The sequence below is a fragment of the Vigna umbellata genome, chromosome 5 (assembly GCF_029865625.1).
Source record: "Vigna umbellata cultivar VRB3 chromosome 5, Vumbellata_1.0, whole genome shotgun sequence".
Taxonomy (NCBI): Eukaryota; Viridiplantae; Streptophyta; class Magnoliopsida; order Fabales; family Fabaceae; genus Vigna; species Vigna umbellata.
Window position 1 is genome coordinate 14,424,467 of NC_142169.1, and position 72,089 is coordinate 14,496,555.

The following is a 72,089-nucleotide window of genomic DNA, read 5'->3' on the forward strand; positions in this document are numbered from 1 at the left end:
AATTTCAAAAATAAATAAAAAATAAAATACATTTTCAATTGCTCTAAGTGTTAGGCTTAGAACCAATTAATCATCCCAAATTTCCAGCCTTCAAAGTTTGTTGAAACTCAGCTTTTATTTTTTTAAATAACAATCTACAATTCAACGTGCCAATCACTACTCTGTACATTTCTAAATTAACTCCGAATAGTGCGTAACACACTACTTATCCTAACAATCCAACTGCGAAACAACCAATACACTACCAAGAACAAATAACCAATACACTGCCAACAAAATTAAAAAAATCAAAACAACCAATACATACAATGTGTTTCTCTTTCAGCCTCCACCAATTATTATCAGCAAAAACACAATGAACCAACCTCAATGCAGACAGCAAGATTGAAACAGCGTTGGAGGCAGTACCTGCAGAGGCAGCAGTGGTGGAGGAAGCACCGGCAGGGCAACGGTGGCGCGACGGTGAAGAGAGGAGGCACGGCCAAGAACGAGGACGAGCAGGAATGCTCGAGCACTAGCAAGACCGAGACAGGCGAGACCACTAGCAGCAGCAGTGGCGGAGGTAGCACCGGCGAGGCACCAATGGTGTGACGGCGAAGGGAGGAGGCGCGGCCAAGAACGATGACGAGTAGTGACACTACCAAGACGGAGGCCGGCGAGACAAATGGCAGCAATCGGTGGCGCGACGAGCCAAGGAGTGGCACTGGTGGACGAAAGCGCAAACGAAAATGAAGAAGAAGACCGTATACGAGGAAGAAGAAGAAGAAGTTGTCGACGTAAATGGAGGTTCTGCGAGATTTAAAATAATGAAGTTGACCTACTACCTCGGTTACTCACACACGCGAGGTAATATCAGCATACAACATCGGTTAAAAGCATCAACGGTGTAGAACGTGTGGCTAATAGACATCGGTTCACTGCTAAACCGATCCCTAGGTCTGGCAAGTAAAAGCTGGAGCAGGCATAGTAGCAGTTGGACAGGCGTAGCAGCAGTTGGAGCAGGTGGTTTAGGCATCGATTCCCCTATAGACCGATGCAATAAGACATGGTTTAGGCACCGGTTTCCTAACAAACCGAGGTAGTAGGGAGTTGTCAGACTTTTCAGGTCTTTTCAGGTGAGCAGCAAAGGTGTATAGGCTTCGGTCTCATCCTAACCGAGGCAATAGGAAGGGGTTTAGGCATCGGTTTCGTGGCGAACCAAGGTAGTAGGTATTTGTCAGACTTCTCAGGGCCTTTTCAGACTTCTCAGACTGAGCAGTAGGGGTGTATAGGCCTCAGTTTTGTCTTAACCGAAGCAATATGGCTGTTCCACAACGGGTTGGATGGTGATCGAGGTAAATAACCTTGTACGCTTCGATTTTTGTATAACCGAAGCGTATATGGAGCGTTAAAATCTACATTTTTTACTAGTGTACGTAAGGAATGTAAAAAAAATACAAAATAATTAAAATATAAAAATTAAGTTTGTATTCTTTTCATGTCCTAATCCCATATTATAAATGAAAATCACCAAATCAGACGAAATATCATCATGCTCACGGAAGAGAAGGTAGTGCTCTAGTTTGTGTTGTAGATTGTCCTTCATTGTTAGGTCATCATTGATGGTAGCAAGTTGATTGTTGTTGGTCATTATAAAACAGAGGAATATTTTGGATGAGCGAAGTTGAAGAGCAAAATGCACATACAACCTGAATTCATGAGTAAAGTGCACATACAAGCACTACAAGAAAAATGGTTATTATCTACAGATATTTATATACAGATCTTGATCTGTATGTAACATGATATTACATACGAATTTTACATACGGATCTTGAAAAAATAGTTACAATTTTATATACGGATTTTACTTATCGATATATTCGTATATAAAATCCGTATATAATGATCACGCGTGATGATGAGAGAATTTTTTAAGGATAAAATCTGTATATAAATATTGTAATCCGTATGTAAATAAAAGCAAATATTATCTACCGATTTTATATACGGATCTAAAATTTATTTTTTAAAAAAAAATTAAAATTAGATTTCATTAATTCCAAGCTTGTCTTTTGGAACACTCACTCGAGCTATTTTCTCTCAAATCTCTCTTGAACCCTAACCTGAACTCTACAGTCTCCATGCATTAATTCTCTCAAGTCTTTCTCGAACCCTAACTTCAACTCTCCACTCTTAATGCATTGATTCTCTTAAATCTTTGTGGAACCCTAACTTCAACTCTCCATTCTCCACGCACTGAAACTCTCATCTCTTGCATTACTTTGCTTACTTCAAACTCAAGGTTGTTGTTAATGCTATTTCTAATAGCTTCATCCCGTTCATATTTTTCGTAGGATAAAAGGGCCGTTTAAATGAACCAAATGTTTGCTTCACATGGACTAACCCTAATTGATCTAGTTGCTCTATCAGGTATTTCAAGCAATTGGTGCTGTCAGAGGATTTCTAAGACCATATTCTCTTGTAAGTAGTGACAAATTTCAAGAATAAAGCTTTTGAAGATTACTTTATATTTAATTTATGCTTTTTCTGGTTGCTTTTGGATATTGTAATGAACCATCTGATAATTGGGTTGCTCTGTTTGCATCAATGCTTAATGGTCCTGTTAAGTTTTTTATTATTACCACTTATTAGTTATGATTGCATTAATGTTTGCATCTGATATTCTTTCATGACTAATTTCAGTTCATATCTTGTAATATACCTGTAATGAAATGAAATAAAAACCAGAGAATAAGATTTTTCATTGCTCCTGCATCTCTATCCAAGTTATACATGGTTGGATTAAATTACTATTAATTATTAATACTTATTAAATTACTGCTTTTATTTTCACAGCTTTTCTTTTGTTTTCGAAGTATTATATGTCGATTTTATATCACGATACTTTTATGTATTACTTGAAACGATGATTTGACTTTTATTTTAATGCATAATTTGTTAAATAGCATCATACAATGTTAGAAATTAAAAAATAGTATTTTTTAATTTTATAAAAAAGGGAAAAATAAAGAATCAAATTTTAATCATTTAAATTATGAACATATTTAATAAAGTTTTGTTGAATGTAACTTAATTAAAAAGTAGAGTAGTATTCTAGTATAAACCCGCATCAGCTTTTCAATAGACACACACTGTTGAAAGTCTATTGCAATGAGAATGATGTATAAACAACACGTAAATATTTGTAGATATTATGACTTAGTTTATGATAAGGAAAAGAAGGAATTTGGTTTAAAGAAATGAAGATGATGTTAGATAGAAAGGAAATGGGAGGAGATTCACGTTAACCTTCACCACACTGGAATAATTAACAAAGGTGTATTATACAGATTTTTGAAGTTTTATACGGATTTTGGCGGTAGATAATAACGATTTTTCTTGTAGTGAAGGTGAAATCATCATCAACTATTGAATTATAACTTGTTTACCAATCAAACTTGAATTAAACTAGCTTCCCGTACTTTATACTGAAACAATGAGAGCTCTATAAACATTGAACCCTTGCTTAGAGTTAAAGGAACTCTAGAAAAGCCTATAAAACACCAAACAGATATCAAAGAGAGTCCTTAAAACCTCTGATCAACAGGAAACTAAGAAAATACATTATAACTCACATGCGACAAAAGATCTTTAAGCATGATTTGTATTAAGAACGAAACGAGAAAAATTAGTCGAAACTTATTTGCTCTATTGAAGAAACTGATTAGTTTGAAACATAGACCTCGTTGTTGTGGTCATTTAGGTACCTCCTGATCGTCAAAGAGATTACTCAAAAATTAGAACTCTTAGAGAGAAGGTAGAGAACTCAAGAGAAGAGTTTTTAGAAAGATGGTTTGTGTTTTAGATAGTAAGACGCGATACAAACCTTTGTTTATATTACGAAACATTTATTATTAAAATAAGTTAGTCTAATTAAAATAAAACACACATCTACTTTATGTACTTAATTTCTCGGTTCTTAATAGTAGATTTTAGGCACATCATCATCATTTCATGAATTATAATTTGTTTGCCAATTAAACTTGAATTAAACTCGCTTCCCTTACCTTACACCGAAACAACGAAGCTTTGTAAACATTGAACCCTTGCTTAGAGCTCAAGGAACTTTAGAAACGCCTATAAAACACCGAACAAAGATCAGAGAGAGTCCTTAGGACCTCTGATCAACAGGAAACTAAGAAAATACATTATAACTCACAAGCGACAAAATATCTTTAAGCATGATATCAATTAAGAACGAAACAAGAAAAATGAGCCGAAACTTACTTGTTGATCGGATAAAAACATAGACCTCATTGTCGTGGTTGTTTAGGTACCTCTTAAACATCAAAAAGATTACTCAAAAGTTATAACTTTTAATGAGAAGGTAGAGAACTCAAGAGAAGAGTTTTTAGAGAAATGATTTGTATTTTAGACAGTGAGATGCGATATAAACTTTTGTTTATATTACGAAACATTTATTATTAAAATAAGTTAGCCTCATTAAAATAAAACATCCATCTACTTTATATACTTAAATTTCTCAGTTCTTACAATGGAATTATCGACGGATCATAGTTCGTCGATAATTCATCGGAAATCTTGCAGTACCAACAGATTTGGAATGTTACTGACGACATATATCTATCAGTAATTCCAAAAATTTTTGTAGTGAGATGACTTTGCAAAGTAGGCATTGAGTTTAGTCCATTGAAGAAGTTTCAAGTTAAACCATTTTAGTTTGGAGTAATGGTGACATTGATCCAAGCACCCACACAATAATCAGATGATCTTATTGTTGGTGATGAGTAAAACTGGGATTGATGGTGTATTAGTAGAATCAGCAAAAGCAAAAGGAAGAAATTGCAGTGGAATGTTGATGCCATCAAGAAAGTGTAGAAGATTGATATGTTCAATTGTAGCAAGAAACTTATGATGCCATATGAGAAAATTTTCATCATCGAATTTGGAAGTGATTGGTGTGGTGAAAGTATAAGGTGCAAGGGTGAAGGATGGAGAGGAAAAAAGTTGATGGGTGGAAGGGGTTTGAGAGTTTTTAGAAGTCATGACAACCAAGTTCTGATACCATGTTAAGAAAATGAATTTTAAGCTTAACTCAATCCTACAAAATTGACTTGTAAGGTAAGGTTTGTACTCATTTATATATTATGAAATCATCTTATCTATGGTCGATGTGTGACTCCCAACATACATTCCTCAAATCGAGATATATACATCTCATTTGTAAAATTAAACATTAATTGATAGTTTGATTACAACTGGAATAATAAAACTAACAAATATCAAATTTTCTTTGGATATGTTCTAACTTATAACTCTAATGTAATATGAAAATAAAATTTGTATATTACATAGACAATTTATATAAAAGAGAGAATAAATATTGTTTAATATAAAAGATAGAAAGAGAGAAAGTCTTGATGCAAAGGACAAGGAAAGCGTACGAACCAAATATTTTGAATAATACTAATTAGAACAAAAAACGTTTAATTATGTTTATCAATTCTAAATTGAAATGAAGAATTACTTGTATTAGATAATTGTTAGATGCTTCCATTTCAACAGTGAAAAAGTTTATAAACCGTGCGTGTTTTGAATATTCAAAGATAAATAAAGTTCATATTTCCGGAAATAATACAATGGTTTTCGGACTATGTTTTCGGGTTGTAAAGCACGTCGTTTTGATCCTGTCTTGAAATAACCGAAAACTCAACTCTATCTCATCTCTGTATTCTCTGTTCTCTTCTTATATTTGGGATATCCATCGAAGACATTTTTTTTTCTACCTTTCATCTTTGCTTAATAAGAAGTGACTCTATTTTTTCTCCTTAAGCAATCATAATGTTTAAGCTTTCATTTTGTAGTCGCACGCAAGAACCTTAATATATTTTTCTTTTCAAGTATGTAAAAGCATCTATCTTACTATTTTTACATCCTTCATAAAAGATGGCACATGGAACAACAAACTCAACAAGTTCTTATTTATTGGATTGGCCTAGAGGCCAAACATTTATTTCACAACAAACTCGGAAAACACTCATTATTGGGTGAAAGCACTGGAAATTCTAAAGCAATAGACAGAGATGGTAGCTCCATGGTTTAACACAGCAAGTGCTAATGGCATCAGCAGAAAGTAAAAGTATACTTAATTCATTCGGCTATTGCATCTTTTAGATATTGTTCAACAATGACGTGTATAGGTTGAGCATGATGGTGGTGGTGGAGATGTTGGTGGCGTTGGTGCTCTCGATGGAACGCACTTTCTATAACCCTTACCGGGAGAACACTTAACAGCATTCTTCTTAAGGGCTCCTGTCTGAACTGAACCTTCTGCATAAAAATGTACATACATCATTACATTAACTATAGTGGTCACCTCTCACGTAGAAATATCAAACAAAAGGAAAAAAAAAACATAAATTACTCTTTTATATTTATACTAAAATGTTCACCTAAAGAAGTTATAAGAATCAAGTTTCGTAAGTTTCAAATTTGATATTGATTTCTTTGGTGCATATGAGAATTGAGGAATTATAGAGAAGTTAGTGAGTATTATTACCCTTGAGTTGAAAAGCCATAGTTGAAGTGGGAAGGAAGAAAAGAGAAGCAAAGAGTAAAAAGGCAATGAGAATGGCTTTCATGGTTGCCAAGCGATTGATAATGCTTACTATATTTTACTCACTTTTCCCTTTGCATTGATACGAAGAGTGTTGTCATGTATTTATAGTCTCAATTCAGTGAAGTTTTGAGATACAGATATAAAATGTTTACTCATTGATGCCCAAACATCGACTTGCGAGAAGACTTGCAAGAAGACTTGATACAGTGTTGCAGTATGGTATATTTTTCTTTCAACATCGCAAATGTAGCACTAATATATTTTATAAATATTCATATAAATTTCTCTTTTCTAGTAGATAAAAAATCATTACTAGATCGAGATTATAGCTTGCAAGATTTTTAGAAATCGATTTTGTTTCTTTAAACTAATGCTAAAAGTAAAAAGCAGAAAAGAATATTTATTATATAAGAAATAATTCATTTATTTGACTTCTCTCTGAATAAAATATTTTTACTATTTCTTTTTACTATCAACTTAAGATTCACGTTAAGAATTTGGATGGAATACTTTCTTTTATAGAAAATATTGAAATCAGATAACTGGTTAGATGTTAATTCTACCCTCAACAGTTATTTTGGTTTAGATGACAGAGGGATTTATCAAATGTAAAAGTCAAGTTTACCCTTTGCTGATTCATAATCATAGATTGATGGAGGAAAAGTACAACTAAAGTTTTCTACATAGAATGGTCGTCAGTGGAAATTAGTTTATCATTGGAATAAATAAATAATTATTGGAAGAAAAAACAAATAATAACAAACGGAAAGTGGATACAGGCTCTAGGGTTCTTCCTGGAAGGCAAATATTTATTAATGGAAATAAATTCATTTTAGACAAAAATTTATATTAGTTTACTGATATTAAAATAATCATTAACTTGCTATTTTTCATAAAATTAAACAGTTTTATGAAAAATATTTATTTAACTTCCAAATATTAATATTGTTCAAATTGCGAAATTATTATAATTAATTTCATCCTAATTTGACAAAAAATACTCATTTATTAAAAATAATTAAAAAGTGTAAAATTATTTTTAATTTATTTTAATAAGTAAATCTTTGTATTAATTCTATATTAGTTAATTATTTTTAAAAAAAGTTAGAAAAACATGAAACTATTTTTTAATATTCTTATTAAATAAATATTTTTATTAACATCGGTTTATTGAACATTAATTAAAATAATATTAGAAATAAATAAGTTATTGATGAGTTGCTAACAAGTGACTACAAATTATAAGGACTATAAAGTGTAGTATTTGGATTTTTGAGATGTGACAAGTTATTAAAAATTAATAAAATTCAAAATTTAGTATAGCGTAGAATCGTACTTAAAAAAATTTTGTTCAATTACATTATTTCGAGTAATAAAATAACAAAGAAAATACTCTAATTATATTGTCTTAACTTGTAAAACAAAAATAGCTTTAAATGAATCTCAAGGTCATTCCTCATCCTCTCTCGAGTCACTCACATCTCTGAATCATTTGTAACATTATCTGCTTACGTATAACACATTATACGATCATCGTTGATAATTTCATTCACAAACATAAACATGTATAAGGTAAGCTAATGATAAAACAATCATAACAACAAGATACATACATACTGATTGTATCAACCATAATCAAACACACAACAAGATACATATCTTCTTATTATATCAACCATAATCAAACACACAACAAGATACATACCTTCTGATTATATCAATCACAATCAAACACCTCATACATAGTAGTAATAACAATAGGATTCCTAATCCTCTAACATAAACTAATTCAATCATACTGAATTACTCAATCCTTGATCTTCGATCCTTGAACTTTGACCATCAATACTTGATCTTTAACCCTTGATGTCATCGCTAACATCTCACACATAGACCATTGGTCTATCTACTCATTAGCACCCATGTTAACTACTTACTTTAACCATTATAGTAACACCATTATCAACATAACATAAGTTGAAGCATCTCAAGTACCATGATCATCATCATAAATAGTCATGAACAACACTATGAGCACTACCATACCATAATACCATAGTGGAAAGAGTTATTAAATGAAGGAATTTATTGTTGGGTTTCCACGTAACAACTCAAGTATATTGAGTAATTTGTAGTATAATAAGTGTCATATTCACAGGGATTTCGCAGAGAACACTATGTTTTAACTATCTTGATCATTTAATGTAAAGTAGCCCTGATTTTGGTGTGTAGAAAACTTATTTGGTTCGTCTTTCGAGGCAATAAAAAGGAAAGAATGTCTCACTCGTGTTGAGTATAGTGTCTGTTGTACGGAGAAGTAAGATAGGTCCAAAGCTATAGTGGAGGATGACTTGAACTACCCTGTTTTAGTGAACATGTGTCTTATTTTTGTGAACAAGTTTTGTACGGTAGAGTATGGGAGAATGACACATGTTTTGGAATTGCTTGGTTGGGGCACGTTTTTGGGGTGACCTATGCTTTGAGATGACCTTTTGGCGTGTCATGTTGTTAGTATTATTATAATGACTAGTGTTTATTATATTTGTTATATTATTAGATGGTTATTCTGGTAGCTCATCCTTATTGTTTGTGTGTGTTGTGATGATCGTATAACTAGTGTTGTTATATGCAAGTAAATGTTCTTACAGATGTTCCAGTTGATGAGTAGAGCGGCGAGGTGCTTAGGACTGCTTGGGGAAATTTTATGGTTTATGTATCTTTCAATTAATTTTGATTTAATAATTTTAAATTATTATTTAGAAGTTTTCAATATTGGAATAAGTTTTTGTTGATTTGAATTAAGGTTTTTATTACTTCAGTTTTCTCAATGGTATCATATTTCAAATTTCCACACTAAGAATGTTTAACACTTTACTAGTGGCATCCTAAAACGGGATGTTAAAACAACAAGTCCATCATCTTGGACGAAGTAGAGAACAAATCATCAACTTTAGTGAAAGAGGAACAAACTTGAGAGTTGTTAACCTGAGATTGAGGATTAAATTCTTAATTGAATTTGCGGCAGTAGTCATGTGCTAGATGTCCAATTTTATGATAGATTTGACATTTGGGACATGATGTAGAAGAAGATTGAAGTCTTTGCCAGTTTGTGCAATTGTTGGTGTTGTGAGAAGAATAGTGATATGGAACAACATGTCTGTTAGCAAAATCATGACGTCTTAGAAGTTTCGGTGATGCACAAATCAAGTCTCAAGTGCTCAAGTTACAAAGAGATCTTCATGAAGACTTGTTTATGTTTTAAAGCTTTTGTAATAAGTAGTTTTATGTATAGGACTTTTTTTTTGTTGATTTAGTGTATTATATGCTTTAAAACTGGTTTTGGAGTAAAAACGCTATGCAATAATCAATTAGCTACTTAACTAATCGATTATCACAAAGAGGTTTTTCAAAATGCTAAAAACTCTAGTTTGGCCTCCGAAATAGTCCATTATCCATAATCAATTATTACTTACCATTATCGATTATCACGACTAGCCATTGAAGTTTTTAACATGTTTTTGGCCATTGTGCATTCATTAACGCATTATCGACTACCATAAGTGGATAATCAATTATCATGCAAGAAAAAGTTGTCAACAAATATTTGGAGTTGTCCTTAAGTGAGGTCTTTATAAAGATGTTTTAGAGTCTCATTCTAAAACACGAAAACACATGTTACTAAAACTGTGAAAAGTGTGACCTACGGTTTGTGTCACTTTTGTGCTTTGGCTTTGAGAACTTAGTGTTGGTGTAAAGGTGAGAACTTTCACTTGGAGTGTGATTGAGTGTTGCTTTTGTTGTTGAGTAAAGTTTGTCATCTTTGTGAAGATTCAAAACAAGTGATCATCCTTCGTGAAACATTTGGAGGAAGTGTTCATCTCTTGTGACCTTCAAGGAAAGTGAGTTTCATCTCTTGTAATGATAAAAGAAGTGTTTTCTAAACCCTTAAACTTGTTTTTTTGTGTGATTATAATAGTTTATTGATTTTGAGATAGTAAAACATTAATCTCTATTTGGGATTAGCAACTGGAAGTAGAATCACTTTTATATACCTAACCCATATTATTTATGTTATTACTCATTTACAAAAGTTTGGATCTTTCCGTAAATGACGATTAACATTTGGCCATGAATAAATGAAATAATAATTTAATAAATTTTGTTACTTGAAATATCTTATAAGATAATCAATTATTTTGACAACAGTTTTAACACAAAATATCTTTTAGAATAGTTAAATATCTTGAGATTCGCTATGAAGATCTTGGACTCCAAATACTCGGACTCCAAATATTGGGAACCGCACAAGCCAACAAAGATAGGAGCTTTACATAATTAATGCTATTAAACATTTATACTACACAATATATATATTTATGCATTTTTGCTTCACTAGTAAAAAAACAAGATTTTAACTCGCGCATTTGGCATCGGTTAAGTTGTAACCGAAGCAAAAAATAGCGCGGTGGCATTTTTGTAGTTATCACAAATGAATATGCCTCGGTTCAAAAAGAATTGATGCCTAAAACTGGTGCGGTGGCATTGTTGTAATTATCGCGCAAGGTATATGCCTCGGTTCAAAAAGAACCGATGCCTAAAACTGGTGCGGTGGCATTTTTGTAATTATCGCGCAAGGTATATGCCTCGGTTCAAAAAGAACCGATGCCTAAAACTGGTGCGGTGGCATTTTTGTAATTATCGCGCAAAGGTATATGCCTCGGTTCAAAAGGAACCGATGCCTAAAACTGGCGCGGTGACATTTTGTAATTATTTTTTATTTTTTTGAGAGCGTTTAGGCCTCGGTTCTTTATAGAACCGAGGCCGTAGACCCTTATTGCCTCGGTTAAAAAAATAACCGAGGTAATAACATGTGTTTAGGGTTAAATTTCGCAAACAGAGATAGAAGTTGCGCCGCTCTTCTCTTTTCTCCCTTTTTCTTTTGTTTCCCTTCCTTCCTCTTCTCTGCTCTGATGGAGGCGCGGCGAAGGATATCCAATGGCATGATTGAGGCGCAGCGAAGACGCAGTGGGGGCGCAAGGGCGGTCATTCTCGTTCTTCTTCTCTTTGTTCTGATTTGCAGGGAAGGAGGAAACTTCCTTCCGTCTCCTTTTTCTAATTTTGTTTGGGTTGTTTTATGTTTAATTGATGCTTTGCAAGAGTGGTGGAGTTTGATTCTCTGCAGGTGGTGGTGGGAGCACGTCATTCTCGTTCCGATTCGTCTAGGGTTCCGATTTCAATTTTTGGATTTTTGATTGGAGTTTCTGCTTGAGTTTTCTATTGGATTTTTGATTGGAGTTTCAATTTTTGGATTTTTGATTGGAGTTTTTGAGTGGCGGCAGAGCTGAGACCTCCAGGAACAGAGGAAGAGAAGCTGGTGGAGAATCATTCTTGTTTCACTGAAAATGTGGAATTGCGTTGTTGTGTTGGTAGCTCTGAAAGTGGGAAATCATGCTGGTGGCAGTGGAAGATGGGTGATGGCAGTGGAAGATGGGTGATGCATAAGAACAAACATCAACAACATCCTGAAGCTTAAAAAAAAAAAACAAGTTACTACCTCGGTTACGTAAAAACCGAGGCATAAATCCTATTCTTTTTAACTCAGTTCACGACCGAGGCATAAAACCTACCCCTTTTTACCTCGTTGGTATATGCCTCGGTTGTAGAACCGGTGCCTAAAAGCAAAAGTAACCGGTGCAGTATCCTCTTAGTGTACTAGTGCTTCCTCTGCAGAATATATATTTAAGAGTCCATCAATTTCTTCTCCTCGCCCTCCAATTTTGAACAAGAAACTAGGTAAATTCGATTTACTCTAGTACGATCCAAATATTTTGAATAATAGTAATTAGAACACAAAACGACTAATTATGCTTATCAATTCTAAATTGAATGAACAATTACTTTTATTAGATAATACAATGGTTTTCGGACTATTTTTTCCGTTTGTAAAACAGGTGTTTTTGGTCCTGTCTTGAGATAACCAAAAACACAACTATATCATCTCTGTATTATCTGTTTTCTTTTCTTTGGGATATCAAAGACAGTTCTTTTTCTTTCTTTCTTCTTCACATCTTTGCTTTACTTATAACGGAATAAAAAATGCCTCTATTTTTATCTTTAACCAATTATAATATTTAAGTTATCATTATCTAGTCGCATCGCAGGGGCCTTAATATAGTTTTCTTTTCTAGCATGTAAAAGCATCTATCGTTTCAAATAAGAGCGAAGACTATTTTTACATACTTCATTAAAGATGGCACATATAGCAACAAACTCAGCAAAAACGAAAAGGAAACGCAACCATGTTCTTATTTATTGGATTGGCCTAGAGGCCAAACCCTTATATATTAAACAGCACATTTAAGCCAAATAAGGAAAAACATAGAGATGGTAGCACCATGGTTTAACACAGGAAGTGTTAAATGGTACCAGGAACGAGTAAAACTATCTAATTCATTCAGATATCAGCAATTGCGTACAAATGGTGAGCATGGTGGTGTCGGTGATGGAAGACAATTTCTATAAGGCTGACCGGGAGGACACTTAATAGCAGGATTATTAGGGTCATTAGGGTTTCCTGTCTGAAACGTTCCTTCTGCATAAGAGTGAATACAGATAATTACATTAGTTATAATGGTCTCCTCTCACATCAAAACAATTGTCTCAATTTGCTTGTTTTAACTATACCAAAACATGCTTTTCATCTGATAAAAAAGTTTAAGAAAATCAAATAAAAAGGAAAAAAATAAATTACCTTTATATATTTGTACTCAGAAGTTTACCCAAATAAGTTATAAAAAGCATGTTTGGTGAGTTTCAAGTGTGATGCTAGTAAATTTTGTGCATATGAGAATTAAGGAAGTACAGAGAAGTTAGAAGGTATTATTACCCTTGAGTTGTCGAGCCATAGTTGAAGTGGGAAAGAAGAAAAGAGAAGCAAAGAGTAAGAAAGCAATGAGAATGGCCTTCATGGTTGCCAAGCGATTGATAATGCTTACTATATTTTACTCACTTTTCCCTTTGCATTGATACGAAGAGTGTTGTCATGTATTTATAGTCTCAATTCAGTGAAGTTTTGAGATACAGATATAAAATGTTTACTCATTGATGCCCAAACATCGACTTGCGAGAAGACTTGCAAGAAGACTTGATACAGTGTTGCAGTATGGTATATTTTTCTTTCAACATCGCAAATGTAGCACTAATATATTTTATAAATATTCATATAAATTTCTCTTTTCTAGTAGATAAAAAATCATTACTAGATCGAGATTATAGCTTGCAAGATTTTTAGAAATCGATTTTGTTTCTTTAAACTAATGCTAAAAGTAAAAAGCAGAAAAGAATATTTATTATATAAGAAATAATTCATTTATTTGACTTCTCTCTGAATAAAATATTTTTACTATTTCTTTTTACTATCAACTTAAGATTCACGTTAAGAATTTGGATGGAATACTTTCTTTTATAGAAAATATTGAAATCAGATAACTGGTTAGATGTTAATTCTACCCTCAACAGTTATTTTGGTTTAGATGACAGAGGGATTTATCAAATGTAAAAGTCAAGTTTACCCTTTGCTGATTCATAATCATAGATTGATGGAGGAAAAGTACAACTAAAGTTTTCTACATAGAATGGTCGTCAGTGGAAATTAGTTTATCATTGGAATAAATAAATAATTATTGGAAGAAAAAACAAATAATAACAAACGGAAAGTGGGATACAGGCTCTAGGGTACTCCCTGGAAGGCAAATATTTATTAATGGAAATAAATTCATTTGAGACAAAAATTTATATTAGTTTACTGATATTAAAATAATGGTTTAAACCCTTCGTTGGTCCTCAAATTTGTATGAAAATCTCAGTTGGGTCCTCAAGTTTTTTTCTGTCTCAATTGGGTCATATTTTTTGTAAAAGTGATCACATTTTGCCATAACCGTTAAGTGTTGTGAAACGGCGTTAAAATGGTGTGAGCTGGAGCACAGAGAATGTGGTGACGTGTTTAGGGTTTAGTACGTGGACTGTTTTGTTTAAAATAATAGGGGTGATGTGGCAACCCTTTATTCATATTAGGTATATCAGATTTAGGGATTTGAAAATTGGAATTGGGGATTTCATTTGGTTGTTGCGAGACGAAGCGGAGGACGAACAAGAACTCCAATCTTGAACAAGACGAAGAGGGCAGCTAATAGTTGAGGCGACTAAGGTAAGATACCTCGTTTCGTCTTTGGTTTTGTGTTTCAGTGCATGTGATTTGTGGTCTTCGACAATTGGGTTTTTGTCTTGGTCTGTATGTATTTTTATAATGCTTTGTGGTCCCCATTTTGCATGTTCAATTGTTACATTGTTTATCAGTTGTAGTGGTCCCAAATTTTGTTTCTTGAATTGTTTTTCAGTTGTAGTGGTCCCCGTGTCTATGAGTGTTTCGTTAGTGGGGATGTTACTTTGTTCCCTGTCCCCCTGTCTTTGTCGGTGTGAGTGTTTAGTTAGTGAGTGAGTGTTTAGTTAGTGAGTGAGTGTTTCCGTAGTTGTAGCAGTGTAATATTTGAAACACTTGTTAACCCCCATAATGTACAGGTTATAAAAGGAAGTTGTTGATATGGATGAGGAACGTATTAAGGTGGTGGTCCACCATTCTGGAAATTTTGTGAGTGATGATAATGGGAACTTAAGCTTTGAAGGAGAGAGAGCAGAATGGTCTTGTGATCCAGACTTGTTTAGCTATTTTGGCATAGTAGCGTCAGTCAAAGATTTAGGTCATCTGGACATCAAAGAGTTATGGTACGGTTTAGGAGGTCAGTCTGTGCACCCAGATAGGTTAGAATTATTAACTGATGATAGGGGTGCCATGCACATGTTGAACATTGCTAGGTTAAATGATGAAGTTCATCTGTATGTGGTTCATAATATGATGGAACCAGAAATAATAGAAATGATTGATTGGGTTGGTGGTCAAGTTAATGATGAAGGTGATGTTGCAAGACAAGTGGAGGAGGTTGAGGTTGTTCGTGATGTTCAACTTGGAACAGAAATGGTGGAGGGTGAGGGGGATACCCATGAGGGTGAGGTCCATACTGAAGTTGAAACAGAAATGGTGGAGGGTGAGGGGGATACCCATGTGGGTGATGTGGGTGATGTTGAGGTCCATACTGAAGTTGGAAGAGAAATGGTGGAGGGTGAGGGGGATGCCCAGGAGGGTGATGGTCTGGATGATACTGCAGTAGGAAGAAAAATGGTTGAGGGTGAGGATGATGCCCATGAGGGTGAAGGTGATGGGTATGAGGGTGATGGTGAGGATCATAGTGATGTTGGTAAAAAAATGGTTGAGGGTGATGGTGAGGATCATAGTGAAGTCCCTGAGGGTGAAGGTGATGGGTATGAGGGTGAAGGTGAGGATCATAGTGATGCCTATGAGGGTGATGGTGAGGATGTTGAGATCCATCATGAGGAGGAAGCTGAGGTACATGATGTAGATGATTTTGAGCTAGAGGATTATGAAGAGGATGATGATGTACAAGACAGTGAGGGTGATGCACATCAGGCAGAGTCTGAGGACGAAGATGTAGATAGAAGTGAAGGAAGTCTACATGATGTCAGCGTGCATTGTGACATTGGGACTTCTAAAGGAAATGTGGGAGAACAAGCTTGCAGTGCCTTACTTGAGTCTGAACGGTCAACAGATAATGAATTTATTCATGATATGTGTGGGTTGTCTGACAATGAGTGGTTATCAGAGGAGTTGTTGAGTGGATCAGATAGTGAGGACAATCATGTGAGGACTAAGATAAGGTTTCCCACTTTTAGTATGCCTAAAACTTTGGTGGATTATAAATGGGAAGTAGGAACCTATTTTCCTGAGAAAAATGAATTCACAGATGCCATAAGGACTTATGCACTAAGTAATGGGAGAAGTTTAAAATTTATTAAGAATGACAAGAAAAGGATTTCTGTCAAGTGCTTGGGTGGAAGAGGAAATTGTAAATGGTATGCGTATTGTTCCTTTAGCACTGATATCAGTGCATGGCAACTGAGAAAAGTGTTTGATAACCACAACTGTAGTAGAGATTTCAATGTTAAGTTGATCACTTCAAAGTGGTTGAGTAAAAGGATGGCGAAAACTGTGAGAGAAAATCCTACAATGAAGGTCATGGACATTAGGGACAAAGTTACTAGGAAATGGAATGTAGGAATTTCAAGAAATATGGCGTTTAGGGCAAGAGCAATGGCAAGAGATAAGGTTGAAGGATCATTCAAAGATCAATATAGAAGACTTCGCGATTATGGTCATGAGCTGCTGAAAACAAATCCAGGAACAACAGTAAAAATCAAAGTTGATAACAGTGATGGTGAGGTCATATTCCAAAGATTTTATGCATGCTTGAAGGCATGCAAGGATAGCTTCATTTGTTGTAGACCTATTATTGGCTTGGATGGATGCTTTCTGAAAACCAAATATGGAGGGGAGTTACTAACAGCAGTGGGAAGAGATGGAAACGACCAAATGATGCCCATAGCATATGCTATTGTTGAGGTAGAAAACAAAGACTCCTGGACTTGGTTCTTGGAGCTCCTTATTGAGGACCTTGGTGGGGCAGCTGTATGTGCAGGATGCACATTTATTTCAGACCAACAAAAGGTCAGTGAATGTTCAATATGTTTTACATATAACTGAATATCTTCATTAAACAAATGTTAATTACAATATGTTGAATATGTCAGGGTCTTTTGCCAGCAATCCAGGATCTTCTACCTGGTGTAGAACAAAGATTTTGTGTTAGGCATTTATATTCAAACTTCAGAAAAAAATTTCCTGGAAAAAACCTTAAACGTCTGATGTGGCGGGCAGCAACAGCAACACACCCACAACAATGGGAGACTGAAATGAGGAATATTAGAGACATAAATCTTGACGCATTTAAATATCTGATTGCCATCCCACCTAGGTATGCATTAAGTCTTCTAGTTATTAACTCTTAACCATATTTCAATATTTGCTTCCTTGCCATGACACATAGTTGACTACTTATATTCACTTATCCCAGGTTTTGGTCAAGATCTAGATTCACCTCTAGATCACAATGTGACACTCTTGTCAACAACATGAGTGAGGCCTTTAATAGTGTGCTAGTCGATAGTAGGTCTAAGCCTATTATTACCATGTTAGAAGACATAAGGGTTTACATAATGAAGAGATGGGCTGCCAACAGGACAAAGATCACATCATATCAAGGTTCAATATGCCCCAAGATTTTTAGCAGATTTCAAAAGGAGTCCTGGTTAACTAGACATTGGTTACCAAGGTAACTTTTATGATGTGTGTTTCCATTCATGTTAACTTTCTTTCCATTTATTGTGATCCATCTAATTGTGTTTTCAATTGTGTATTACATACAGGTGGTCAAGAGAAAAATTATTTGAAGTGAAACATCTTTCAGAATTTGGTCAGCAATTTGTTGTGAATATTGACACCATGGACTGCACATGTAGAAAATGGGCAATTACTGGCATTCCGTGTACTCATGCCATCATTGCAATGAAGTTTTTGAATATAAATGCAGAAGAATACATTGGCAACTGGTTTAGGAAGTCTACTTATGAAGAGACTTACAACACAATAATTAACCCTATCAATGGACAACATGTCTGGGATGTTACACCCTATGCAGATATATTACCACCAAAGAAGAGGACAATGCCAGGAAGGCCCAAGAAGAAACGAAGGCTAGAGGAGTGGGAGTTGAAGAAGAATAACAGTGAATTAAGAAAGGGTGGCCAGAGGAAAACATGTGGCATCTGCAAACAACTTGGACACAACAGAAAAGGCTGTCCACAAAGACCTCCAACAGTAGAGGTTCCTACAGCCCAATCTTGTCAAGTCACCCAACCTCCAGCAACACATGTTCCTATTGGTGACCAATCTTCTCAAGTCACCCAACCTCCAGCAACTATGCCTTTATCTGATGAATGATGTACTGATCAATGATCTAATGTACTGATCCTAAATTTATATTTTGTAGCAAATGTTTGCTCTATCATTTTGAACACAGTCTGTGCAAATGTATTGTTATGATGTATTTTGGATATGTAAGACAATGTTGTTATCATTTTGAACAGCTTCTGTTATCATCTAAGACAATTCAAAAACTTCTGTTATCATCTAATACAATGTTTGTGGTTATCAGAAAGTGATTACTGCCCAATTTTGTTATCACTCATCAACTTTATTTCTCATTACTTTATTGCTCATTGCTTTATCATTATTCCACTTAAAGTAACAATACAATTAAATGAAATTAAATGACACACATTATCACTGTAATAACTCACCAACATTAATAAAACACACATTACATATAAGCCAAGTTTCAAGTCTGATAACATTAATAAAAAACACATTACATATAACCCAAGTTTGAAATCTGATGACAGATGACACAGCATCAACCAACTTTCACCAACATTGCTAATACAATTACATTCAAAACAAATATGACAAAGATCATCCCCACCAACAATTTAAACCACTTATCTAACTTAACTAAACTTTTCTCTATACAACCCAGTCTGATCTTTGGACAATATGTTCCTTCCATTTGCAACACACTGTCTTCCATGCTCATCACACCCACTTCTTCAGTTCTTTCACTATCAGTCCTTTCTTCTACATTCAGCCATTTTCCTTCATTTCCTTCGTCAATGCACCACTTGAAGAAGTTGCAACCAACCAATTCTCCACTCCCACCCTGTTCAACACCAACACACACACCTTCGTCAAAACCCAAATAAATAGACATAGATTTATTGTGATATGAAACTGACCTTGAAGTTAGGGCAACCCCAGAATTTTTTCCCCTTGTTCTTAGGGGTTCTCGCAGTACGAAACACTGCACTGTGACCACAGAGGCATCTTGGGTTTCCATCGAAGCTCCTAACACTGCCACTACTGCGTTGCATGGCCGAACCCAAACATTGGCAAGAGGAAGATGAACGAGACATCCTTACCACCTCCTCAACAGTGCTTGCCCAAGACGTAAGACACCAGCTCTGGTTCACCAACACGAAACACGATCCTCTCCAACAGGAGAATATACTTTGGATGAGATGGGATGCCCTTAAATGTTAGGGCTTCGTAGCCTACGTGGATAAAAGAAAAAAACAGTCAATTTTAATGCACAATGCCACGTCCGTAAATTGAAAAATCCAGCTCACACCATTTTAACGCCGTTTCACAACACTTAACGGTTATGGCAAAATGTGATCACTTTTACAAAAAATATGACCCAATTGAGACAGAAAAAAACTTGAGGACTCAACTGAGATTTTCATACAAACTTGAGGACCAACGAAGGGTTTAAACCTAAAATAATCATTAACTTGCTATTTTTCATAAATATAACAGGAAAATAAAGTTAAAACTGTTAAATTGATTGAAAGTAGTTGGACTAATGCACTCAAGAGAAACTACCACTAGTACAAAATTGGGATACTAACGCGGCTAATATGGTGCGGTTTGTGAAAAATCGAAGCATATAAAAACGCGGTGACACTTTTGCAATTTTAAGAAACTTATAAGCTTCGATTTAAGGGGAACTGAAACATAACAATTCTATTACCTCAGTTAAATAACCATCCAAGGCGAATAACCTTCCAAAATATATAAAAATTACAAATAAACTCATCCCGTGAATATTGTCTGACTTGTCAAATATTTTGACAAAAAAATCATATATTTTGATTAGAAATCTATGCATTGAGAAAAAATAAGTAATATCTAATTATGTTAAATTAGATATGTGGATGAGACCAAAATTTATGTTCTTTATCATTTTCATGTATTCTTAATTCAATTCAAGAAAAACAATATATATATATATATATATATATATATATATATATATATATATATATATATTTGTTTTCCATTGCTAAATTTAATTTAATAGTCACTTAATTGTTTCTATGACACACTTGATATTTTTACTATTTTTAATATTTTATTAATTGTTTATTTTATTATGTACTATATTATTTCAATATTTCATATATAATATTTTTTAATTTCTGACTCGTTATGGTAAGTGAAATTTCATCACGTTAACTGTATAAAAAAAATTATTTACTATAATGTATAAATTATTGTTATTATCATAAATTCTATATATTATCATCCAACATATATTTTAAAATTGGAAGATTTATGTTAAATTTTAATTATTTTTAATTTAGTTTTTTTTTATTTCTTTCAAGTGGTATATTATAATTTTTATTAGTATATAAAAAAATGATTTTATAAGAATTTAAAAAATGGAAGTAAAGAAGCATTTAAAGTATTTTTAATTAGAATATAAGTTTTTTTATAATTGTTTAAAAATATTTTTAAATTTTATCAACTTTGTTTTATTAATATTTATAAATTTAATAATTTTTTTATTATGTGTATAATTTCTTTTTGAATACTTAATATTTGAGAAACAAAGTATTTCCTTTTTATACGGAACATTTGTTTATTTTATGTTTTCTTTATTATAATTTTTATTTTTCTAAAAGTTAGTTAATTGATGTTGAAACAATAAAAATGAAGGTATGAGTTCATGTATAGGTATATCCATTATGGGTAGAAATGTAATGAGAAAAAAAAATTATACCTATTAAATTTAGATATCAAAAAGATGATTTTTTTTAAAGAGGTATAGGATAGCAAAACCTATCTAACCCGGTCCCATTGTCATTCTTATTTGAATTATACACAACAATTTTATGATATTTCCTCCTATTGATTGAGACAAATGAATATTTTGTTCATATTAGTGGACTAATTCAATGGACAAGTTTTATAATTTGCATCAGACTTTTTAAAATGAAAAATGAAATTTATTTAATTTTAAATTTTAAAATAATGTTTCGATTCACAAAATCTCCCCTCCAATTTTTCAAATGGATCAATTTGTCCTATATTTTTGTAACAAAAATTTCATTGCACAATTTAAAATAATGTTGTTGTTGAAGGCGAAAGACTTGTAGAGATTGAAAGAATTCTCTACTGCATAATTTAAAATAACTTGTTTTAAGTTCTAAATTGAAAAACTCACAGATGACTGAAACACAATCCAAAAGAAAAATTACAAATTTGGAATTTGATAATCCAGATTACATTCTGTTTTTCCTTTTAAACTTGCCAATGTAAAATTTCACTTAAGATTTTAATCGGTGATTGTATTAAACTATTTGGAAAAGAGGTTATGTTTCTTTGTCTAATTTAATCAGCCATGTTTATTTCATATAGTATCTTTGATATGATAATGACATACAGGTTTGTATCTATATATTTAAGTCTCACCCATTTGCACCCAGAAATTTTATATTTATCTACAGATATTTATATAAAAAATTATATCCACATATAAATAATCATAATGATATACTTATTCATTTGTATACTTAGGTGTTACGTGGTAAAAATTCTTTTCAAAGAAATTAAATAATAATTATTATTACAAAAGATAAAAAATTTAAAAATAGATTTTACCACTAGTACAGTCAGGGGAAACGACAGCGGTTATTTTTGTCTATAGGCAGCGGTTTTCGAACCGAGGCATATTCAGGCGAGGCAAAAAGTCTAATACTTTTGGCCTCGGTTAAGAACCGAGGCATAAAAGGAGATGATTTTGCCTCGGTTCATCCTTAACCGAAGCAGTAAAGTTTTTGGTTTTTTTATTTTTTTTTCGTAGGACTTTATGCCTCGGTTCCTTTGAACCGAGACAGTATGTCCCACTCTACTGCCTCGGTTGTAGCTGGAACCGAGGCAGTAGACTTTTTTTTTTCTCATCCGCAAGACTTTCTGCTTCGGGTGTGACCATAACCGAGGCCATAAGGGGTCTTTCTACTTCGGTTATGACCTGAACCGAGGCATATATCTTTGTTTTTTTTTAAATGAGGTATGTTTCTGCAACATTCTCAACCACAGAAACAGACCTGCATATATTTTTGTAGCCAGAACAATCCAGAATAATGCAAAAACGTATATTTTAAATGAAAATTATATTAAAACATAAATATATTGAATGAAATCATAAACAACTTCTTAGAAGCATAAATCAGTCCAATGTAATCATAAATCAAGTTTCAAGCATAAATCAATGCAATGTACAAAAGTGTTTTCCTAATATCTACTACATATAATTATATAAATGAATAATAATGTAGAAAAGCATAAAACAACTTAGAAACATAAACTTAGAACTTACTATATCTTAATATCTACTACATATTATGATATAAATGAATTACATATTTAGCAAGTGTTTTCCTCACAAGTTGAATTGACTTCTCTGGAATTGGAGCAGTCCTATTAAATCTCTGCATAAAAAACAATGATTTCAATTAGTGTATATGAAATCCAAACTATAGAGAAAATAAAATTCAAACCTAAATATTACCGTTTCCCATCCACTAGTGTAATGTGCACGAATGATGGTCATCATCCAAAACATAACGTAGTAACCACATTCATATGACCCCATTTGTCTATTACACTATAATATATCATCATAATTATAAAATGTTAAGTAACATCATTTGAATGGAACCAAATGTAACAAAGTATGGACTAAAATACCAAACCTTAAGGGCAACCCATGCAAGCTTTTTAGCTGTAGCAGTAGATCTCCCAGATAACATCATATGTGTTGCAAGGGAACTATTAAAAAAATTCCTTTAGCATACATTTATATAACAAAAAATTCGAAACATTGAGATTCTTACCAATCTACTACATGTCTAAGAGGGCTGGGAGGAGACTTCTGCAATGAACAAAACCAGACAGTAGTGTTCTCCGGTATGGAGATCACAAGTAGCTGCCAATGACACCTGAAATTGGTAATAACTTATGAATCATATACCAAAATTAATAAATGAATGTGTTGAAGTTAACAAACTTCACTTACCCATGTATATAAGGGAGAAAATATATCTCCTTCCCCATTCCAAAGCAGGTGGTGATGTATGTTTGGATATCATCAAATTTATTTCTTTCATGAGTCATAGAGGGGTCAATGAACCCATATACATCGTTGAACCCCTTCTTGTTACTAACATCAAACATATACCTAAAATGAAGAAATAATCTGATATAAGTAAGTTGATAAAATAGAATTATATAAAAAAGTTTTCATAAACTTACATCATCCACAGCTGAATGAGTGTAATATTAATTTCTTCTCTACCCGACGCAAGCTCCCTAACATCTTGATGATGCAAGTACAATGGGATATGAGCTTCTCTTCCAAATGTAGTAGAATCCCAGTGTACATTCATCGGCACATCTGAAATGATTTTAGCAAGCTCGTCTAACGCACCAAGAGGGTCATCCTAGATAAATGAGTCTTCTTCGGTGTAGGACTTCCCTTTTGACCTATCTGCTATTAAATGCAAAAATGGTTATGTTATAACGTCAATTAGAAGTAAATATTAAAATTGAGAAGTATATAGTACGAGTGTTTACTGGGGGATTAGATACATCACCAACCAAATGTCTAGGCCAGGTGACAAAGGACTTAAATGCTTCTTCCACAATGAAGAACTCATCTGTAGGCACAAGAAGAACGGCATCCGCTATGACAACTTCATCCACCGTGACCTTGAACTCATCTTCTGAAAGTTGTACACCATGCACTACAGTGGCTGTCTCATAAATTGTACCACGAGCCATTAGCATGGTCCCAATATCAGAAAGAATATATAACTGACATGGACGAGTTTCATCCATGTCGTCCCCTAGGGCACCGGCAACTGAACAACTTCCTTTACCGCTTCTACCTGTCAAATTAAATGTTAGGTTATGCAAAAAGTAAATTAGTAACCAAAAATAAATAAGTTTACCTGTAGGGGGCACAACATGTTCCGCTACAGGAGATGGCGAAGGACGATTGCCATAATCCTCATAACGCTGTTGAAACTGGCGCGCAACCATTTCAGCAACTTCGTCATACAACTCTGCTCGAACCTTCTTTGTGATCTCCTGCGTCATCTCTTTTCTTATGTCCTCCTTCATCTTTTCGTATGAATATGGACGCGAGGAAGACCCAAAAAACTGTCGTATGCCTATGCCAGTCCTAGCACCACGCACCCGTCCTGGGTGCTTAGGTCGTCCAATAGTTGTGGCAAGAATATCTTGACGACCTTCTTGTGTGAATTGACCTTGGGAGCTCTGCTCAACCAAGGAGTCCTATCACATAACAAAAGTTCAAAATCATTTGAAAGATCTATGTAATATATATAACAAAATTAATGTAAAAATATAAGAAATGACATCTTACAATTCTTTCATATATTTCTCTGGCAGACTCGGAAGTGTAGGAGCCCGATGGTCTTATACGGGCTAACTTCCACTTGTCGTGCCGAGATGGTGGTGAAGGACGAGGAGGAGGGTCACCACCCTCAGAAAGTGGAAGTCTACTATCTGACTTCTGCTTCATTATTTTTTCTTCAAGCTTCCTATATCCACCACGAGACAGTAGGTGTGGATTTTTATTCTGAGCGCTTATTCCCTGTGCTTTTGACCTTTTTTCCTGTGACAAAATGAAACAATTATCATAGTAAAGAATTATGAATGATGAATTGAATGATTTTACTGCACTTACCTGCCACGCCTCGGATGAACGAAACTCTACAAACTGACGTCATGTTTCTTCGTCAATTGTTGAATACATGGATTTTCATTACTTTTTGGTCCAAATATATATCTAGACGCCAATTTTGTCTTAAACCCTCGAAATCTTTCTGCAATTGCAGATAAACACTTATTCCTTAAGCTCTCGACGTTTGACATATCAAATGTTATCTGCAACAAAGAAAGTAATAACCTTATATCAATACAGATTTATCAATATAATGAATATAGAATTTGGAGCAATATTGCTTAACTTACCAATAGATCTTGCCAGATGAGATTCCGATCAACCTCAGAAACATGGTCAAAGGATGGAGTAAGTATAGAGATACGATCACGTGCTAGTACTCCAAGGTAAGACCTAAATACATCTGCATTTGGGCCAGATGCAACTCCAGTGACCACGTCAATAATGACAGGTGTCCTCTCACCTGCATTTCTTCTAAGTATAAGCTGTCGTAACCTTGTTGCTCCTCTCGTCCATCTAGAAGTGGTGGGGACTTCATCGCCTGACGAATGAGGTGACTCAGCCATATATCTGTCACAATAAATAAGATGAAATATAAATAAAACACTTATAAAATAACATATATTATTTAACAAAAGCCATAAATATGTACACAAACATGAAATTCATACATAATCATATGGATTGGTCATATATATATTCCCTCATTGTGATCTTCTCGTATTGCTTGTATATCATCAATTAGAGGGTCGTCATCCAAATTTATTGTCGTTTTAAATGGATGGTTGTGAACGATATGAAGATTACCTAGATTCTCTTCTTTATCTTCAATTTGCTTTTTTCCTTGGAGAGCAACATAGCAATGGTCAGACGCATGATCTTTGACATAAAAAACCTAACTTGCTTGATATGCCATGATGAAGGGTTCGTCTCTATAACCAACCTTTCGAAAATCAACAAGTATCATATTAGATTCATCTATTTTGACATCACTCTTATTGTCTACCCACTTACATTTGAAGAGTGCAACGGAAAACTTAGTGTAATCAACTTCCCATATCTCTTCAATTCTACCATAATATCTCATGGATCCAACTACAGGATTTTGATCTTTGGATGTAGAAAATTGTAGCAACTCAGCTTCTAAACTGACGCTACTATTTGGTACTGTGCTTTTATCATCCAAAGTCTTTGTATAGAATGTGCAATTATTAATTTCGTAGCCTGTACAACATACACCATCAAACTTCAAGCCATTTGCTAACCATAACAAAGTCTCAAAGGACCGTGATTCTTTCGTAACTTCATATTTGAACCAGGACAAGAATGTTCTATTATGCTCCATCAACTGCCATTTCTCTGATTGTCGTGGATAGTTGTCCTTTACAACGGTTTTGTGTGCTTCAAAAAATGGGATCACTTCATCTGTGTTGTTTAATATGTACAGATATGCTTGCATAAATTCTTCACGACTTTTCGTCACCACATTCACACCTCGGATGCTTTTACTTGTAGAATATCTACTCAACCATGATGTCCGAGGGACTCCTATCGGATTTGCTTTAGTCATATACTCAGAGCAAAATGCAATACTTTCTTCAGCAATATATCTTTCAATCATTGAACCTTTTGGACGATATTGATTTTTGACGTTCCCTTTCAAAATCTTCATATAACGCTCAATAGGGTACATCCATCTTAAGTATACTGGTCCACACAACTTTATTTCTCTGACCAAATGAACAAGTAAATGCACCATGATGTCAAAAAAGGATGGAGGGAAAAACATTTCTAGTTGACACAAGATGATGATAATTTCGCTTTGAAGTTCATATAATTGTAGGATCGATGACTTTACTACAAATTGACGAGAAAAATGAGCACAATCGAGTTATGGTTTGCCTAACTTTTTTGGGCAAAATTCCACGAATTCCCGCTGGTAACAACTGTTGCATTAAGACATGGCAATCGTGAGACTTCAGTCCAACAAGCTTTAAGTCCTGCATTGACACTAAGTTCTTGATATTTGAAGAGTATCCTTGTGGTACCTTGATACTCTTTAAACAAAGACAAAAACTTATCTTCTCTTGTTTGGACATTGTGTAACATACAGGGGGCAAATAAGTACGTTTACCAATCTCTCTTGGTGCCAACTCTTCTCGGATCTTCATGTCAACCAAATCCAAACGCGCATTCACTCCATCTTTTGTTTTTCCCTGGATGTTTAGTAGTGTACCAATCAAGCTATCACAAACATTTTTCTCAACATGCATGACACCTATGCAATGTCTAACATCTAACTTTGACCAATATGGAAGATCAAAGAATATTGATTTCTTCTTCCAAGGGGTCGTTACAGAAGACTTCTTCGACGTTTTCCCAAATATATGATGTACTCTATTAACTTTCTCAGCAACTTCAAGTCCAGTAAGTGGACTGGGTGCATTGTTTTTCTCTTGTTCTCCATTGAATGCTTTCTTTAACCTTCGATATGGATGATTAGATTGTAAAAATCGCCGATGACGCATATACATTGTCTTCCTTCCGTGTTTTAATTGTTGAGCTGCAGTGTTTTCTTCACATATAGGACATCCTTTATGACCCTTCACACTGTACCTTGACAAATTACCGTAAGCTGGGAAGTCATTAATGGTGCAAAATAACATGGCATGCATCATGAAAGTTTCTGAAGCAAAGGCATCAAATAGTTCAACCCCATCAACCCACAACAACTTCAAGTCTTCAACTAGTGGCCTTAGATAAACATCGATGTCATTTCCAGGATGCTTTGGACCAGATATCAACATTGACAACATCATGTACTTTCTTTTCATGCACAATCCAGGAGATAAGTTGTAAATTATCAGTATAACGGGCCAACAACTGTGATTGGTACTTAAATTACCAAATGGATTCATTCCATGAGTAGCTAAGCCAAACCTAAGATTTCTACATTCTTCACCAAATTGGGGGAATTCTTGATCCATAATTTTCCATTGCTTTGAATCAGCTGGATGACAAAGCAGCCCATCAGTTGTTCTCTCACCTGCATGTCATCTTAGGTTTTTAGCGTCTTTGGGATTCGCAAACAAACGCTTAAGTCTAGCAACTAGTGGAAGGTACCAAACTACTTTCAAAGCAGAACCATTCTTTGTATCGTGATAACCCACATTTTGGACACTTTATCAAAACTTCATTCTCATTCCTATATAATATGCAATCATTCGGACATGCATGTATCCGTTTATATTCCATACCCATCGGACAAAGAAATTTTTTTGCATCATAATTACGATTGGGTAACGTATTTCCATCTGGCAGCATTTCATTCAACAACGACAACAATTCTGTAAAACTCTTATCACTCCATCCATTGCTCGCCTTTAAATTCATGAGTCTTAACACCACTGACAACCGTGTGAACTTAGTTGAACCCGCATACAAAGGAGTCTCCGCATTAGTGGACATCGTTTCATACACATACGCTTGGGCAAAAGCTTCTACGCCAACATCGCGGATCATGTCCTCTAAGTTGTCTTCTTCTGCTTGATCTTCCATACCCATTGTGGAATCATAAACATTTTCAGTTGGAGAGACAGTTGGAAAGTCTGTTAATTCGTCGTGTCATATCCATGTTGTATAACTTCGTATGAAACCATCACAGATAAGATGTTCCCTAATATCAGTTGCGTTCAACTTCCTCCCATTCAAACAGTTCACACAGGGACATCTGAATTTCACTTCATCATCACCACTTGTACTCACATTACGGTGCGCAAACTCTATAAATTCTTCTACCCCTCTCTCGTACTCAGTGCTGATGCGTGGTAAATTAATCCACCCTCTATCCGTACGCATGTTTACTGAAATTGTTTACATAATTTCAATAGTCTTGAATGATCACTTTGATCGTGTTTGTATTCAAGGTGTGACCCTATCCCATTCAAGAAGATTCATTTTTTTTAGTTTATTAAACATATCAATTTTAAACAACATATCTTAAATTTCACGAAATTTTGCCAGCATTTCGCATTGGTCTTCAGGTTACACGAAATGAAAGTGATTATAAATCACAATCAAATATACGCCCGAAGATCAATACAAAACACAACGACAAATTTTTGTGAAATTTAAGACAAGTATATTAAAATTGATATGTTATAATAAACTATGAAAAAGTTATTACTCTTCTTAAACTGTCCAACCGGACAATTCAAGATTCAATACTTGTAAATTATTATTATCATCTCCTTTATTTTCATTTGTAAAAAGTATGTTTGTTCAAAAAATCTGGAGATAGTAAATAATTTTTGTATTGAATCTTAAACGGGAAACTAAGGCTAATTCACAACAACAATATATATTCAAGCAAACAAATAATTACATATGCAACATGTAATATATTCAACCAAACAATATATTCAACCAAGAGTAAATAATGTCATTTCAATTAACTTTAGGGTTTAGATACTTGAGTTTATTTCATTTATTTACAACATGTTTCTCAAACCTTATTTGAATATTGTATAAATTAACGTATCTCCCTTCCTTCCATATAAAACCCAACAAGTCTTTTTTTTTAAATGTCTTTCTTGTTATTTCTTCTAAACTAAACTATCCAAAATTAACTCTCTCTTTTTTGTCTACTTTTCCTTATTTTTATCTACACCAAATGCATTCAATTGGTCTCAAAATCTATCTATCTTGTTATTTTTTTATGTCTTATATTTTGTTAACTACCTTGAGTTACACTCTTTGAATCAATTCCTTGAAAATACTCAGCCTTCAAAATCTGTTGTTGAAAGGGGACAAAGGGACACAGTGCAGTGCACTTCCATTCTCCCTTTACTTCTTTAACTAACTTCGCTTCCACTCTTTGAATCCCTATGTTCTAAAAGACTTATTCTTCTTTTCAATTTCAAAAATAAATAAAAAATAAAATACTTTTTCAATTGCTCTAAGTGTTAGGCTTAGAACCAATTAATCATCCCAAATTTCCAGCCTTCAAAGTTTGTTGAAACTCAGCTTTTATTTTTTTAAATAACAATCTACAATTCAACGTGCCAATCACTACTCTGTACATTTCTAAATTAACTCCGAATAGTGCGTAACACACTACTTATCCTAACAATCCAACTGCAAAACAGCCAATACACTACCAAGAACAAACAACCAATATACTGCCAACAAAATTAAAAAAATCAAAACAACCAATACATACAATTTGTTTCTCTTTCAGCCTTCACCAATTATTATCAACAAAAACACAATGAACCAACCTCAATGCAGACAACAAGATTGAAACAGCATTGGAGGCAGTACCGGCGGAGGAAGCAGTGGCGGAGGAAGCACCGGCAGGGCAACGGTGGCGCGACGGTGAAGGAAGGAGGCACGACCAAGAACGAGGACGAGCAGGAATGCGCGAGCACTGGCAAGATCGAGGCAGGCGAGACCACTGGCAGCAGCAATGGCGGAGGTAGCACCGGCGAGGCACCAATGGCGTGACGGAGAAGGGAGGAGGCGCGGCCAAGAACGACGACGAGTAGTGGCACTACCAAGACGGAGGCCGGCGAGACAAATGGCAACAATCGGTGGCGCGGCGAGCCAAGGAGTGGCACTGGTGGACGAAAGCGCAAACAAAAATGAAGAAGAAGACCGTATACGAGGAGGAAGAAGAAGCTGTCGATATAAATGGAGGTTCTGCAAGATTTGAAAATATGAAGTTGACCTACTACCTCGGTTACTCACACACGCGAGGTAATATCAGCATACAACATCGGTTAAAAGCATCAACGGTGTAGAACGTGTGGCTAATAGACATCGGTTCACTGCTAAACCGATCCCTAGGTCTGACAAATAAAAGCTGGAGCAGGCGTAGCAGCAGTTGGAGCAGGTGGTTTAGGCATCGATTCCCCTACAGACCGATGCAATAGGACATGGTTTAGGCACCGGTTTCCTAACAAACCGAGGCAGTAGGGAGTTGTCAGACTTTTCAGGTCTTTTCAGGTGAGCAGCAAAGGTGTATAGGCTTCGGTCTCATCCTAACCGAGGCAATAGGAAGGGGTTTAGGCATCGGTTTCGTGGCGAACCGAGGCAGTAGGTATTTGTCAGACTTCTCAGGGCCTTTTCAGACTTCTCAGACTGAGCAGCAGGGGTGTATAGGCCTCGGTTTTGTCTTAACCGAAGCAATATGGCTGTTCCACCACGGGTTGGATGGTGATCGAGGTATATAACCTTGTACGCTTCGATTTTTGTATAACCGAAGCATATATGGAGCGTCAAAATCTACATTTTTTACTAGTGTACGTAAGGAATGTAAAAAAAAATACAAAATAATTAAAATATAAAAATTAAGTTTGTATTCTTTTCATGTCCTAATCCCAAATTATAAATGAAAATCACCAAATCAGACGAAATATCATCATGCTCACGGAAGAGAAGGTAGTGTTCTAGTTTGTGTTGTAGATTGTCCTTCATTGTTAGGTCGTCATTGATGGTAGCAAGTTGATTGTTGTTGGTCATTATAAAACAGAGGAATATTTTGGATGAACGAAGTTGAAGAGCAAAATGCACATACAACCTGAATTCATGAGTAAAGTGCACATACAAGCACTACAAGAAAAATGGTTATTATCTACAGATATTTATATACAGATCTTGATCTGTATGTAACATGATATTACATACGAATTTTACATACGGATCCTGAAAAAATAGTTACAATTTTATATACGGATTTTACCGATATATTCGTATATAAAATCCGTATATAATGATCACGCGTGATGATGAGAGAATTTTTTAAGGATAAAATCTGTATATAAATATTGTAATCCGTATGTAAATAAAAGCAAATATTATCTACCGATTTTATATACGGATCTAAAAATTATTTTTAAAAAAAAAATAAAATTAGATTTCATTAATTCCAAGCTTGTCTTTTGGAACACTCACTCGAGCAATTTTCTCTCAAATCTCTCTTGAACCCTAACCTGAACTCTACAGTCTCCACGCATTAATTCTCTCAAGTCTTTCTCGAACCCTAACTTCAACTCTCCACTCTTCATGCATTGATTCTCTTAAATCTTTGTGGAACCCTAACTTCAACTCTCCATTCTCCACGCACTGAAACTCTCATCTCTGCATTACTTTGCTTACTTCAAACTCAAGGTTGTTGTTAATGCTATTTCTAATAGCTTCATCCCGTTCATATCTTGCGTAGGATAAAAGGGCCGTTTAAATGAACCAAATGTTTGCTTCACATGGACTAACCCTAATTGATCTAGTTGCTCTATCAGGTATTTCAAGCAATTGGTGCTGTCAGAGGATTTCTAAGACCATATTCTCTTGTAAGTAGTGAAAAATTTCAAGAATAAAGCTTTTGAAGATTACTTTAAATTTAATTTATGCTTTTTCTGGTTGCTTTTGAATATTGTAATGAACCATCTGATAATTGGGTTGCTCTGTTTGCATCAATGCTTAATGGTCCTGTTAAGTTTTTTATTATTACCACTTATTAGTTATGATTGCATTAATGTTTGCATCTGATATTCTTTCATGACTAATTTCAGTTCATATCTTGTAATATACCTGTAATGAAATGAAATAAAAACCAGAGAATAAGATTTTTCATTGCTCCTGCATCTCTATCCAAGTTATACATGGTTGGATTAAATTACTATTAATTATTAATACTTATTAAATTACTGCTTTTATTTTCACAGCTTTTCTTTTGTTTTCGAAGTATTATATGTCGATTTTATATCACGATACTTTTATGTATTACTTGAAATGATGATTTGACTTTTATTTTAATGCATAATTTATTAAATAGCATCATACAATGTTAGAAATTAAAAAATAGTATTTTTTAATTTTATAAAAAAGGGAAAAATAAAGAATCAAATTTTAATCATTTAAATTATGAACATATTTAATAAAGTTTTGTTGAATGTAACTTAATTAAAAAGTAGAGTAGTATTCTAGTATAAACCCGCATCAGCTTTTCAATAGACACACACTGTTGAAAGTCTATAGCAATGAGAATGATGTATAAACAACACGTAAATATTTGTAGATATTATGACTTAGTTTATGATAAGGAAAAGAAGGAATTTGGTTTAAAGAAATGAAGATGATGTTAGAGCACTAGTAAAAAATCGGGTTTTTACAGCGCACATTATGCCACGGTTCAACGAAAACCGCAGCATAATGGTGCGCGGTGGCAGTTTTGTAAATAAAACGAACATATATGCCGCGGTTCTACTGGGAACCGCGGCATATACCCCAGTCAACCATTGCCTTTGACTCCACGTATGAATAAAAAATTAAATAACAGAGTATATGCCGCGGTTGTGCAGAGAACCGCGGCATATACCCAGCCAATTTATTGCAGGTGCTGACTGGGTCAGAGAATTTCAGAAGTTACAGGGGGTATATGCCGCGGTTCCCCAGAGAACCGCGGCATATACCCCTGTAACGTCTCAACTTCTCTGCCTTTCAGAGAATTTCAGAAGTTACAGGGGGTATATGCCGCGGTTCTCTGGGGAACCGCGGCATATACCCCCTGTAACTTCTGAAATTCTCTGAAAGGCAGTTGGGGAGACAGTTGTGTTGAACACGTTTCAGGGGTATATGCCGCGGTTCTACGAGCAACCGCGGCATATGCTCCTATATGAAATTAATTTAATGTTTATTTGAAATATTTCGAGGTTTATGCCGCGGTTGCCCGCTGAACCGCGGCATATAGTTTGAATTTAATTTCAAAAATGCCATTTAGGATTATTTATTTAATCACTATATGCCGCGGTTGGGCGTGAAACCGCGGCATATACCTACATTATACCGCGGTTAAGTAGTGAACCGCGGTAGATTCCCCCGTTCAGAGTTAAAAATTAAAACTTTGAACAGTGATCGTCTTCTTCGCGTGCCTCACTGTTTTCGCGATTTCTTCTTCTCCGAACCACCAATCATCTCAGATATTGCGTTTTTCACCGTTTAAACTCAAGATTGTTCGGTCATTATTCATTTTTGACGATAAAAACGAGTTTTAGCCGATCAAAATCGTGATTTCGTTGCGTTTTTCACCCTCTCCGCCGCCGTTTGTGTTGCGTTTTTCACCCTCTCCGCCGCCGTTCCTCTTCCAGGTATTTATGTCCTTTTGCATTCTTAACGTGATTTCTTCATTAGTTTTTGCATAATGCTATAGTTTTGATAATGTATGAAGTTTCTATAGTTTTGGTAATGTATGGTATAATTTTTGCTTTAATTTTGATAATGCATGAAATTGTTATAGTTTGGTAATGTATGGAATGGTGTTTGCTATAGTTTTGGTAATGTGTGTTGTAGTTCTTGTATTATTTATAAACCTTAAAATATTATTTATGTAATATTTAGGAATATGGATCGAAATTGGATTAATTTACCACGTATTAGTGCTGAGTACGAGAGAGGTGTAGAGGAATTTATACAATTTGCGCAACGTAATGAGGGGAGAACTGATGATGAAGTGAAGTTTAGATGTCCTTGTGTGAACTGTTTGAATGGGAGAAAGTTGAACGCAACTCAAATTAGAGAACATCTTATATGTGATGGTTTTCTAAGATGCTATACAACATGGATCTGGCACGGCGAAGAAATGGATTTTCCCACTGACTCTCAAAGTGTAAATGTTACTGATTCCACCATGGAAGAAGATCGACCGGATGAAGACAAATTGGAGGACATGATCCGCGATGTTGGAGCAGAAAATTTTGCCAAAGCTCATGTGTATGAGACGATGTCGACTGATGCGGAAACACCTTTGTATGTCGGTTCAACTAAGTTCACACGTTTATCAGCGGTGTTAAGGCTCATGAATTTGAAGGCGAGCAATGGATGGACTGATAAGAGTTTTACAGAACTGTTGACGTTGTTGAATGAAATGTTGCCAGATGGAAATACACTGCCCACTCGTAATTATGATGCGAAGAAAATTCTTTGTCCAATGGGTATGGAGTATAAAAGGATACATGCTTGTCCCAATGACTGCATTTTGTATAGGAAAGAGTTTGAATTTTTGACAAAGTGTCCAAAATGTGGCTTATCACGATACAAGTCAAAAGACAATAGTGAAGATAATGGTCAGATAGAAAAAAATGGATCTGCTTTGAAAGTAGTTTGGTACCTTCCAATAGTGCCCAGACTTAAGCGTTTGTTTGCGAATCCCAAAGATGCTAAAAATCTTAGATGGCATGCAGATGAGAGAAAAATTGACGGGCTGCTTCGTCATCCAGCTGATTCAAAGCAATGGAAAAATATTGATCGACAATTCCCCGAATTTGGTAAAGAGTGTAGAAATCTTAGGCTTGGTTTAGCCACTGATGGAATGAACCCATTTGGTAATCTGAGTACCAATCACAGTTGTTGGCCAGTTATATTGATAATTTACAACTTATCTCCTGCATTGTGCATGAAGAGGAAGTACATGATGTTATCTATGATGATATCTGGTCCAAAGCAGCCTGGAAATGACATAGATGTTTATCTAAGCCCACTAGTTGAAGACTTGAAGGTTTTGTGGGTTGACGGAACATTATTTGGCAAGATATATTGGTAAGTTAGTTAATAGCATTTGAATTATAATTTGTTTATATTGATAATTTTGTACTAATACAACTTTATTATGTTTTTTTCAGATGACATTTGACATTCCAAATGTCCCAACACTTAGAAATAAGTGTTTGTCAACTGTTGCAGAAAATTTCAGAAACTTTAAAAGCAAGTTGACATCAAGGTATATCTTTGGACACCTTAAACATAAAACTCCATGTAATGCATATAAGTCCATTGATGAGGAGACTTGGCGGGTTTTTAAAGAGAGTCGGATGTCAGAGGAATGGCAGGTTAGTGTAGTTCATATTATTCAATTCCTCATTAACAAATATATATCATATAAACTCATTAATTAATGTGTATGTGACAGGCAATTAGAAGCAAAGCACAAGGAACAAGTGCTAAGAACAAAAACCCCCACCTATTATCTCGTGGTGGGTATAGGAAGCTTGAGGAGAAAATCCTCAAGCAAAAGGCAGATGCTATACCACCATCTCAGAGTGGTAGCCCTCCTCAGCCTCCTTCTCCACCGTCTAGACATGAGAAATGGAAGTTGGCCCGTATGCGACCATCGGGCACCTACTCTTCCGACACTGCACGAGAGATTTCTGAAAAAATTGTAAGTTATCACTGTTCCTAAAATAATAAATATTGTCATTATACATACTACATTAAACTATTTAAAGAATAATGGTGTTTTGTAATGTTACAGGACGCCTTGGTTGAGCAGAGCTCCCAAGGCCAATTCACTCCAGAGGGTCGCCAGGATATTCTTGCTGCTGCAATTGGACGACCTGAGCACCCTGGACGTGTACGTGCTGCAGGTCCTGGAGTAGGCATTACGGATTATTTTGGGAGCTCTTCTCGTCAGTCTTCATATTCGTACAGCGATACACAAAGGATGACAGAAGAGATCACAAAAAAGGTCCGACAAGACCTTATGCAGGAGATCAGGGCCGAGGTGAGGGCTGAATTCCAGATGCTCTACCAGGAGCAGTTTCAGAGCATGCGCCCGATGCAGTCTCCTATAGAGGAACATGTGGTCCCTCCCCCTCCCACAGGTAAACTTAATAAACATTTATGTGCAATTATTTCTATCTCTTGTATAATCTAACATTTACTCTGACAGGGAGAAGCGGCAAAGGAAGTTGTTCCGCATCAGCCATCCCAGAGGATGACATGGACGATGGTAGTCCATGTCTGCTATACATTTTAGAAGAAGATGAGATGGTGCTGGTAGCTCGTGGAACAGAGTTTAGGTCAGCGACTGTATGTCATGGTATGCAACTATTAGAGGATGAGGTGAAGGTCTCAGTGGATGAAATGATCATGCCAGATGCCTCGGTTCCACTGTCCACGGAAGAGATTTTCACTGTGGAACAAGCATATAAGTCGTTTATCACTTGGCCTAAATTTTTGGTTAAACCAGTTTCTGACCCCTCGGTATGAAATTCTTCTTTACACTTCTCAATTTTAAAGGTTTTTGATGTCAAAACTTATCTTATCTTTTCATGTAACAACAGACGCAGGAACAACAGAAGATTCCTCTATCTGAGGATGACCCTCTTTCTTCATTGCATCTACTTGCTGACATCCTTGATGATAAGCCTTTGGAGGTTCAGTATGATGCTAATGTATTTGGGCATGGCTCTGAGGTCCCAATATACCTTAATAGCCAAGATGTCCGTGAGCTTGCGTCGGGAACACAAGAGTTGAATATTTCAATTATTCAACTATGGACGATGTAAGTCTATGACCAATTATTTATATATAAAATTGATTTATATATCAAGTATCCTTATATCAAAGTTAATTTTTGATTTCAGGTATATGTTTGGGGTCGCTAATAAGTTGGGGCGTTCTGATGATTATGGATTCATTGATCCCCAAGAAATTCATGAATCAAATGATTTTGACCATATCAACATGAGTCTGATAAGAAGTTTTGGAAGGGGCAAGAAAATATACTTTTTGCCTTATATATCCGGGTAAGTGAACTTTGTTAACATAATAATGTTCCATATGTGATTTTAATATTTAATAGTTACGTTATTATGAATTTCAGGCGCCATTGGCAACTTCTTGTTATGTCTGTGCAAGACAACTATGCTTTGTGGTTCTGCTCATTGCACAGGCCTCCTCCCACACAACTCAGACAAGCAATTGATTGGTAAGAACCTCAATGTTTGGACTTTCTTTGTTATATAACTGAATGCTAAAACATTTTTTTATATACAGTTCTATTCCAGCAAGTATGATGATGGACGGGAGATCAATTGCTAAGAGTAGAAAGATTGCTTGGATTTCTCTCAAGGTTTGACATATGCTAAAGTCTGACTTTGTTATAATTGTTTTATAACAAATGTTATTCACTAACTATTATCAACTGTGATGATATATTGTAGTGTAACAGACAAAATGGGTCATATGAGTGTGGATACTATGTAATGTATTGGATGACCCATATTGTTCGTTCTCACATCACAAGAAGCTGGGAAACGGTAATATTTAACTTTAACAAATTTTGATTTTTTAACAAATGTTGAATTCATATACACTAATTAAAATGAATTGTCTTTTGCAGAGATTCAAGACTACTACACCAGTTCCTGAGAAGTCACTACTATTCATTAGGAACGCTGCTGCGAAGTATATAGTTAGATTATACAATAGCTCTTAGATTTAGATTTAAACAATGCATTTGATTAGATAGAATTTTCTTAGACTCTCTACTTTATTTGATGTTGAAATACATTTGAACATGTGTTTGTTATGTTGAAATTGAATTTCTGTAAATGTTTTTATATGCAGGTCTGTTTTTGTGGTAATGGATATCACAAAAACAGACCTGCAATTTTAAAAAACTGCAGGGGAATATGCCGCGGTTCTAACCACAACCGCGGCATATAGTGCTTCGTTTTTTTTCACAAACGAGACATATGGCCGCGGTTTTGACACTAACCGCGGCATATTCGTCGGCCTATATGCCGCGGTTCAACCGCGGCATATAGTGCATTTTTTAATTTTTTTTTAAATTTTTTTTAGGGTTTAGGCAGCGGTTCCCTAGACAACCGCGGCATATTCCGCAGACTATATACCGCGGTTCGAACCGCGGTATATAGTGTCTGACTTACTACCGCGGCTGAATATGCCGCGGTTCAAGAACCGCGACGTATAGTGAAAATGAACCGCGGTAAAAGCCCTTCGCTGCACTAGTGGAGATAAAGGACATGGGAGGAGATTCACGTTAACCTTCACCACACTGGAATAATTAACAAAGGTGTATTAGCTTTAAGCTAAGTTACTTGTCTCATCCTCTGTCATTTGTCTCTTGCTCACTGCCTCAATATGTATATAGAAATAATAATAATATTTTTGGTTTAGAATCAGACAAGAGAATTTAACAGCATTGTAAAACAATTGTTTAGCACTTTTCCTTTTGTTGCTAATTGTTTTTTTTTTGTGCAGATCGCAATTGTATTTATTTACATATCCCTGATCGCAATTGTATTTATTTACATATTCCTGTATAGAAGGGTCTCCAACAACATTTAAATCACATTCTGGTAGATTGGGTTACCAGTGCATCAATCTTGGTTTCATTCTTCTTATCCTAACGTAATGTAAAATACCTATAATGTTATGAATTTTTTTAAATTCATCTTAATGTTCTTGGTTTTGATCTTCTTAATTGTTTAATAGAGTCTGTCAACTTTATGTATGACCATCCAATTGCATTTCTTTTTGTCAGTGTATGGCATCTAGTGGTTCTAATCCACCTCCTCCACTCTAGGCACAATCTAATAAGGAGAAGGGAAAAAACAATGTGGTGAAGTTGTTATCACGGTGATGGAGTGCAACGACAATATCAATCCAAGATGAATAAAATCCTTAGTTAGTGATTATTAGGAAATTATAGACTTGTCATTCTATGTTGTTTGATATGTTGTTTGATATCTTATGAATCCGTAGAATTTATATTGTTTGACATCTTAGGAACATCTTGTAAACTTATTTGATAATGATTTTTAAATAATATATATCTATTTTTAGTGTGAAATGTTTGATATGGTGTTAAATAAAAGTTATTGTGGTGGTTTGTTGTATGTATATTACAAGTTTGTAATTAATGTATATGCAGGTGTGTGTTGAATAAAACAATTTTTTCTATAAACGATGTTATATACGGATTTTTCCATATATAATTATATACGAATGTTTTTGTATGTAATTATATACAAATTTTACATACGGATTTGTTCGTATATAAATATATATAGATTTTATATACGGATTTTTCCGTATATAATTACATACGAATTTTTTCGTATGTAATTATATATAAAAAAATTCGTATATAATATTAGCTACGATCATTTTATATATGGATTTTTGTTCGTATGTAATTCCTATGTAACACTATTTTATATACAGATTTTTGAGGTTTTATACAAATTTTGGCGGTAGATAATAACGATTTTTCTTGTAATGAAGGTGAAATCATCATCAACTCATGAATTATAACTTGTTTACCAATCAAACTTGAATTAAACTAGCTTCCCTTACTTTATATTGAAACAATGGGAGCTCTATAAACATTGAACCCTTGCTTAGAGCTAAAGGAACTCTAGAAACGCCTATAAAACACCAAACAAAGATCAAAGAGAGTCCTTAGAACCTCTGATCAACAGGAAACTAAGAAAATATATTATAACTCACATGCGACAAAAGATCTTTAAGCACTCAATTAAGAACGAAACGAGAAAAATTAGCCGAAACTTATTTGCTCTATTGAAGAAACTGATTAGTTTGAAACATAGACCTCATTGTTGTGATCGTTTAGGTACCTCCTGATCGTCAAAGAGATTACTCAAAAATTAGAACTCTTAGAGAGAAGGTAGAGAACTCAAGAGAAGAGTTTTTAGAAAGATGGTTTGTGTTTTAGATAGTAAGACGTGATATAAACTTTTGTTTATATTACGAAACATTTATTATTAAAATAAGTTAGTCTAATTAAAATAAAACACACATCTACTTTATGTACTTAAATTTCTCGGTTCTTAATAGTAGATTTTAGGCACATCATCATCATTTCATGAATTATAATTTGTTTACCAATTAAACTTGAATTAAACTCGCTTCCCTTACCTTACACCGAAACAACGAAGCTTTGTAAACATTGAACCCTTGCTTAGAGCTCAAGGAACTTTAGAAACGCCTATAAAACACCGAACAAAGATCAGAGAGTCCTTAGGACCTCTGATCAACAGAAAACTAAGAAAATACATTATAAATCACAAGCGACAAAAGATCTTTAAGCATGATATCAATTAAGAATGAAACAAGAAAAATGAGCCGAAACTTACTTGTTGATCGGATAAAAACATAAACCTCATTGTCGTGGTTGTTTAGGTACCTGTTGAACGTCAAAAAGATTACTCAAAAGTTATAACTTTTAAAGAGAAGGAAGAGAAGTCAAGAGAAGAATTTTTAGAGAGATGATTTGTATTTTAGATAGTGAGACGCGATATAAACTTTTGTTTATATTACGAAACATTTATTATTAAAATAAGTTAGCCTCATTAAAATAAAACATCCATCTACTTTATATACTTAAATTTCTCAGTTCTTACAATGGAATTATCGACGGATCGTAGTTTGTCGATAATTCATCGGAAATCTTGCAGTACCAACAAATTTGGAATGTTACTGATGACATATATCTATCAGTAATTCCAAAATTTTTTTGTAGTGAGATGACTTTGCAAAGTAGGCATTGAGTTTAGTCCATATTGCTGAAGAAGTTTCGAGTTAAACCATTTTAGTTTGGAGTAATGGTGACATTGATCCAAGCACCCACACAATAATCAGATGATCTTATTGTTGGTGATGAGTAAAACTGGGATTGATGGTGTATTACTAGAATCAGCAAAAGCGAAAGGAAGAAACTGCAGTGAAATGTTGATGCCATCAAGAAAGTGTAGAAGATTGATATGTTCAATTGTAGCAAGAAACTTATGATGCCATATGAGAAAATTTTCATCACCGAATTTGGAAGTGATTGGTGTGGTGAAAGTATAAGGTGCAAGGGTGAAGGATGGAGAGGAAAAAGGTTGATGGGTGGAAGGGGTTTGAGAGTTTTTAGAAGTCATGGCAACCAAGTTCTGATACCATGTTAAGAAAATGAATTTTAAGCCTAACTCAATCCTACAAAACTGACTTGTAAGATAAGGTTTGTACTCATTTATATATTATGAAATATATAAATATTTTGAATATTCAAAGATAAATAAAGTTCATATTTCCGGAAATAATAAAATGGTTTTCTGACTATTTTTTCCGGTTGTAAAGCAAGAGTTTTTGGTCCTGTCTTGAGATAACGGAAAACTCAACTCTGTCTCATCTCTGTATTCTCTGTTCTCTTCTTATATTTGGGATATCGATCGAAGACATTTTTTTTTTTCTATCTTTCATCTTTGCTTAATAAGAAGTGCCTCTATTTTTTTCTCCTTAAGCAATCATAATGTTTAAGCTTTCATTTTGTAGTCGCACGCAAGAACCTTAATATATTTTTCTTTTCAAGTATGTAAAAGCATCTTCCTTCATAAAAGATGGCACATGTAACAACAAACTCAACAAGTTCTTATTTATTGGATTGGCCTAGAGGCCAAACATTTATTTCACAACAAACTCGGAAAACACTCATTATTGGGTGAAAGCACTGGAAATTCTAAAGCAATAGACAGAGATGGTAGCTCCATATTTTAACACAGCAAGTGCTAATGGCATCAGCAGAAAGTAAAAGTATACTTAATTCATTCGGCTATTGCATCTTTTAGATATTGTTCAACAATGACGTGTATAGGTTGAGCATGATGGTGGTGGTGGAGATGTTGGTGGCGTTGGTGCTCTCGATGGAACGCACTTTCTATAACCCTGACCGGGAGAACACGTAACAGCATTCTTACTAGGGTCTCCTATTGAACCTTCTGCATAAAAATGTACATACATCATTACATTAACTATAGTGGTCACCTCTCACGTAGAAATATCAAACAAAAGGAGAAAAAAAAAACATAAATTACTCTTTTATATTTATACTAAAATGTTCACCTAAAGAAGTTATAAGAATCAAGTTTCGTAAGTTTCAAATTTGATATTGATTTCTTTGGTGCATATGAGAATTGAGGAATTATAGAGAAGTTAGTGAGTATTATTACCCTTGAGTTGAAAAGCCATAGTTGAAGTAGGAAGGAAGAAAAGAGAAGCAAAGAGTAAAAAGGCAATGAGAATGGCCTTCATGGTTGCCAAGTGATTGATAATGCTTACTATATTTTATTCACTTTTCCCTTTGCATTGATAGGAAGAGTGTTGTCATGTATTTATAGTCTCAATTCAGTGAAGTTTTGAGATACAGATATAAAATGTTTACTCATTGATGGCCAACATTGACTTGCGAGAAGACTTGCAAGAAGACTTGATACAGTGTTGCAGCCTGTATGGTATATTTTTCTTTCAACATCGCAAAAGTAGCACCAATATATTTTATAAATATTCATATAAATTTCTCTTTTCTAGTAGATAAAAAATCATTACTAGATCGAGATTTTAGCTTGCAAGATTTTTAGAAATCGATTTTGTTTCTTTAAACTAATGCTAAAAGTAAAAAGCAGAAAAAAATATTTATTATATAAGAAATAAGTCATTTATTTGACTTCTCTCTCAATAAACTATTTTTACTATTTCTTTTTACTATCAACTTAAGATTCACGTTAAGAATTTGGATGGAATACTTTCTTTTATAGAAAATATTGAAATCAGATAACTGGTTAGAGGTTAATTCTACCCTCAACAGTTATTCTGGTTTAGATGACAGAGGAGCACCGTACCAGAAAGGGGTTGCGGATTTATCAAATGTAAAGGTCAAGTTTACCCTTTACTGATTCATAATCATAGATTGATGGAGGAAAAGTGCAACTAAAGTTTTCTACATAGAATGGTCGTCAGTGGAAATTAGTTTGTCATTGGAATAAATAAATAATTATTGGAAGAAAAAACAAATAATAGCAAACGGAAAGTGGATACAGACTCTAGGGTACTTCCTGGAAGGCAAATATTTATTAATGGAAATAAATTCATTTGAGACAAAAATTTATATTAGTTTACTGATATTAAAATAATTATTAACTTGCTATTTTCCATAAATCTAACAGAAAAATAAACTTAAAACTGTGAAATTGATTGGAAGTAGTTGAATGTTGAAAAAGAATATTCTTAAACGACCTTATTAAATTAAAAACATTTAGTAAAATCATTTATTAAAGCAGATGTGTAAAATGGCATGAATAAGAATATTGTTATATACTATTTTATCGTAATTTGTTAAAAAAAATACTTTGGAGTATTTCCAATCTTAGTATTTTATTACTGTTAATGTTATGTAATTTTTATTTTATTATAAAAAATATAAATTTAACTTCCAAATATTAATATTACTCACATTATTAGAATTGACTTAGCCATCCTAACACGACACAAAATATTCTTTTATTAAAAATTGTTTCGGTCGAATCTAGATGACCCTTCTAAAACACGAGTTTGTCCAAGACCGGGCGTACACTGCTGTGTCGGATGGCTACCTTTCTGCTGAGGGCTGGACGCGCTGGGAAGGGTCGAAGGGGCTCTTCCGTCTTCAAGTCCTGATTGTAATATCTGTTCCCTCCTTGTTCTCCAAGCTGGGCGGTCGGGTACCTGTCAAAGACACTCCGATGCTTAAGTCAGTAACATGACCGGGTGGTCTGTAATGCATGTATATATTGCATCGTAAGCAATCAATCCAGAAATCATACCTGGAACCTTTATTTATACTGATTGTAACGGGCTTTTACCTTTCGTGGGCCTGATAACGGCTCAATCATACCTTAATCTTCATTAAGGGCTTTAATGAGTCATTAGTGTTTAACCGTGTAGTCGACCTAGTGAGGGTCGGTCGAGATGGCCGGTTAGAAGGGGTGGTCGGCCAGGGATGTCAACCTGGGTGGGCGGCCACTCGGTTCTGCTGATTGGTCACATTGGACGCTCGGTCTTGATGGTCGACCTGGATGGGCGACCTTGGAGGACCGCTCGGTCCATGTATGGTTGGTCAAAGGAAGGACGCTCGGTCTTGATGGTCGACCTGGATGGGCGACCTTGGAGGACCGCTCGATCCTTGTATGGTCGATCAAAGGACGGACGCTCGGTCTTGATGGTCGACCTGGATGGGCGACCTTGGAGAACCGCTCGGTCTTGATGGTCGACCTGGATGGGCGACCTTGGAGGACCGCTCGGTCCATGTATGGTCGATCAAAGGACGGACGCTCGGTCTTGATGGTCGACCTGGATGGGTAACCTTGGAGGACCGCTCGGTTTATGAATGGTCATTCAAAGGACGGACGCTCGGTCATGATGGTGACCTGGGTAGGCGGCATTGGGACAACCGCTCGGTTTATGAATGGTCGTTTCTGGGACGACCTTAAAGGAGTCTGTCGTGGGGGACTTCTAGATCTGGGGGAGCCATCCGGTCAATCTTGGAAAAGTCGGCCTTCTGGAACCGCTCGGTTTATGGGTCGGGAGGACCGGACGGTACAAAAATAATTAAAAAGTGTAAAATTATTTTTAATTTATTTTAATAAATAAATCTTTGTATTAACGATAGATTAGTCAGTTATTTTAAAAAAAGTTAGAAAAGCATAAAATTATTTTTTTCATATTCTTATTAAATAAACATTTGTATTAGCATAAGTTTATTCAACATTAATTAAAATAAACATTAAAAATAAATAAATTATTGATCAAGTGGCTAACAAGTGACTGAACTCCGAATCATAAGGAGAGGATAATTTATTTGTAAGGATTCTTTGATATTTAAATCAGTAAGAGAATTTATGTGGGTATATGTGAATAAAAACAAGGTTTAATGATTGAGTAGGTCCTAATTTTTGGGTAGAATCTCAAATAAGACCTTATTTATTGGTTTTCTCAATTGGGCCCTTAATTTTGAAAAGTTTAAACAAATAGAGCTTTGTCATTGAATTGGACAAACTCTGTTAGACTGACATATATGTGGCATGCTTATGGTAATATTTTAAATGACGTGGCAAGGGTTAACTTAGTCTGACATAACTATTTGTTTTTTTAAAATGAAAGAAATAGAGAAATGTTAATTAAACTGAATTGTTTTTTACTATAATTAGGGATTTTGTTCCAGAGTTTTAAGGTTTGTCCATTAATGGTGAAAGAGGAAGTTGATGTTGATCATGGTTGGAGTTCGTTGGCGGTGCTACGTTGACGACAGTGTTACACAAAATTAGGGTTTCGCACCTACAAATCGAGGTTGTTTGTTCTGCACCTTCACGCGAGCATGGAGTAGAAGACGCGACTCACGTTCCAGGTTCATTATAACAAACACAAAGCGTGACAACAAGGTGAGGGGAGAAGCGGTTGCGGTTGCACAAAATGGCCACCTGTCAAGCAGAGAGGATGACAGAATATTGAGGAGAGGAACACGTGTGAAGAGGGAGAATACAAAATGGGAGGATTTCATTCGGGGTTGATTACGCTCGTGGTATGGACCCCTCTTCTCTGCAACTACTTTTTCTCTCTGAATATTCTTCTTTGTTCTTCGATTGGAAACCCTTATAAAATCCCATCCATATTTTCCTTTTCAGGAATGGCCTATGTCAGTGTGCAGAGTTACTCATACTATTCTACTACCTCCATTGTCATTTATTTTATTGCCTCTTATTGCTTGTACTGAGACACAATCTTTTTCAATAATAAAAGCCCCCATACTCTGCGTTTCTCTTTTATTTCTTATTGCACTATTACATTGGTGCTTTCATTCTCTTCCATGACTGAGAACACAAGATTGAAAGAGCTCCAAACTGAGATCCGCATGACGACGGATGATCTGCGACGTCTAACAGCAACGGTGGAAAAGCTGCAGAGCACGATAGATGAACGGAATCGAAATCAGGACTCGACGATGGATGAAATCAAACTCGTCTTACAACAACTATTGCAAAATTCCACTCAGACATTTGGAAGTCCTTCGAACTCAAATTCCACAGTCAGAGTTCATCCGCTAAATTCTATGAACCCGGTCAAGGACATTTCTCTAGGTTTTCTGCACTTTGATGGCTCCACTCCAGTTTTACAATGGATTTTCAAAGCGGATAAGTTCTTCAACTATCACAACACACCTGATGTTGAGCGTGTTGAAATAGCTTCTATGCATTTTGAGAGAGATGTGGTGCCATGGTTCCAAATGTTGCAAAAGATTGAAGCGGTCACGCGAGTACTACAAGAACTATGGCACGACTGAGTGCTCATTTCTTTTGGCCTAAGATGAGAGACGATATAAGGAAATTTGTGAGGGAATGCACGATTTGCCAACAAGCTAAGTAAACTAGTCATTACCTGCTGGATCTGGATTACTACAACCATTACCTATTCTAAATCTGATTTGGGAAGACATTGCCATGGACTTCATCACCAGCTTACCCATTTCGCACGGTTATTCCAATATCATGGTGATCATCGATAGACTATCAAAGTTTGCACACTTCATTCCTTTAAAACAAGGATTCAATAGCAAAATTTTAGCTGAAGCATTCATTCAAAAAATTGTCAAACTATATGGATTTCTAAAATCCATTGTGTCTGATCATGATAGGGTCTTCATCAACAACTTTTGGAAGTTATTGTTCAAATATCAAGGAACAACCTTAGCAATGAGCTTCGCCTATCATCCGCAATCGGATGGCCAAACGAAAAACTTAAACAAGACTTTGGAAATGTATCTCAGATGCTTTGTCTTTGATCATCCTAAGAAATGGCTAGAGATGCTTCCTTGGGCACAATTCTGGTATAATTCATCTTTCCACCATAGTATTGGTATGTCTCCCTACCAAGCTGTTTATGGAAAATTACCACCAAACAAAATCAAGTATGAGCACAGTGATACTGATCCTGTAGATCTACAAGAGGTTTTAAACAACCGTGATGCATTATTGACCAAATTAAATGCTAAACTCCAGCATTTTCAGAATTATATGAAAGGACAGGCGGATAAGAAAAGAAGAGATGTTTTCTTAGAGGTGGGGGATCTTGTTTTAGTAAAGTTACAACCTTACAAGCAGCAATCCGTGATTTTAAGAAAGAATCAGAAGTTAAGCTTAAGGTACTTTGGACCTTTTGAAGTTCTTGCGAGGATTGGAAAGGTAGCTTACAGACTCCACCTCCCAGAGTCAGCTAAAATACATCCGGTGTTCCACATTTCAGTGCTTAAGAAATTTCAAGGAGATTATAAACAGCCATATTTTCCATTACCGCTTACTACAAATGAATTTGGACCAATCCTGCAACCTTACCAAATTTTGGATAAAAGAATGGCTAACATAAATGGAAGAGAAGTAGAAGAAGTGTTGATCCAATGGGGTTCTTTGCGTAAGGCGGACAATTCCTGGGAAAACATAGAAGAAGTCAAGAAAGCATATCCTCAGTTCAACCTTGAGGACAAAATTTCTTTTCAAGAATGGGGTATTATAACACGCACAAAGCGTGACAACAAGGTGAGGGGAGAAGCGGTTGTGGTTGCACAAAATGGCCACGTGTCAAGCAGAGAGGATGACATAATATTGAGAAGAGGAACACGTGTGAAGAGGGAGAATACAAAACGGGAGGATTTCATTCGAGGTTGATTACGCTCGTGGTATGGACACCTCTTCTCTGCAACTACTTTTTCTCTCTGAATATTCTTCTCTGTTCTTCGATTGGAAACCCTTTTAAAATCCCCTCCATATTTTCCTTTTCAGGAATGGCCTATGTTAGTGTGCAGAGTTACTCATATTATTCTACTACCTCCATTGTCATTTATTTTACGGCCTCTTGTTTCTTGTACTGAGACACAATCCTTTTCAATAATAAAAGCCCTCATACTCTGCGTTTCTCTTTTATTTCTTATTGCACTGTTACATTCATCGTTCTTCTGCGTTGAAGAGATGTAGATGTTGACGGCACGATGAACACTCGCAATTAGGGTTTTTAATTTTTTTTTTGTAGGTTCTCGGTGGCTATGGATGAGCTTTTCTGTCTCGAATTGGGGCTACGCCAAGTAACGCGGTTTTATGGTTCTGTTTCGCGACTCTGAATGACGATTTGCGATGGTTGCTCCGACAAATTGGGGTTTTCTTCTTCTGTTCTGAATTCCTTGCAAGTTGCGTCCATGGAGCGTGAAAAAGATAATCACAAATTTAGAGGCTAGCACGATTTTGGGTTTGCTGCGTTTTGGGTTTTTTGGGTAACAAATCTGGTTGTAGATTCGTCAAGGCAGTGTTGCGTGATGACGATGAAGAATTCATGGTGAAAACGTGAAGATGATTCGATGGAGTTCAGCGAGGATGGTAAATAAAAATCCTAGTTACGTTATTTTCTCTTTCTCCGTCTCTTTCTAACTTCAGTTTCTCTCTCTATGCTAGATCGGCGACGAGAAAGACGAACTCTGATTCTACAGGAATCCAAGAAGCACCTAGTTTTCCTGGTTTCTTTTTGCAAATCTTAATTCTCCATAATATTTTTTGTAAATCTTAATTCGAACAAAGTGGTTGTGTGTAATTAAAATGAACAAAATCCCTAATCCTTAATTATCATCATAAACAATTCAGTTTAATTACAATTTCTCTATTTCTTTAATTTGAAAAAGCAAAAACTCATGTGAGACTAAGTTAACCCTTGCCACGTCATTTAAACAATTACAATCAGCGTGTCACGTATACGCTAGTCTAATGGCGTTTGTCCAATTTAACGGCAATGCTCAATTTGTTTCAATTTTTTCAAAATTACGGATCCAATTGAGAAAACCAATAAGTAGGGGTCCTATTTGAGATTCTATCCAAAAATTAGGACCTACCGAATCATTAAACCTAAAAACAATTATGAGATCACTGTTCTTCTTGCGGTGACATATATTTATGGCCTTCTTTGGCCTTTGAATATCATATACTATTATTAATGGATTTTATTCTAATCTGTACAACATCGTATATATCATATATATTATCTTTTCTTTATTTTAGATTTGAATTACAAAAGGTTTGTAATTGTTTTATTTTAAAAAATTTGTAATTAAGTGAATCAATGAGTCAATTCGTTTAACCCACCAACCCGTAGTGGGTTGAGCCAGGTTGGGTTGGCTCACTAAGTGACCAACCTGTGGTGGGCCAGACCGGGTGGCCCGTTTTGACATCACTAGTCCAAGGTGTGCCATTTTGCTTCCTTTTCTTACTTTACCTTTCATTATTGGCATTTTTCCACTTTGTATGGATTGGGCACATGTTCTCTTTGTATTAGGAAGTTTGTAATAAACTTTTGAATCCTTTTAGGTTACCCATTCAATTAGAAATATAGGCTACATAAATGAGTATGATGAGACACTTTAACACACTTTAAGACTACCATTTACAACCATTACAGTGAGTTTCATCAGAGTTAATGTGGAGTTAGGAATGGAGAAACTAAAGTTAGTTTGGTAGGGTAAATTTCGGATAACCTTGGGATTGTTAGGTTAGACATTGGTTTAGGGATAATTAAATGGTAGAAGGCTAACCCTAGGAGGGATATATTCTGAAGAACTGTGAGAAAGTAGGAGAGACACCTAACCTTGTTCTTTTACAAACCAAAGCTTCCTTGAGAGAGTGCTAAAATCACCATTTGTGCTTTTGGATTGAACCTTGAGAGTGAAACAGAGAGAACCGTGAGAGTTGTTTTGAGAGACACATTGAAAAAAGCAACCTATATTATTTCGATATTTCTTATGATTATATATTTTAATTTCTGACTCATTATGGTAAATGAAATTTTATCACGATAAATGTATAAAAAAATTATTACTATAATATATAAATTAGTTTTATTATCATAAATTTTATATATTATCATCAAACATATATTTTAAAGTTGAAAGATTTATGTAAATTTTAATTATTTTTAGTTTAATTTTTTTTTTGTGATTTCTTTCAATATATTATAATTTTTATTGATATGTGAAAAAAATATTTTATAAGAATTTAAAAAATTGGAAGTAGAAAACATTTAAAGTATTTTTAATTAGAATATAAGTTTTTTTTTAAAAAAAATATTTTTAAATTTTATCAATTTTTTCATTAATATTTATAAACTTAATAAATTTTATAATTATAAAACAATTTTATTAAGTATTCTAATTCAAAGTGTGTATAATTATAATTTGCTTTTGAATATTTAATATTTGAGAAACAAAGTATTTCCTTTTTATACGGACCATTTGTTTATTTTATGTTTTGTTTGTCATAATTTTTTATTTTTATAAAAGTCAGTTAATTGGTGTTGAAACAATAGAAATGAAGGTATGAGTTCATGTATAGGTATATCCAATCTATTATGGGTAGAAATGTAAATGAGAAAAAGAATTTATACCTATTAAATATATATATATCAGAAAGATGATTTTTTTGTAAAGAGTTATAGGATAGCAAAACCTATCTAACACGGTCCCATTGTCATTCTTATTTGAATTATACACAATAATTTTAGGATATTTCCTCCAATTGATTGAGACAAATGAATATTTTGTTCATATTATTGGACTAATTGAATGGATAAGTTTTATAATTTGCATCTTTTTATTGGAGGCTCTTCTTGAAAATGAAAATGTTCTAATGAAATTTATATTTAATTATAAATTTTAAAATAATGTTCACAAAATCTTCCCCCAATTTTTCAAATGGATCTATTTGTCCTATATTTTTAACAAACTTTCATTGCACAATTTAAAATAACTTTTTTAAAATGTAAATCATGAAATCAGACGAAATATTATCATGTTCATGGAAGAGAAGGTAGTGTTCTAGTTTGTGTTGAAGATTGTAGTTGATTGTTAAGTCGTCATTGATGGTAGCAAGTTGATTGTTGTTGGTCACTGTGAAACAGAGAAATATTTGGATGAACGAAGTTGAAGAGAAAAGTGCACGAACAAGGTGAAATTATGAGCCTGGTTGTAGTTTGTTACGATGCTTCCCCGACACAATCCATATAATTGTCACCACAAGTAAAATTTCATAAAACTCCTCTACTAAAATAACATTTGTCAATAAAAAAGAAAATTGTGAATAAATTTCAAAATTTTAATTATTCTCGAAAATTTTCCTTTATAATAGATTTATTGATAAAATATATCAGTAGAACATGTTAAAATTTTATTTTAGCTTTTAACAATTTGGTGCAAAATCCATCAATAATTTACTTTTAAAGTAATTGATAATTAATTATTTTTTAAAAATATTACGATAAATTCATTAATAATTGATTTTTTTAAACTTTTATCAATAACTTAATTTCTAAAATTTGTCAATAAATTCATTGAAAATAGATGCTAAATTTTTTGTTAAATTTAACAAAATATGCTTATAAATTAATTGGAGTAGTGTGAGAAAAAGAAGGAAGAGAGGAGTATGATCAAAAGGAGAAGTACGACCAAGGAGCATACTAGAAATCACAATTCAATTTAATAGTATATTTCAAGCACATCATCATCAATTCATGAATTATAACCTATTTACCAATCAAACTTGAATTAAACTAGTTTTTTTTAGTTTACACCAAAACAATGGAGCTCTATAAACACATCGAACCCTTGCTTAGAGTTCAAGAAACTTTACAAATGCCTATAAAACACTGAACAGATATCAGAGAGAGTCCTTAGGACCTTGGATCAACAGGAAACTAAGAAACGACATTATAACTCACAGGTGACAAAAGATCTTTAAGCATGATCTCAATTAAGAACAAACAAGAAAAAAGAGTCAGAAACTTACTTATTCTATTCAAGAAACTGATCGGATAAAAACATAAACCTCGTTGTGGTCGTTTAGGTAACTCCTGATTGTCAAAGAGATTACTCAGGAGTTAGAACTTTTGGAGAGAAAATAAATAACACAAAAGAAGAGTTTTTAAAGAGATATTTTTTGTTTTAAATAATGAGACGTGATATAAACTTTTGTTCATATTACGAAACATTTATTATTAAAATAAGTTGGCCTTATTAAAATAAAACACCCATCTACTTTATGTACTTAAGTTTTCTCGGTTCTTACAACGAAATTACCAACGGATTATAGTCCATCGATAATTCACCGAAAATCATGCAGTACCAACGAATTTGGGACGTTACTAACCGTCTATATATGTCGGTAATGCCAGAGTGGAATGTTGATGTCATCAAGAAAATGTAGAAGATTGAGATGCTCAATTGTAGCAAGAAACTTATGATGTCATATGAGAAAATTTTCATCATCTAATATGGAAGTGATTTGTGTGGTGTAAGTATCAGGTGCAAGGGTGGAGAATGTTGGGAAAAATGTTGATGGGTGGAAGGGGTTTAGAGTATTCAGAAGTCATGGCAACCAAGCTTTGATTTCATGTTAAGAAATGAATTTTAAGCCTAACTCAATCCTATAAAACTAACTTGTAAGGTGAGGTTTGCACACCCATTTATATATTATGAAATTGTCTTATTTTTATTCGATGTGCGACTTCTAACGTACACTTCTCAAATTGAGGTATATATATCCCATGTGTAAAATTAGACATTAATGAATACTTTGATTACGATCTTATTTTAGATGGAACAATAGAACTAACAAACATTAAATTTTCTTTGGATACATTCTAACTTATGACTCTGATATCATGAAAAAAGAGGCATATTAGAGATAGAATAAATATTGTTTAATATAAAAGATAGAAAGAGTGAAAGGAGAAGGAAAAAAAAAGGGGATACAAAAAGCCCTTAAGAGAAGGGCTGTAACCAAATATTTTGAATAGTACTAATTAGAACAAAAAACGTTTAATTATGTTTATCAATTCTAAATTGAAATGAACAATTACTTTCATTAGATAATTGTTAGATGCTTCCATTTCAACCGAGAAAAAGTTTATAAACCGTGCATGTCAATGTTTTGAATATTCAAGGATAAATAAAGTTCATATTTCCGGAAATAATACAATGGTTTTCGGACTATTTTTTCGGGTTGTAAAGCACGTCTTTTTGATCCTGTCTTGAAATAACCGAAAACTCAACTCTATCTCATCTCTGTATTATCTGTTCTCTTCTTTTATTTGGGATATCGAAGACAGTTTTTTTTTTCTATCTTTCATCCTGACATCTTTGCTTTGTTTATAACCCGAATAAGAAGTGACTCTATTTTTTCTCCTTAAGCAATCATAATGTTTAAGCATTCATTTTATAGTCGCACGCAAGAACCTTAATATATTTTTCTTTTCAAGTATGTAAAAGCATCTTCCTTCATAAAAGATGGCACATGTAACAATAAACTCAACAAAAAGGAAAAGTATACGAAGTCAAGTTCTTATTTATTGGATTGGCCTAGAGGCCAAACATTTATTTCTCAACAAACTCGGAAAACACTCATTATTGGGTGAAAGCACTGGAAATTCTAAAGCAAAAGACAGAGATGGTAGCTCCATGGTTTAACACAGCAAGTGCTAATGGCATCAGCAGAAAGTAAAATTATACTTAATTCATTCGGCTATTGCATCTTTTAGATATTGTTCAACAATGACGTGAATAGGGTGAGCATGGTGGTGCTGGAGATGTTGGTGGCGTTGGTGCTCTCGATGGAATGCAATTTCTATAACCCTGACCGGGAGAACACTTAACAGCAGGCTTAGTAGGGTCTCCTGTCTGAAATGAACCTTCTGCATAAAAATGTACATACATCATTACATTAACTATAGTGGCCACCTCTCACGTAGAAATATCAAACAAAAGGGAAAAAAACATAAATTACTCTTTTATATTTATACTAAGTTCATCCAAATTAGTTATAAGAATCAAGTTTCGTAAGTTTCAAGTATGATATTGATTTCTTTGGTGTATATGAGAATTGAGGAAGCGTAGAAAAGGTAGTATGTATTGTTACCCTTGAGTTGTCGAGCCATAGTTGAAGTGGGAAAGAAGAAAAGAGAAGCAAAGAGTAAGAAAGCAATGAGAATGGCCTTCATGGTTGCCAAGCGATTGATAATGCTTACTATATTTTACTCACTTTTCCCTTTGCATTGATACGAAGAGTGTTGTCATGTATTTATAGTCTCAATTCAGTGAAGTTTTGAGATACAGATATAAAATGTTTACTCATTGATGGCCAAACATTGACTTGGTAGAAGACTTGCAAGAAGACTTGATACAGTGCTCAGCCTGTAAGGTATATTTTTCTTTCAACGTCGCAAAAGTAGAACCTATATTTCTAATAGATAATATATAAATTTCTCTTTTCTAGTAAATAAAAAATCATTACTAGATCGAAATTATAGCTTGCAAAGATTTCTAGAAATCGATTTTGTTTCTTTAAACTAATGCTAAAAGTAAAAAAGCAGAAAAAAATATTTATTATATAAGAAATAAGTCATTTATTTGACTTCTCTCTCAATAAAATATTTTTACTATTTCTTTTTACTATCAACTTAAGATTCACGTTAAGAATTTGGATGGAATACTTTCTTTTATAGAAAATATTGAAATCAGATAACTGGTTAGATATTAATTCTATCCTCAACAGTTATTCCGTTTTAGACGACAGAGGAGCACCATACCAGAAAGGGGTTGCGGATTTATCAAATGTAAAGGTCAAGTTTACCCTTTGACTGATTCATAATCATTGATTCATGGAGGAAAAGTACAACTAAAGTTGTCTCAATAGGTCTCTATTTTTGTTCAGAATTTGAAATAGGTCCCTTTATTTTTTGGCGTTTCAATTGGGTCCTTATTTTTGTTAATTTGATGCAAATAAATCTTTTCCGTCAATTTCATCAACGACGTTAATGAATGTGTGACGTGGCCTGAGGTCACTTAAATCTTTTTAAAATTCACGCAATCTTTTAAAATATCTAACAATATCTAATAATGATTTTCTCTAATAATAATAATATCTCTTTTAATTTTTAAACCCACCAAGATTATATCTCCTATTTTCATTTAACTGTTTTTAAAATAACAAGAACTAAATCTTCTAAAAGATTTACATAATATAATTTTATTAATTATCCAGATTATTTAATTTACATGCTTTTCCTTTCTACACCCCCTTAATTAATGTCTACACAATTAAATAAAGGTAAAAGACCATTTTATCCCTAGACAAAAATATAAAAATAAAAAACAACATGACAATTATGTTCTAACAAAAAAATACACTTAAAAACAATAGTTTCCAAACAAAAATCCAAAGTCTTAACACTACTTTATTTTTAAGACTTCTATTTTTCCGAATCTTACATATTTAATGTATATGAAAAATAATCGGTGTAAAAATCTCTCCCAATATTACTATTGGAACTAAATAGTAGTATTGTTATCCCATAATCCAAAAATGCTAGTGGAGAATGAAAACTCAAACTTGTTTTGTGTCTAGTTATCCGATAATACTAGAAAAGCACATTTACAAACCCTTATATAAACAATCTTTTATAAATTAAATTTATTTTAAAACTTTTGAAAATATTTAAGGCAGTTTTTAATTGTTTTAGCAAAAAAAATGGTTGAAGTGTTCTGATGTAAGTTTTTGATAACAGAGATTTATATTATTTGAAAATAATATACAGTAATTGTACAATAATAAAGTTGGTCATATAGATATCTATAATTGTTAAGATAATTTAATTACTAAATCCTCTTTATTTTTCCTGAAAATAGGAAACGTGAACTCAATACAAAAAATTTAATTTAAAAAGAAAAAGCAATTTCGCTCAATTTCATAAGATTTTTTTGGTCTATTCTTCTTTACTTTTATTAATATACAATGATGAATACATAAATATAAAACCACAGGGACATATTTTATATGATAAAATATATTAATTAATCTAAAACTAACATTTAAAAATATTAAATTAAAAAAATTGATGAAATTTTTTGTCCACACAATTTTTCGAAGATTTCCAAAATTATTATTTTTCTTCATAAATGTTAACTATTAATATGTTAATTTCTTTTCTTAAAGGAGGATTTCAATATATGACATATTCCACACCTCTTCTAATTTTTTTGCATTAAGTCAACTTAATTTCTCCATATTTCTTTTTAACTTTATTTAAAGAAAATTAAAAAGAAAACCACATTGACACTATTTTGATAAAATAACTGAAGTATATTCCGTTAATAATTTATATTTTTTAAAATTCAATTTTTTTTTTCTTTTCAAAACCAACCATAAACTTATTATTGTAGATAATATTGAAAAAAAAACAAGGGAACAAAAATAAAGAATTGGAATGTTGTGGTGGCGTAAACCCAATATTCGGCAAAGATGCGGCAGTGATGCCCAGGGAGACCAACAAATGAGAAATAAAAGGTGTGTTTGATTTAATGTAGTTTGGTAAAGTAGAATAGAAGCTGAACCACCAACGAACACCCCCAAACCCTCCTTCCAGAACTTTCATGTCCATCTTGCCCTCACAAACCCAAGCGTCATCTTCGTCTTCTTCGTCAGCGCCATCTCCTAACCCTATTCCCCAACATGGCAGCGGAAGCCCTCTTCCTCAACAACCCTTCCCTTACCTCTCACCCCCACTCCACCACGCGCTCGGATCTCTCCAGATCTCCGGTATCGCAGGTTCCTTCTTCGATCTCTCCCATTCCCTTTAAATTCCACGCTATTTGGTTGACACGAGAAAATAATCATGATTGGTCACTTCTTCTGTGAAATTGCGGTGTTTTTTTGTTTTATTTTGTTTAGGAAATTGAATGGTCAAGGGTATGGTTAATTTTTTGTTTTTTTTTTTTTGCGTTTGATTGATGCTCTGCTTGTTTAACTGATTAAGTTGTTCAATGTTGTTGTTAGGTTCTTCGACTCAAGCTACTGAAGATTCTGGTGGATCTTCCGAAAAGGTATTGTGATTCTGATTATCTAGGATTGCTTTATGGAAGCTTATGGCCTGGTAGAAGTGTAGAACTGTGTTTTTTTTTCTTTTGCTATATTTGGGTATCTGTTGGTTACTATTTTGTTCCCTTGTGTGGCTTTTAGGTGACAGAATTAGGGTCTCCAAGTGGAGTGACGGTTTCACCTCAGCAAAACCCTAGAACACGTTCTAGGATTCACGGAGGAAGACGGGCAGGAATGGTTTCTTCTCATAGAAACCAACAAGCTCCTGGGTCCGTGGGTTCTCATGGAAGTACCCCTTTGGCAGGGAGGAAAGCTCAGACTGTGAACGGAAATTACTTGCTGAATTTTCAATATGACCCAATATCCCGTTCTCAACCCCGGGGTCCCCCTCCCTCCCCTGCAGCAAGAAGGCATTGGAAGAGGAAGCCATACAATAAAGATTTGTTTTTGCAGGCAAATTACAAGTTCATGGTGTTAGATTCGGGAAATTACTCTCCTGAGTCGATGGATCCTGATAAAATGTTGCAGTGGGAAGACATTATATGTGTGACATATTTGACCCCCTTCTCAGTTCAGTGTCCAATTTGTTTGGAGTATCCACTGTGTCCGCAGATAACCTCATGTGGACATATTTTCTGTTTCCCATGTATTCTACAGTACTTAATGATGGGTGAAGAGGATCACAAAGGCGATATCTGGAAAAGGTGTCCTCTGTGCTTTGTCATGACATCTGCCAAGGATTTATATACAGTTCACATCACAAATGTCAAACAGTATCAAGTAGGAGAAAATGTTGAGTTCACCTTTTTAACTCGGAAAAAGGACTCATTTACTCTGACAAGTAAAAATAAACAAGAGACAAATATCATATCATTTGGTAATGGACACTTCTGTGATCCCTTTTCAAAGTTTACTCTTACATCAGATGTAGATCTCTCAGTGAGGCATTCAATATCTGATCTAGATGGCTGGCTGGCCAGAGCAGATTCTGGTCTTGTTGATGACCTGGAGAAGCTTCCTTATGTTTGTGCTGCCATGCAGCAACTGGAACAGAGGAAGTGGCATTGGAATGAGCAAAAGTCTCATGACAGTGAAAATTCTAAGCCCATTGATCATGCACATCAGATACAATCCATGGTCGTAAATTCTATGGATACTGATGATGAAAACTGTTCTAATGGGTCAAAAACTTCCTCTACTGATTACAGCGACCAAATTAAGGTTTCAATGCTGGAAAAGTCAACTGCTGGAGCCTGTTCTAACCAAACTTTGAATGTGGAGAAAGAATTAATAGAGCAACAAATGAATTTATGTTCTTCATATGAGGAGAAGAATAGTATTCAAAGGCCAGCGGATGATGATGTTGTTGAAGAAATGAAGGGAAATGATTCATATAGTTTTTACCAGGTAACTAATGACAGTTGGTTTTAGTTGTGTTCTGTATCATATGTTTCTTGCTTCACAATTTTCTATTTGGATACAACAAACGTGTCTATAAAGTATGAACTGATTTTTCATATTGAAATCATGTGGAACGATTTGATATTATATAGGGTTCATTTGGTAGGAAGGAGAGAAATAGTTGACAAATAGTGTGGATGGAAATGGGGAAGGTGAATGGAAATTGATGAGAAATTAAGTGGAAAAATATAGGTGTTTGGTTTAAGAGAAAAAAGAGGTAAACATTTTAATGGGAAATAGGCTGGAGATAGAGTGAAAATAACTAGGTGCCCTCTAATGTCTTTATTATTATTAATATTTATGTAAGGGATTTTTCTTTTACACTTTATTCACTTGAATGGATTTGGGGGAGAGTGATTGAATGAATTTGAGAGGATACGAAGGTAAATTTTTTGTTGTTTATTTGAGTGGATTTGGAGGTGAGTGAGAGTGAATTTGGAGGTAAGTGAGAGTGAATTTGGAGGTAAGTGAGAGTGAATTTGGAGGTAAGTGAGAGTGAATTTGGAAGTAAATTTTTTTAATCTGTCACATCAATCAAATCCTATGTTAATTTTCACAAACTTTACTTCCAAATCCACTCTCTTATTTCCAAATTCACACAAATAAACAACAAAAAGTTTACCTTTAAATCCTCTCAAATCCATTCAATCACTCTCCTCCAAATCCATTCAAGTGAACAAAGTGTTAGGGTTTTGTTAAGAGCTTCCCGTCCTTTTTTCAGAGCTATTGTCTTCTATAAATGCATTAGTAAGTTGTATCAAAAGTTAAAGTGAAATAAAAACATTTTAGCTATTCTCAACTCTTTAAGTTGGTATCAAGAAACAGACCACCGATTTAATTAAGATCTTATTAAATAAATGCTTATCATCTAAACATGTATGCATGAGTTGTTAATAATTAACAAGGAAATAAGCTTAATTAATTTTTATAAAACTTCTAATGGCTTTTTATAAGTAATATTAGAGAGTTTATTGAAATAAGCTTAAAGCAACTTGTGGACATATGATGAGCTATTTTCATAAGCTTTGCCAAACACTTACACTCGGGATTGTCATAAGATATTCCCTATAAATATGTTCTTTCTTAGAGGGAAATGGGACAAAATGAATTTATGGGTGAGATTAAAATGAACCCCTTGTGTTGTTATCCAATGAGTTGGTGGGGAACACTGAGAGTTTTCGCCTATTAATCTTTCAACTATAAAGTTCTCAAGGAAATCAAAATGAGTATCTTTTAAAGAAAGCAACTTGCGATAGGATCCCTAGAATCTGGCCAGTGTTTCCTACATAAAGGCTTAGTTATTCATAAAATCCAATTATAAACGGAAAAATGAGTGCTTTTGATTCTATACTTGGTTTGGTAATCACTGCTTTTGATGTTCTTCGTTGTGTCCTAAAGACTTATTTTTTCCATGGTTGTCGGTTATAGTTATTGTGCTGGCTTGGTTAATTTACTTGCAATATGTTGACCAGGGTCTTTAATTTTCCATGATTTCAAATTGTCTACCTAGCTATCCTATATCCCTTTATTTTTTGGACTCTCAGAGTTTCTATGAGGAATTGCTGTTTTTAGTTTCATTGAGCAATTCCCGAATGCTTTATGCCTCAAACCAACTTTGATGATGACTTCTGGATGTTACACGGTCTTGTCTATTTCAGGCTGCTGATGGTCAGCATCTAATTCTTCATCCGATGAACATGAAGTGTTTGCTCCACCATTTTGGGAGCTATGATATGCTGCCACACAGGTTTGCACAAAATCAAATTTTAATTCTCCTATGTGCCTAGAAAATAAGTGGAAAAATGTGTGGTTGGTTTGTGAGCTTAAGATAATATGATATTGGCATAATGTGGAACTTTTATCATTTATAATAGCATTAAATTGAGTCATGAAGTCCCAATTTTGGTTTATGTTTATCTGCACCATATAATAAGAACTTCTAATCTTGTTGATATTATTTACGTAAGGTCTTCAGTTCCACAAAAAAATGAATACCACCCAAATTACAACGATTTCACCATTTTTCTATCCATGAGATTTTATTACATGTAGCATTAATATCAAAATAGAGTTGAACCTTAGCTATAGACTATAATGATTTGATAGGGAAATATCTAATCAAATTCATCAAAAGAAAATACACCACATGAAATTCATTATATTCCTTCTCGATTCCTCTCTTCAGAACGTGGTACTAGAGTGGTACCATACCATTCCTAACAAGAAGGGAACTTAAATCTCTATTTCTTGGGTCTTGTGTGAGATTCCACATCAACTAGAAATATAATTAAATTATAATATATAAATGGGGGTGTAAACTTTACTTTACAAAATGACTGTGTGAGGTTGATTTATGCATAAACTCTCTCACTAAGATGGTATCAAAGCTTTTCCTAGTGAAGTGTTGGGTTTATTGTGTCACATGTTGTCAGACTCTAACTTTGTTTCCACTCTTGATATCCTTAGTGTCAACACTCAATTTCTTTGTTGTGAAGACTCAATGTCGTTGATGTGAGGGGATATGTTGCACATCCTACATTGACTAGAGAAATGACCAAATTTTAGTATTTAAGTGGGGTGCAAACCTAAGCCAAATATATAGAGATTAATTGTATATGGAGATTAATTGTGATTTTGTTCAAAAGAAGTTGTTGATCAAAGAAATTTGCATGTAATTTGTCAACTTAAATGATTAACTCATATTTTGACCAAGTCCTTGAGAGGACATCAAATTCAATTTATAGGTTCCAAGCTTGGCTTGGTACATATTGTTATCGACATATATTGAAGACCCAAACATCCTTTATGAAAATATATTAGAAGCCATAATGGGTTATGGCAGAAACATTGCGGATTTAAATAAAATTAAAATATATACATATATGTAGATAATAAAGAGAATACAATATATAGATATAGATAATTTTAAAAATCCAATAGTATAATCGTAATTAAAAAACAATGAAAGAAAATCGATAACTAAAAGTAATATCATGTCTAAGAAATTTAAATAACAATAAAATCAAATTAAAACACCACAAATTTCATCTTTAAAACTTAAAATACAACTAAACATAATGAAGGAGTTGCTTGTTCAAAGTGGGTAGGGTAGGATAGACTTCTTGTTCGCGAGACTACACAACAATAAAGGAGACCGTTGGTTCAATGAGGATAGTAAAGTAAGAAAAAGTAAGAAGAAAAGAAAAAGTATTATCCTTTTTACTATCTCAGGCTGGGTCGAGTCACATAGACCTGAGGTTTCTTCTCTTTTGTTTCATGCAAGCGCCACTTCTACTCCTTTATTTCGCTCGACCATCGACTTATCTTTTGTATTTCCTATTGGACATCTATGTGTAGATCATCATATATTTTTTTCTCACCGGTGATGCAAGTTTCTTTCTAATAGAGAATTGAATTCTCTTGGACATTTTTCATATTTTCCAGTTTCAAGTATATGATATCTTATTATCATATCTCTTTTAACATGGTTTCTCTCTTTTCAACATGGTACCAGGGCTATACCATCCTCTCTTGCATGTTGTCACTAATCTTCTAAACAAGATCATTGGGAAGCATCATGAGAAGTTACACTAACAATATGGGTATTCTTAAGGGACTAATCACTGTTGGGCTCCATCAAAGACCAAATTTTCAGTAGATATTGCTTTTGTTGATTATAGTGAAAAACTATATGTAGGATTAATCTTCCTTGTGTTAAATATACGCATAGGGTCTCTATTTATAATAGAAGAAATATGGGCTAAGCCTAAAACAAAAATAAAGAATAATAACAAACTAACTAAAAATAAAAGATAAACATAAGATCTATATCTAAGATATAATATATCTAACACTCTTCTTCAAGCTAGTGCATACAAATCGTATGTACGAAGCTTATTACTAATATAATCTATAAAGACTTAATGAAAATATTTGATTCTACACTCGAGTGACACCAAATTGTTAATGATTTGCGAAGACGACATAAAAGACGAAATACCAACTAAGAAGATTTTTTCTGAGTAACAAATCTGGGAAGTTGCTCCATATAAATCTCTTTTGCAAATCGTCGTGAGGAATGGATTGTTGACATCTAGTGGATAAAGAGGTCATTGTTGAAGAGCCACCACAATTATAAATAAACTAACAAAAACCATCTTTGCCACGAGAGAAAAAACATATATGGATGGGTCAAACACAATGGTGACAACAGAAGGGATGTCAAAAGAGACAACAGCGAAAGAAGCCATTGATGAACGGATAAAAAAACCTTAAAAATCCAAGATGCTCCATTCAAGGCACCTGAAAGAGGAAACAGATGACCTCGATGCTTTGAATAGCTGGTTGAGAGGAGACGGGACGTGTGACCACACACGATGAACCTAAAAGAGGAAAAAGAGCAACCTCGACTCTCTTAAACGTTGCCTAAGAGGAGACGAGACGAGTCCCCACGCACGACGGAAAAAAGAGTAGATCCACAACTTTAAAAGCCGGTGAGAGCAAGTAGGAGCTTTGACGGAAGGTGTTGTTGATGACACGGTGGTCGCCTGGCTGACATGATCAAAATCGTGTGATCGTCGGTTGAAACTGGAACTCCAGTAGTGGCAACATTAGACGATGGCAGTAGACGATGATGTCGGCGGTTGCTGTAGATGGCGTTGTCGCCGACAATGATAGGTGTAATGAGAGAGGCAACACATTTTTTTTCCTTAAAATAATCAAGCTCTATAAACCATGTTGAATATAATAGAAGAAATATGGGCTAAGTTCAGAATATAAATAAAGTATAATAACAAAGTAACTAAAGATAAAAGATAAACATAAGATATTTATCTAAAATATAATATATCTAACAGCTTTGATCTTATCCATTTCATCATAAATGTCAATGCCTACAATAATAGTAGTGGTAGAAGTTGTCTTTTCAAAATGTATGGGTTTGTTTGAGTATACTAGTTGATGTTTAGGATCTTTGTATGTATTTATGGTTTGATGTATTGGTCTTCAATGAACGTCTATCTATTTGGAGAAGCATCACTGAGCAACCAAGCTTTTAATTCTTTTTAACCAAAGTTTGTTCATTGTAGAATAAATGGAAGGATTCTACAATTGGAGACAGTTACTCAGTCTGAGGCCATGAGGAGGCGATATCGATTCCTAAGTCATTTTCCGTTAACCACAACATTTCAGGTACCTATTCAAAGAGTTATATAGTTCCAAGATAATTTCTTGATGATTTATAATAGGTGTTTACTAATTTTACAGCTTTGTGAAGTTGATTTGAGTGAGTTGTTACCTCCTGAAGCACTGGCTCCATTTATGGATGAAATAAAGAAACGTGCAAATCAGAGAAAACAACTTGCAAAAAAGGTATCAATGTAGCCCATCATATTTTATTTATTCCGATTTCCTGAAGTTTTAGAAGACCTCAAATAACCCGACTCACTTTAGGGTCCCTTAACATGGTAGTTATGGAAAGGAAATTCTCTCAGAAAGCTAATATTTTTTCAACCTTTTCCATTCATTATTTATTTCATTTGTAAGTCCTCTTGTCTGATGTGCAAGTAGTGGAGGTAGCGTGTTAAGCAAATCTTCTCAGGGTAGGGTGAGACTAAGCTTTACGATTGTGCAAACATATAGGTTTTTGAATCTAGATACCCTTTTTAGATTACTGTTGAATTTAGCTTCTGTAACTTTTTTTATGGACTAAAACAGTGCCACAAAGCCTTCTAGTTGCAAGTTAATGCTCCCACTGTTGGTATTTTTATTTTTTATTTTATCATCATATGCCTTTTATTCAAATTTCATGTATTTTTGTTTTTGTTTTCGAAATGTTGGAATGTGCTTTCCCATGCTATATTTTTGTTTTTAGGAACGGCAGGAAAAAATAAGGGCTGAAGCTACAGGTACTACGCTTCCCATATCATTTAGTAGTCAGCTTACATCTCATGATGATCCTCCAGCATTCTCCATGGATGACTTTGAAGGTAATCTGCATTTTGGTTGTTAGAATAAAAGTTCCGCTGCTATTGATTAACAATCCATCCATACAGTAATTTTTATTGAGGTAGTTCCATAATGGGAACGAACAATAACAGGACTTGAACGTATAAATAAAAGATAAGGAAAGAATACACCGGGGCCTTGCCCTCTTCTGTTTTTCTTTTCATTTACAGCAGTGTTCTGATATAATATATGCAATTTATGGTTTTGTGCTATGTGGTGTATGTGTATCATACTTGGACAATGTTGTGACATGGATCTATGTAATTGTATGTTTTGTTCAGCTCTAGGAAATTCAACTGTTTCCTCAAGTCCTCCCGTAGCTGGGGAGAGAAAATCGTTCTCGAATGTCACGAGACTTGGGTTTGCTGCTGCTCATGATTCTCCATCCTTGCAAATTCAAGAAACTAGTGGTCTACACAAAAATAATACGACAATTGATTCTTCTGCTCCAACAGGTATTATATGTTTATGCAATTTTATATATTCTGCATGGAAAAAAATTTCAAGTGCTATATAACCGAAGAATCAAGTAGTTGAAGTGCCCAAAAATTTGTAATTCTGTAGGTTCGAGAAACGGGGAGACACAGTCATACTCCAATGTTATATCAAGAGCAGAATCAAATATAAGCTCGAATGCACCAAAGACTAATGAGTTGGGGAAGAAAGGTAAAAAGCAAAATCGAGTTCTTCTATCAACAGCTGGAGGTAGACGTTATTGATTACTCGGTCAGATGATTCCCAACCTCCCACCTAAGCCACATACTATTTTCCAGATGATTTCATTGTAGAATTGTTAAACCTTCTGTGCATTCACTTGTACTTGAGGCTCCTCTAATTCAGCTTTTAGTTGTAGATAGGTAGACATGTGTGAAGAGAATAAATGTTTTCAACCATAAATAAGCCATGACAGTTGCAAGTTTAGTATATTGTTTCTATGGCTCTGCAAAACTGTACCGTCTTTGCAGATATGTTAATTGAATTCAGACTCTATAATGAACTACTAAAGAAAATAGCAATGTTACAAAAGCATGTATGGCTCACTATTAAAATTGGAAGATTATAATAAGAATGGATTTTATACAACTTATTTGGAACGTGCAGGAGTACACCATCTGTGGTCTCAATTGTTCTCAACCAACCATAAAAATTTTGAGAGATTGGCTGCTTCTTCCTGCATCTCTATAATTTCAACCTGTATTTCCATTAACTTTGTATTCCAGAATGTGTAATTTGGAATATAATATTTTTGTATTTAAGATTATATATTTTAAAATATAAAATAAAAAATATTTTGGATTATTTAATTTGAAATGTGATATTTGTATTTTGAATTGTATATTTCAAAATATAAAAAACTAAATTCTGAATTGTATGTTTTATAATATAAAATAAAACAAATTTTGGATGGCATAATTTATAATGTAAAATTATGGTTTAGATTGTGTAATTTAAAATTTAAAAAATTGTGGTTGTTTGTTGAGCTGCAAAAGTATAAATAATATATTTTGAATGGTATCATTTAAAATTGAAAATTTATATTTCAGATTTATATAATCTAAAACACAAATCTATGAATGCTTGTTGAGGTGCAAAAAATAAGTTGCCTAAGTTTTTGGCAATATTTTTTTGCAGTCCATCAATTTCTATTTGGATCTTGTAATTTTTTGGAAATTTATTTTTATCTGTTTTATTTGAAATTGCTTTTTTCGGGAGACACTATTGGAATTTGATGTGTTGTTGATAACACTGAGCTTAGTTAGGTTAGACTAAAGTTATAAGAGATGTCATGGACATAGTTGGAATGTTGATGGGATACGAAAATTTGGTGGGGGAAAAGAGGTAAGGTTCTTGGCCAAAGGTGATATGAAGCGGAGGGGAAAGGAGGTAAGGTTGTTGGCCAAAGATAATATAAAGTGGAAGGGAATGGTGTTTGGTAATGCTTTAGGAGATGTTAGATCAATTCTACTAGGAAGGAAGATTATTATAGGAGACTATTTGGAATGTTTTAGTCTTGGGTGATATAATATGATTAATATGATTAAAAAATAACAGTATAACATTACTTAAATTAAAAAATAATTATAAGAGTGAGAAATACCTTTATTTATAAGTTGAAAGTGTCTTTAACATGTAGAAACAAAATCTAAAATCTCAAACTTATTGGAAAACAAGGTAAAAGTACTCTTCATTAATAGGAAGTATATGGCAAAATTCTTTTCCATTAGGAGGAGGACACGTGTACTTATGGGAAATCCTTTCCAATAAGAAAGTAACATATAACCATTAACATATAGGTGGGATGCCTACCCTCCTTCTCATCAAGCTAGTTTGAAAATGTTGATCCCCTTATCAAATAAGCTTGGACGTTTACTTGGGTCAATAGGCCTTAGTCCTTTGTTGACTTAAGTGGTGAAAAACGTTAATATGCTTAGCTCAAAATACAAGGTTAAAAAATAAATGTTGCATTACTAGGCCTATTATACAAAGCTCAAAATTATTCTACTCTATTATGGCTCAAGAGAAGAAGAGTTTGATTTCACCTTTCATGTTTAACTTTTCTTGGATTTGTTTGGTCATGCTTCTTGTTATTGGACCCTTGGCTAGGGGTTTGCCATCATCCCTCCTTTTGAGAAGGATTTGACCTCAAATCTAAAGGCTCTTCATCTTCATCTTACTCAAAATCTTCTACAAAAGGGGTTAAATCACACACATTGAATGTGACACACATCATATTCACATGACAACTCTAGCCTATTTGCATTATCATTGATCCTTTGAAACACTCTAAAAGGTTCACCACTACGAGAATTGAGTTTGGACTTCCTTTGTTCTGGAATCAAATGGAGCCAAACTTAATATTCTTTTTCAAAAATCACTTTCCTTTTTCCCTTGTTATTGTGTTTAATGTATCTCTCGGTTTGATGTTGTATATGAGACTTCACTTTCTCATGCATTTTCTTCAATACTTTGGACTTAAATACCCCTTCTTTATGAATAAACGTACTAGGATTTGGGAAATGTATGAGGTCTAAAGGAGTGAGAGGATTGAAGTCATACACAACCTCAAAGGGAGACATCTTCATGATCTTGTGAGTCACCCTATTATATGCAAACTCAATATGGGGAAGGTAGTCATCCCAAGATTTGTGGTTGCCTTTAAGAATAGCTCCCAACATGGTGCTCAAGGACCTATTCAATACCTCGGTTTAACTATCCGGAGATGACTAGAGGTGGGAAATTGAAGCTTGGTTCCTAACCTTGACCAAAAAGTTTCTCAAAAATGGCTAAGGTATTTAATATCTCTATTGAATACAATGGTCTTTGGCATGCCATGTAGCTTTACCACATCTCTAAAGAAGAGTTTGACTATGAAGCTTGCATTATCTACCTTGGTATGGAATCAAATGAGCCATCTTGCTCAACCTATCCACAACCACAAAGATATAATCAAATCCCCTTTGTGTTTTGGGTAGACCAAGGATAAAATTCATGCTAATGTCTTCCCACGAGGATGAAACAATAGGAAGAAAGGTGTACAAGCCACGAGGCATGGTCTTGGCCTTGGCTTGTAAGCATGCAATGCATTTATGACAATGTTTTTTAGCATCTTTTCTCATGTGTGGCCAATAAAATCTTTCTTGAAGAATGCTTAGAGTTTTTTCAACTCCAAAATGACCTGTTAGACCTTCCTTATGTGACTCCTTGATAAAGAGTTTCCTATGGGAATCTTGACACACACACAAGTCACCCATTTTAAGCAAGTACCCCTTGGACACATAAAAACCCCCTTGAGCCCTCTTTTTACAACTTGAAAAGATGGAGGAGAAGAAATCATCTTATTCATACATTTCACCCATATGATCAAATCCAAGAATTTGGGATCCAAGTTTAGAGAAAATTAGGCCTCCTAGAAAGTGTGTTTAGGCACGTAGACGGTTTTGTCTTAACAACCTAGATATTCTTAACCTTTCAAAGTCAAGTTGTAAGTGTTTTGATTCTCTTTAAAATTCTAATCAAAGATTGCTTACAAGTCATTCAGACCGTAACTCTCACACAGAGGATATGTTTATAATACAATACAGTATAAACACTCGCAGATGCTTCTCTATAAAATCTTACAACAATAAGAGATTTGATGCTTAAGCTCGATAATATTTCTTTCTCTTTTCTCTTCTCTTCTCTTTTCTTCAGCTCAGATGTATTCTTTTCTTTAAGCTCTTTTCTTTTTTCTTCTCTTTAAGATGAATATGGTGTTGTAAGCTTTACGCACTTTTGCTATCCTTTTAATTTTCTTCGTGAGAGATCTTCTATTTATAGACTTTGTGAATATTTGTCTTTCTTATTTTCACAACAGTCGTTGTGTAAGTCAACTTTATCAAAATAGACATGCTTTTTCAGTCCTTTGCTTAAAGTAGGTAGTACGATCTTTTTTTACTTTGCTTCAAGAGAGGAACATTCCATGATTATCTCTTTTGTCTCTCATGTCCACATTTGATATTTGATCTGTAGCATTGTGGATGCGTGTAAAATAACTCATCTTCAAAATTAGAGTAAACTGTGTATGAAACAAATATGACTTTTCTTATCACTTTTGTTATTTTTGAACATTGGACATTTAATATCATTTAATGCTCGCTTAGAACAACAAAATGTTTTTTTATTTTCTACCGTTAAGTAGCATTTTACAATTATGCTATTTTGATTTGGAGATACCAAATGTATAGATGCTTGATCATAAGATGACGTCTTTGTTTTGCTTATGGTATCAACTTAACTCAAGTAAACGCTTTTCTTTGTCTCTTTGTAGACAGATAACGTTTAGCTTGCTCATGCTTTCTTATGTGTTTTAACAATTAAGACTTTTAATTGTTTTAGCCGAAAACATTATCTCAACCTGCTTCGTTTTCGAGAGAAGTAAAATATCTAATTCAGGTATTTTGAGCATTTAGCGTTTAGCTCATTTTTCTCTCAGACACTTTTAGACAAGACATCGTCTAGCCAAGCGTCTAATTGTTTTAGCCTAAATGTTTTTCTATTTTCTAGGACTAAAGTGTTTTCCTATAATTTCTATGTTTAAGGTTTAGGTTCTAGTTTTATTTGTTTGGGGTTTTCCTCTAAGTTTTTATCCTAGGTTGCTTTTTTATCTTTAATCCCATTTTAATGTCATTTGGTTAAATTTCAAAGCATGAGATCGTTTGGTCATATAGATGATTTTGTCTTTAGCATTGAGTATATGAGTAGCAAAGGATGTTGAATTATCATGTGCATCTTGTTTCGATTATCAGATAAGATGACAATGATGGTCAGTAGGTTTGGAAGAGGGCTTCATTGGTTTGGAATGTTGAAGGATTGAAGAATCAGGGAGTTGAGAGGGCATGACAGCGAGAGAGGAGTTAGGATTTTGAGAGAATGTGTTAAGAAAGTAAGAAGAGAAGCGTGTTAAATAGAGGAAAAAGTTAGTCATGGACGATTGATCAGTCTCGTCCATTTAATGTGGTTAGTATGGAAAGATTCAGAAAAGAGATTTTACATCTCTTGAATATAGAGAAGATGTTGAGAAGAGAGTGTTAGTCAGCAGCGTATGAGAGTGGGAAGAGCAGCGACGTCAAAGGTTTAAAGTTTCGAGGAACAGAGAGAGAAGATAGAGAAGATAGAAAGGGTAATGACTTGATTGATACGTAGAAGATTTTGGAAGATATGAGAGGGGGTTTGGAAGCATAACAAAATTAAACAACGAAACTTGAATAGATCTTGAATTCAAATTGCGGAATTCAAAAGAACTAACAATGATTCATGCAAGTCTAAACAAGGAACAATGAAAAATTACAAGGAAGAGAAGAAATGAAAAACCTAACACCATTGGTTAGCCACTTGAACGAAAATTCCCTGTGCAGAACCTTAGCCTAAATCTGATTTCAAAGGGTATTTAAAAGGAAAGAAAAAATGCCCTAGGACAAAAATGCCCTTCACTATGGCCAAAATTACAAATTGACCCAAATTATAATGAAATGAAATGTAAATGAAAATTACAACGAAATTCAATAGTGAAAATTACAATACAAATGATATATCTCTTTAAGTCCCAAAATGTAATTCCAAAATTGTCTTGGAAAATAATAATAGAAATAATTCAGCTCAGATAATTCAAATTAATTAAAATATGAATTATTGGTCAGATTAAGTCCAAATAACAAAATTAAGAGAATAATGGACAATTAAGCACAATTCGCTAATCAATTTCGGTATGGAAAACTAAGTGAATAATATAAAATAGCGAATCATCAAGAGGGCATTAGTGGACTTAGAAAAAAATTAAATCAATGCTTTAAACATAAACAAAATTTTCTTCCCTTTTTTTATCATTATAAAAAAAGTTGTGTAGAGAGATACTCCACCTAAAATAATATTCCCCTTAATATAAGCCTTAAACAATTAAAGTAACAACGAATTTTATTAAGAGGAAAAAGGAAGCATCATCCAAAACATATACATTTAAAATAATAAACCCAGAATGTATGATAATCAGTTATGGTTTCTCATAATAGATTATTCTAGAACCTAAAGGTACATTCTAAGGGATTGGATAATCGATTATCAACAGGGGATAATCAATTATTGCGTGAGGATTTACGAAAAACATAATTTTTAACATAAATTGAACTCTAAGAAATTTTTAATATCCTCAAATCCCTTCTAAGCTCATAAAACATATCTTTGGGCAATGCTTTAATGACAATGGCAGCTAATTGGTGCTTGGTATCCACATATTCTATCTCACAATCTTCCTTTTGAACTTGA

General features: G+C 34.1%; 4 protein-coding genes and 4 long non-coding RNA genes across 9 annotated transcripts; 2 read left to right on the top strand and 6 right to left on the bottom strand.

Annotated features, from left to right (window-relative positions):
- Window positions 1-5,957: 5,957 nt before the first annotated feature.
- Window positions 5,958-6,839, bottom strand: LOC148197761 (uncharacterized). The gene is made up of 2 exons (XR_015779964.1): window positions 6,563-6,839; window positions 5,958-6,333 (listed from the first exon to the last, which is right to left on the bottom strand). It is a non-coding gene; the product is annotated as an uncharacterized LOC148197761 (long non-coding RNA).
- A 6,065-nt stretch (window positions 6,840-12,904) lies between these two features.
- On the bottom strand, window positions 12,905-13,792 carry LOC148197762 (uncharacterized). Its single transcript, XR_015786718.1, has 2 exons — window positions 13,509-13,792; window positions 12,905-13,214 (listed from the first exon to the last, which is right to left on the bottom strand). It is a non-coding gene; the product is annotated as an uncharacterized LOC148197762 (long non-coding RNA).
- Window positions 13,793-16,715: 2,923 nt separating this feature from the next.
- Window positions 16,716-18,747, top strand: LOC148197763 (uncharacterized). The gene is made up of 4 exons (XM_088092147.1): window positions 16,716-17,258; window positions 17,342-17,565; window positions 17,665-17,922; window positions 18,017-18,747. Exons 1-4 carry the CDS (start codon window positions 16,731-16,733, stop codon window positions 18,588-18,590), a joined length of 1,584 nt encoding a protein of 527 aa, XP_087948273.1. The 5' UTR covers window positions 16,716-16,730; the 3' UTR covers window positions 18,591-18,747.
- A 227-nt stretch (window positions 18,748-18,974) lies between these two features.
- Window positions 18,975-19,731, bottom strand: LOC148197764 (uncharacterized). The gene is made up of 2 exons (XM_088115134.1): window positions 19,442-19,731; window positions 18,975-19,365 (listed from the first exon to the last, which is right to left on the bottom strand). Exons 1-2 carry the CDS (start codon window positions 19,616-19,618, stop codon window positions 19,063-19,065), a joined length of 480 nt encoding a protein of 159 aa, XP_087971260.1. The 5' UTR covers window positions 19,619-19,731; the 3' UTR covers window positions 18,975-19,062.
- A 4,340-nt stretch (window positions 19,732-24,071) lies between these two features.
- LOC148197765 (uncharacterized) lies at window positions 24,072-24,647 on the bottom strand. Its single transcript, XM_088115628.1, has 2 exons — window positions 24,500-24,647; window positions 24,072-24,436 (listed from the first exon to the last, which is right to left on the bottom strand). The coding sequence occupies exons 1-2, from the start codon at window positions 24,645-24,647 to the stop codon at window positions 24,072-24,074; spliced, it is 513 nt and encodes a 170-aa protein (XP_087971754.1).
- A 17,824-nt stretch (window positions 24,648-42,471) lies between these two features.
- On the bottom strand, window positions 42,472-43,228 carry LOC148197766 (uncharacterized). Its single transcript, XR_015786726.1, has 2 exons — window positions 43,071-43,228; window positions 42,472-42,839 (listed from the first exon to the last, which is right to left on the bottom strand). It is a non-coding gene; the product is annotated as an uncharacterized LOC148197766 (long non-coding RNA).
- Window positions 43,229-54,182: 10,954 nt separating this feature from the next.
- Window positions 54,183-55,085, bottom strand: LOC124842946 (uncharacterized). Its single transcript, XR_015786727.1, has 2 exons — window positions 54,867-55,085; window positions 54,183-54,642 (listed from the first exon to the last, which is right to left on the bottom strand). It is a non-coding gene; the product is annotated as an uncharacterized LOC124842946 (long non-coding RNA).
- A 2,183-nt stretch (window positions 55,086-57,268) lies between these two features.
- LOC148197767 (uncharacterized) lies at window positions 57,269-66,215 on the top strand. Of its 2 annotated transcripts, none has more exons than XM_088116095.1 (9): window positions 57,269-57,545; window positions 57,783-57,829; window positions 57,966-59,231; window positions 60,944-61,032; window positions 64,373-64,475; window positions 64,551-64,655; window positions 65,158-65,272; window positions 65,573-65,746; window positions 65,856-66,215. In XM_088116095.1, the coding sequence occupies exons 1-9, from the start codon at window positions 57,380-57,382 to the stop codon at window positions 66,008-66,010; spliced, it is 2,220 nt and encodes a 739-aa protein (XP_087972221.1). In that variant the 5' UTR covers window positions 57,269-57,379; the 3' UTR covers window positions 66,011-66,215. The 2 variants fall into 2 exon arrangements, with proteins under 2 accessions (XP_087972221.1, XP_087972220.1); XM_088116094.1 differs by having other exon boundaries at window positions 57,270-57,554.
- Window positions 66,216-72,089: the final 5,874 nt, after the last annotated feature.

What these genes read in the sequence shown, in the direction of transcription:
- LOC148197765 (XM_088115628.1), bottom strand. Translation starts at nt 24,647, where the DNA reads ATGACGCAGGAGATCACAAAGAAGGTTCGAGCAGAGTTGTATGACGAA. An exon ending in ACATGTTGTGCCCCCTACAG is followed by an intron (nt 24,437 to 24,499) that starts GTAAACTTATTT and finishes TTAATTTGACAG; the next exon opens with GTAGAAGCGGTAAAGGAAGT.
- LOC148197767 (XM_088116094.1), top strand. Translation starts at nt 57,380, where the DNA reads ATGTCCATCTTGCCCTCACAAACCCAAGCGTCATCTTCGTCTTCTTCG. An exon ending in CTGGTGGATCTTCCGAAAAG is followed by an intron (nt 57,830 to 57,965) that starts GTATTGTGATTC and finishes TGTGGCTTTTAG; the next exon opens with GTGACAGAATTAGGGTCTCC. An exon ending in ATTCATATAGTTTTTACCAG is followed by an intron (nt 59,232 to 60,943) that starts GTAACTAATGAC and finishes TGTCTATTTCAG; the next exon opens with GCTGCTGATGGTCAGCATCT.
- LOC148197764 (XM_088115134.1), bottom strand. Translation starts at nt 19,618, where the DNA reads ATGTCTCGTTCATCTTCCTCTTGCCAATGTTTGGGTTCGGCCATGCAA. An exon ending in GGGGTTGCCCTAACTTCAAG is followed by an intron (nt 19,366 to 19,441) that starts GTCAGTTTCATA and finishes GGTGTTGAACAG; the next exon opens with GGTGGGAGTGGAGAATTGGT.
- LOC148197763 (XM_088092147.1), top strand. Translation starts at nt 16,731, where the DNA reads ATGGCGAAAACTGTGAGAGAAAATCCTACAATGAAGGTCATGGACATT. An exon ending in TTATTTCAGACCAACAAAAG is followed by an intron (nt 17,259 to 17,341) that starts GTCAGTGAATGT and finishes TGAATATGTCAG; the next exon opens with GGTCTTTTGCCAGCAATCCA. An exon ending in CTGATTGCCATCCCACCTAG is followed by an intron (nt 17,566 to 17,664) that starts GTATGCATTAAG and finishes CACTTATCCCAG; the next exon opens with GTTTTGGTCAAGATCTAGAT.